Here is a 72,089-nt window from a genome sequence, read left to right as displayed (position 1 = left end):
AAAACACAGTGTTGAGCATCCGAGGGAGGTCTGGGGAACTGGGTGGGTAGGTGGGCCGAGTACAGTGCTTTGCACATAGTAAGTGCTTAATAAATGCCATCATATTATTATTATTATATATGGCCTAGTGGATAGACTGCATTTAGAACAGTGCTTTGCACATAGTAAGCGCTTAATAAATGACATCATCATTATTATCATTATTATTATAGAGCACGGGCCTGGGAGTTAGAAGGACCTGAATTCTAATCCCGGCTGCGCCACGTGTCTGCTGTGTGACCTTAGACATGTCACTTCATTCCTCTCTGCCTCAGTTACCTCATCTGTAAAACGGGGATTAAGAGTGGGACAGAGACCGTGCCCAGGCTGATTAACATGTATCTTCACTCCAGAACTTAGTACAGTGCCTGGCACAAAGTGCATGACAATTACCACAATTATTATTATTATTATCTACCCCAGTGCTTGACATGTAGAATGCTTGGCATATAGAAGCACTAAAGTACCATAATTATCATTATCATTATCGGTAATCACCCCACCCTCAGCTCCAAACCACTCATGTCCGTAGTTATAAATTATGTATTATCAATCAATCAATCAATAGTATTTATTGAGCGCTTACTGTGTGCAGAGCACTGTACTAAGCACTTGGGAAGTACAAGTTGGCAACATATAGAGACAGTCCCTACCCAACAGTGGGCTCACAGTCTAAAAGGGGGAGACGGAGAACAAAACCAAACATACTAACAAAATAAAATAAATAGAACAGGTAGGTACAAGTAAAATAAATAAATAAATAAATATAATATAATTATAAATTATATCGTCTGTCCTCCCCTCTAGACTCAGCTCACTGTGGGCAGGAAATGTGTCTACCAACTCTATTATATTGTACTCTCCTAAATGCTTAGCACAATACTCTGCACACTAAATGCGCAATAAATACCATTGACTGTTACTTTATCACACATGAAAGGGAAAGACAGGAATGTGCCGGCTGAGGGGGTGGCATGACCAAAAAGGGAAGAAGGAGTTAATTGGTGGGGGTCTAAAAGTAATGACCTTTCAAAGTAATAATAATGGCAATTGTTAAGCACTTACTATGTGCAAAGCACTGTTCTAAGCGCTGGGAAGACTGAAAGAAGGATGGGATTTTTTTAATGGTATTTTTTAAGTGCTTATTATGTGCCAGGCACTGTTCTAAGCACTAGAGTAGATAACTGTGTCTGTTTACTGTTGTATTGTACTCTTCCAAGGACTTAGTACAGTGCTTCGCACACAGTAGACACTCAATACGTACGATGGAACGAACGAATGAATACAAGCTAGTCAGTTTGGACGTAGTCCCCAGCCCACGAGGCTCACAGTCTTAATCTCCATTTTACATATGAGGTAACCGAGGCCCAGAGATGTGAAGTGACTTGCCCAAGGTCTTGCAGCAGAGCACCAAGGATAACGCTGGGAACAACGTGAGCCCCCATCGGATCTTTTTTGGGAATGCGGAGGCCTGGAGTTATGGCCTCAACTGGTTTTCTGAATGTTTTATTCTGCGACTCTCTTAGAGGAATGCTTTTAGCAAAGGGTACCAGTGCCAACAGGGAAGATAGATACATTTCTGCTCAAACGCTTCAACAAACTAAAATGGTGTTTACTAAAGGAGGAAGATGAATTATTTACTTTAAAATGACACAAAAGCTACGTTTCTTCCGCAGAGGGATTTGCTGCCCCTTAAAACTCTGCTAGCCTGTCCCTGTCGGTGTCGTTTTGGTTCTCCATTCCGGATGGACTGGTTGTGCCCTTCCCTCTGTGTGGGGATTGTAGATTGGAGGCACAAGAAAAATCAATTCTTACGGGCTCCCATTTAGAATTTAATGCAGAAAGCTTAAGATGACCTTAAAGTAAGGATTGATTCAGGTTATAAGATTAGGCTTTCAGCGCTTTTTAAAAAATGGTATTTGTTAAGTGCTTACTGTGTGCCAGGCACTGTACTAAGTACTGGGGGTAGATACAAGATTACCAGGTTGTAAACACATCAGGCTCACAGTCTTAATCCCTATTTTACAGATGAGGGCACTGAGGCACAGAGAAGTGAAGTTACTGGTCTGAGAGCACACAGCTGACATGGGGCAGAGCTGGGATTAGAACCCAGGTCCTTCTGACTCCTAAGTGCTCAATAAATACCATTGATTGATTGCAACTTTATCACACCCACTAGGCCATGCTGCTTCTCATCAAATGCAGCTTTCTTACCTCAAAAATTTCCTATGTGAGCACCTTCAGTGCCCTTTCCCATAATAATAATAATAATAATAATGGTATTTGTTAAGTGCTTACTATGTGCAAAGCACTGTTCTAAGCGCTGGGGTAGATACAAGGTGATCAGGTTGTCCCATGTGGGGCTCACAGTCTTAATCTCCATTTTACAGAGGGGTAACTGAGGCCCAGATAAGTTAAGTGACTTGCCCAAAGTCACACAGCTGACAAGCGGTGGAGTCAGGATTAGAACCCATGACCTCTGACTCCCAAGCCCAGGCTCTTTCCATTGAGCCACACTGCTTCCATATGGAACTAATCACAAATGTTGAGAAGCAGCGTGGTTTAGTGGAAAGAGCCCGGGCTTGGGAGTCAGAGGTCGTGGGTTCTAATTCCGACTCTGCCACTTGCCTGCTGTGTGACCTTGGGGAAGTCACTTCACTTCTCTGTGCCCCAGTTACCTCACCTGTAAAATGGGGATGAAGACTGCGAGCCCCACGTAGGACAACCTGTTTACCTTGTATCTACCCCAGCGCTTAGAACAGCGCTTGGCACATAGTAAGTGCTTAACAAAAACCAAGATTATTATTATTATTAAATGGGACCAAGGAGTAAAGAAAGTCAGTCACTTGAGTGAGACCTGCAGGGCTCCGGGGAGCAAGACGGCATGGCCCTAGTGGAAAGAGCACGGATCTAGGGCAGTGCTTGGCACATAGTAAGTGCTTAACAAATACCAACATTATTATATGATTAGGAATTATATGGTCCTGGACACAGCTGTAGCTATGCTTGATGGGCAAACTTTGGAGTGGTGGATTTAGGAGTGGAAACTCCTAGTTACCCACAGAGAAGGTATAGAACCCCCATTCCCGGCCTCCCACACACATTTTTCCCTCTTAAACCGAGAGTAGTGTTGTAAGATCATTGTGGACAGAGAATGTGTTCACCAATTATATTGTATTCATTCAATCGTATTTATTGAGCGCTTACTGCGTGCAGAGCACTGTACGAAGCGCTTGGGAAGTACAAGTTGGCAACGTATAGAGACGATCCCTACCCAACAGCGGGCTCACAGTCTAGAAGGGGGAGACAGACAACAAAACATATTCCCACTTAGTACAGTGCTCTGCACAGTAAACAATCAAAAATACAGTTGATTGATTGACAGTATCAAAGGAGCATTAGTGATGACACTCAGCATTTCACTTCTTTCAGAGCTATCTCCATTTCAGATCGCTGAGGAGTTTTTCCCCTATTTGATTCAGGTTTCAAAGTGTTGGATGAACTTCTCTGGAGGTTGTGTCTAGCTAACAATCCATGGGATTTATTGAGTGCTTCCCCTGTGTAAAGTACCATACTAAGTGCTTGGGAGAGTACAATACCACAGAATTGGTAGACACTTTCCCTATCCACTGTAAGCATACAATGAGCAGTACACTGACTGTAAGGAACTTGTCTACCTGTCCTATTGTACTCTCCCAAGCACTTAGTACTGTGCTCTGCACACAATAAGCACTCAATATCAGACTGATTGCAAGTTTTCCCATCTTGATCTTCCTTCCCCTCCCTACCACACTTCACGAAAAACACCCATGGGACTAGCACTGATATTTATCCCCATTTCAACCTGAGGAAAATGGGAATTGTCTAAGGCTCCTCCAGCGCTTGGCCCCTGTGACGCCCACCCTCAACCCCACTTCCCCCTCCTCCCCGCCCCAAACCGCAATTTGGATCATATGTATTAACACTCCAGGAATAGAAGTCAAGCATACCTAGTGTATTTACTCTAGTTTTGAGACCATACTGTCACGATTTCTTCTTTTTCATGTAACAGCTGGGGCTGCCAACAGGATTTGCCAGGAAAATCCGTCTGAAGGCATCTGAGCCTTGTCCCACAATCAGCCTTTCCAGCCCTTATTAGGACTCTTCTCTCCTCTCCCTCCACTGCCAGCTCTGAAAAATAGATTCTTAGGAGCACTCACAATGCTCATGTTTGGTCCCGTTTCAGACCTCTGCATTGGGGGTGGGAGAGGGTGCATATTTTCTTCCCCGGAGACGCTGCTCTAAACAACTATGATTTACGTCAACCGTTCTCCCAAGGCGGGGACCTTTATTTTTGCTTTATACTGGGTTTTACTGAAAATCCCAAGGTGTTTCATAATGTATCTTTTCCAATTTTCAACTGAATTGTAGAGCAAGTAAACCCAGTTCAACAGAAGAAAATCAAAGACAGAAGATGAGTTCGACCCACGGATTCTCTTGGATCTGGTATAACTGGGACCAAATCTACTTTGTATTCCTAGAGTCAGAGGATGACCTGAGACCCGCGTCTGAGAGGGTGCATATTTTCTTCCCCGGAGACACTGCTCCAAACAACTATGATTTACGTCAACTGTTCTCCCAAGGCGGGGACCTTTATTTTTGCTTTATACTGGGTTTTACTGAAAATCCCAAGGTGTTTCATAATGTATCTTTTCCAATTTTCAACTGAATTGTAGAGCAAGCAAACCCAGTTCAACAGAAGAAAATCAAAGACAGAAGATGAGAGTGACCCACGGATTCTCTTGGATCTGATATATCTGGGACCAAATCTACTTTGTATTCCTAGAGGTAGAGGATGACCAATGTCAATGTCTAACCTAGGAGTCCACCCCCACCAGAAACTCTGGACATTCCACCTCCCCCACCCCAAAATGTTTTACAGTAGAACAAGGAAATTGTACTAGGTTAGAAATAATAATAACGATGGTATTTGTTAAGTGCTTACTAATAATAATGATAATAATGGCATTTATTAAGTGCTTACTATGTGCAAAGCACTGTTCTAAGCGCTGGGGAGGTTACAAGGTGATCAGATTGTCCCACGGGGGGCTCACAGTCTTAATTCCCATTTTACAGATGAAGTAACTGAGGCCCAGAGAAGTGACTTGCCCAAAGTCACACAGCTGACAAGTGGTGGAGTTGGAATTAGAACCCATGACCTCTGACTCCCAAGCCCGGGCTCTTTCCACTAAGCCACACTGCTGAAATGGGATGCAAAGTGGCCTAGTAGAAAGAACATAGGCCAAGGAGCCAGAGAACCTGGGTTTTAATGCTGGCTCTCCACTTCCCTGCTGTGTGACCTTAGGTAAGTCACTTAACTGCTCTGTGCCTCAGTTTCCTCCACTGCAAAATGAGAATTTGATGTCTGTTCTCTCCTCCCTCCTGCTTAAGGCAGAGAGCCCCATGTTGGGACAGGGATTATATTCAGCCTGATTGACTTGTGACCTGTAATCCCAGTGCTTAGAACAATGCTTGACACATATAATAAGTGCTTAACAAATACCAATTTTGTTTAAAAAGTCTGATGCTATCATCTTGATAGCAGTAAGTACTTAAGAGATAATAACCATTATGGAATTTATTATGTGTTAAGCATATACGGGGTTATAAGATCAAAGCCCCTGCTACCTTAATTTCTCTGAGCCTCCATTTCCTCATCTATAAAACGGGGATAAATGACTTTCCCAAGATCACACTTTCGGGGCAGAGTTGGGATTCAAACCTCCCCATCCCGTGCTCTTTCCATTAGGTCAAATTGCCTCTGCGCTGCCATTCCTTTGAAAAGTCATGACGATATCCTACAAACAAAATGGCTTCTAACCCACCACCAATTACATGAAGTTTAGAGGATTTCAAGCAGGAAACTACCCCCCTCCAAGGGAATTCCACTGGTGTGAAAGGGTTTTTTTTTTAATTTACCCGGTGTCGAAACCTTTAAAGAAAAAAGCAAGTGATATTGTGACAATAACGCAGTCGGCATTGAAGTTCTGCAACAAATGTTTTGTTAACGATTTTATTAGCACATATGTAGACTTTTACAAAGAAATCTACTCATTCTTACGGCATCAACTTCAATTTTATTGTCCAGTTGCTCTTGTTTCTAATTCCCCCTCTCCAATCCCTTTATCACTTCTTACAGCTGCCATCTTTTATCTAGCAAATGAGAGCGGAGAAAATAGGAATGTTTTTCTGTACATCAAGTTTCCTGGTACCGAAAGTACTATTATTCTTGGAAGATTCAGCCACCCTTGAGAGAACATGCCATCATTTAAATAAAAAAAAAACCCCACAAAACCCCACAAAAGACGTCAACAACATGAAGGATCGAGGACAGAGATTATAATCAAAGTAGCCCTACCATCAGAGACTCAACTTTATGTAAGGTGCTTTGAGCACTTCCAAAGTTCATAGCTTGACCTCCCCGTTTTCTCAGCACCTAACATTGCCACAAGAATACGAACTGTCAATTCTATGGTGCTTCCAGTGATAATATACAGATCCGAAAGCTGGACAGTGAAAAAGCAGGATAGAAAGAGCATTGATTCTTTTGAAATGTGGTGTTGGAGAAGGCTTTGGCGAATACCATGGACTGCCTAAAAAACAAATGGATTTTGGAGCAAATGAAGCCAAAGTGGTCTTTGGAAGGCCAAATGACTCGACTTGGATTAGCATATTTTGGACACATAATCAGGAGGACTAATTCAATGGAGAAGACGCTAATTCTATGAAAAGTCCAGGGAAAACGTGGAAGAGGCAGATCGGCAGCTAGATGGATAGAGACCATAACGATAATGGAAGAACCGTTAGAAAGGTTATGGATTACGGCAGAAGACAGGATGTTTTGGAGAAAATATAATCCATTAGACTATAGACTATTAGAACATTAGACTATAAGCAACAGGAAAACACCCAATCAACAGCAGTTATAGAACCTTGATGACACAAACTGGCATTTAGAAAAAGAATACTGCGAGGCAGTATGCAAGTTGGATGGAAGAAATTCGGAAAAAACAAGGTCAGGCTTTGGAATCTCTGAGATTGGTCTGGTCCAACAAAGTTTACTTTGTTGCGCATTTAACCACAGTTTTTAGGAAACAGGAAAGTACATTTTAGTCTTTAAAATCCCAACAGTAATTAAAAAACAAAACAAAATACGTGTGATAAAGGAATTGGATTTCAGAACGTGCACGGACCTCTAGAGGAGAATCTTGTCCTGTGTCTGGTGCTCAATTGTAGATATTAGACGCTATCCTAAATATTTCTTATATAGGCACGAGATTCAAACCGACTCTTTGGTTTTCATAAGGTCTCATACTGGCTTTTCTACGAAGTCAACTGGTTTAAGGAGCGGAGGAACTCCTTCGGACAGCCTAGGGCTACATTTCCACAAGCTGTCTTATCTGTCTGCTCTACCTAAAGTCTTTTAGCCAAAGTAGCACGGATTGGGTTCCTTCTGCTACAGAGGACCTAACTGGCAAATAGATGCATGTATTTGGGGGCCAGAGACCAAGAGAATCAAGCACATTAATTCGTTCTCACCCCGGGGCACCGGGCTTGGCATTCTCTCCAGACCCTCCTTGGGGAAAGACCCGTCACGGTATACCAGGGGCATCGGATACCCTTGTCTCTGGGCAAGTCCCGGTTTTCACCGTGTAAGGGAGGGCAGAGTGGAAGAGGGAGAGGAGACCGTAGAGTGGTTATCACTGCCACAAACCTGTGGCCAGAGCCGGGATTAGAACCCAGGTCCTCTAACTCCCAAGGCCGTGCTCTCCGTACTAGGCCACACTGCTTCAAAGATGAGCTTCAAACGGCAAAGATGAGTTAATGACGAGTGGTGTTATTGATTTGATCGAAAATGGATCTTTTTTTTTGTTTAGTAGTAGGTAGTACAAGTAGTTTCAAGACCACATTTCCAACATCAGTGGGAGATCCCAAATCATGGGGAGTCCAGGGGTGTTAAGACTGACTCCATTAAATGGGGCTGGAAGCAGGATTTGGGCACCCCCAGGCTCCAGGTGGGAAGTGAGGTAGAGAGTTAAAGATCATCTCTCTTCTTAGAAGTTCAGGACTGAGCGGCTGGGGGGAGGGCCAAGGGTGGCCAACCTGGAGCCGGTTTCCGACCCTGGAGTAGACTTGAGATGTAGTGAGTGGGAGGGTTCCCAAAGCCCACCCAAGGAATGAGAGAAACCCAAAGAAACTGAGAGGATACAGAGGGGGAGAGCAGAACAGAGAGATCCACAAGGAGGAAACAGATGACCCCAGTGGATGTTTCATAGGTTTCACCTAGTAATATGATGATGATGATGATGGAATTTGTTAAGCGCTTACTATGTGCAAAGCACTGTTCTAAGCGCTGGGGGGATACAAGGTGATCAGGTTGTCCCAAGTGGGGCTCACAATCTTAATCCCCATTTTAAAGATGAGGTAACTGAGGCCCAGAGAAGTGAACAGACTTGCCCAAAGACACATAGCTGAAAAGTGGCAGAGCCGGAATTAGAACCCGCTCCCAAGCCCAGGCTCTTTCCAGAGCCACGCTGCTTCTCAATATCCCAATCATATTCCTAGTGGTACGCCCCTCTAGACTATGAGCTGGTTGTGGACAGGGAACATCACTGTTTGCTGTTGCACTGTACTTTCCCAAGCGCTTAGTACAGTGCTCTGCACCCAGTAAGCGCTTAATAAATACGATTGCATAAATGAATGAGTGAACAAAGAAAGGCTGAGAGATAGGACAGGCCACTTAACCTGAAGTTTTGATAGAAATTAACCATTTCTTTTCAACAACGACCTACTTCACAGCACAACGCTATCCTCTCTTTCCCTGTCTTGATCGCCAACGTGAAGAATCCAGTCCGTGGTGATTATACTGGCAGGACGTCCATGATTCTAGTGATGGAGCAGCTATAAAAGTCACAGCACCTTGTGGAAATGGGTGGTCTGGAAGAGGGATGGTGGGGACTGGCTGAGGAAAAAACAAAATAGGGGGTACAGCAAGCTACACTGCACATGAGATGAAAATGTGTAGCTAGTTACTGGTTAATTTGGGGCCATGTATATATCTACAGCCAGTTGAGGCAAAAAAAATAAATAAATCCAGTTTTGATCCCTGCTTTCCCTTTTCCCTTCCTCTTAACTGCTTTCACCGCCCTCAGTGATTCAATTAACCAGATAGTTAATAACTCTCTCCATTTTGTTTTGGATATCCTCTACACAATGAGCTCATTGTGGACAGGGAATGAGTCTACCGACTCTGTCACACTGTACTCTCCAAGCTCTCAGTACAGAGCTCTGCACACAGTAAGTGCCCAATAATACAACTGACTGATTGATATCCACCTAGGAAGAGTTAGAAAAAGTGAGGTTGTCTTGATAAGGGAATCATATATTTGGTAAGAGAAAGCAGTCTCATACATTTTTTTTTTTTGCCAGGCTAATAGAATGCCCAAAGATATGTGCAGGAATGTAAGAAATGGGCTAATGTTTATTATCAATAAAAATCACTATGTGCATTTACATAGCTTTATTATAGTACCTGGTGCTAAACAAAACAATTCTGGTGTCTACATCCCTTTCTGTGGAAAGAAGATCCCAGATTCCAGCAAGATCAGAGAGTGAATCCCAACACTCTCCAGATTATAATTACACGTCACTACGATTCAGCTAAAGGGATTACACAACTAACTCATTTGAACTACTGGAACATACACAGATTCACATATACAACACACACATGTGCGCGCACACACACACACACGCACACTGAGCTTTGGTTTTCCACCGAATTGTCCCAGTTCAACTCCAGACATTGTCTACTTAGAATTTATACAGCATATACTTAAAGATATATAGAAACACAGATATACATATGCACACTATACAGTTGAAGTTATCCCCATGCAGATGAACTGCGTGATGGATTACCTGCAGAGTTTTGGGCCATTTCCCCACCACCCAACTTTGGCAACCCAAGTCCCCACATACGTACACACACACACCGCACACACAAAACGCGATTCACATTTGGGTTTTCCTGCATAAGGGAAAATAAACCACTCTCTCAACTCACCCTGTTTCTCCTTCCTCCAGGATCCCCGTCCCCAGAGAATGTACATCTGTTCATCTGTTTAAACCTGTGTGCTCGAGCTGTGGGGGAAATCCAGACCACTCTTTTACAGGTATCCACCCATGACTGACTAACAACAGGTCTGAGTCAGCTCTGGGGGGGATTGACCAAGGTATATGAAATTTTCTACTATCCACGCTTCTGTTCTCTTCCATTTCTAAAGACAATGAAGTATGTGCTCCCTCTAGATACTTTATAAAGAACGGTGTCGTTATGAAGCTTTTTTTCATTCCACCATAGCGTTAACACATTTTTTTTTAAACCACACAATAATTGTGGCATTGGTTAAGCTCTTCCTATGTGGCAAGCACTGTACTAAGCACTGGAGTAGATACTAGATAATAAGGTCACACGTGGGGCTCACCTTGGGTCCAATTAGGAGGGAAAACAGGTCTTGAAACCCCATTTTGCAGAGAAGCTATGTGACTTGCCCAAGGTCACACGGCAGGCGAGTGGTGGAGCCGGGACTCGAATCCAGGTCCTCTGACTCCAAGCCTGTGTTCTCTGCGCTGAGCCAGGCTGCGTCAAAGATGAGCTTCAAATGGCAAAGATGAGTTAATAACGTGGTGTTTTTAATTTGCTCAAAAATTGATTTTTTTTTTGTAGTAGATAGTACAAGTAGTTTCAAGACCACATTTTCAAGGCTAACTCTCATTTTCGGTTTGGAAAAGACACGGAAAAGCAGAACTGTGAGATTAGCGGTTTGTGTTGACTGGCTGACCCTCCTTGTCAAAATGCCTTTACTCTCATCTGTAAAATGGCAACTTTTGAATTTCATCCTTAAGCAAAGGTCAATTTTAGATTATATATAACAGATATATAATGTAACAAATATTCTATAAGCAAAGGTCAGTTTTAGATTTTATATATATATATATATATATATATATATATAAAATGTAACAAATATTCTAAGTTCTTTTCTTGAAAATTTTAAATAACTTTCACCTTATACAATTTAAGAGAAACTCGGTCTCGGAAACTCGGCAGCTCGGTCTGCTAGACAGAGCACGGAACTGGGAGTCCAACCAGGCAACCTGGAGTCTGGGCCCAGCGTGGGATTTTGGGGCAAGTCATTTAACCTCTCTGTGCCTCGGTCTCCTCATCTGTAAATGGGGACAATAAAACCTGCCTCTCCTGACCTCCCAGGAGAGTTGTGAGGGTCATATCACAATTTTACAAATACCTCTATTAGAGAAGCAGGGTGGCCTAGTGGAAAATCCTGGGCCTGGGAGTAAGAGGAGCCGCGTTTTACCGCTGGCTTCGCCACTCACCAGCTGGGTGACCTTGGGCAAGTCGCTTCATTTCTCAGTGCCTTGGTTACCTCATCTGTAAAAAATGGGGATTAAGACTAGGAGCCCTGTGTGGGGCAGAGACTGTGTCCAACCTGATTCTCTACCTGATTCTCACTTAGTATAATGCCTGGCACATAGTAAGTGCTTAACAAATATCATTAAAAAAAAAAAAGTGAATTCACATGACAGGGCTTGAGGACAAAAAAAAAAGCGTTATTCAAATACAAGGTATTACCAGATCTGCCGGTAATAAAAATAAAATGAATCCACGTCATCATAGCTAGACAGGATCGATGAATTTTGAATTGCTCTCGAGGTCACCACTAGAACAGAAGAATTCAGTTGCAAGAGCACACAAACACCCGTCCCTCGCCCCCACCACACACAAACACATTTTTATCCCTATTCCTACCTCGTCCAGGCGTTCTACCCAAAAGACACCAGAGCAGCCGCATATAAATACCTTTCCCCGACGTACCCTACGACGAGGGTCACCGAAAACGGAGGGACCCCCTACCCTATTCGCGTGAGCAACCCGACGGCGGGACTCCCAAGGAAGCGTCACGTCAGTCGAACGAAAGCGCCGCGGAGTTTCACCCGGCGAACCGGCCCCCGGTGTACGTCCCGCAAAGCAGCCGGCGTCCAAATCGAACCCAGTTTAATAAATAAAGGCAAAATGGGCGACTGCCAACTCCACGTGGTCGTTGAGTCCGCTAAGATTCCAGTTTAGGGGTCACCGGTTTTGGTCACCGGAACGCCCGGGCGTGTCGGACTCACTCCTGCGACTCCACGGCCACCCCGACCTGAGCGTGTCGGATGGTGCGGCCGTGAAGCTTGTAGCCGTCTTGGGTCACCAGTGTCACCGTCCCCGGCTGGACGCCCTCGGCCGGCACGTGGCAGATTATCTCATGGTCGTACGGGTCGTACTTGCCGCCGATGGGGGCCATCTTCTGGAGGCCGTGCTTGGCGAATACGCTCTGAAGTTTGGCTTCTAGGAGAGCGAGGCCCTCAGAGACCTTCTCGAGGGCCGACTTCTGGTCCCCGGGCGTGGCTTCCCCGGCAATGCTGTCGGAGGCCTTCTCCAAGATGTCGGCCACCTCCACCAAGTCCCTGCAGAAGCTCTGGATCCCTAAAGAAGAATCGGATGGGAACAGGCAGAGCGGCGGGTGGTTGGACGGCGGACGGTCGCCACCGTCCCACCCTGCCGAGGTATCTGAGATGACCCTCAGCCTGCGACAGCCCCGTGTTGCTCGGCTTTGCGACTGAGGGCGCGCAACTGTCCGGTCTGACATTGGTCAGACACATCTGCCCTCGTTTTTGCCTGGCACCCTGAGCCACTCGACTATACTGGCAGTGGAGAGCTTTCTTTACAGAGAGCGGTGCTGGAATTTCTAACAACGGCCCTGCACATTTCTTTCTTTCGCAGTGATGCGAGAGCACAGAGAATGGGTGCCTCCTCCTCCTCCTTTTCCACCACCTACTTTCTGGGAACCAAGAAAGAAAATCTACACGGTTCTTCATTCCCATAACAGACCTAAGGGAAGAGATCCCTTCTTGGGATGGGCCTGGCTGAGGCCAGCCTGTCTATGCCAGCTGAATCTGGGGCCTAGGCAGACTGGGTTTCAGAATATGCTCACGCTATAAATCACTTGTGTGTGTGTGTGACACACACACACACACACACATATATATTTATATTTATATATATATGCATATATATATGCATATATATATGCATATATATATATATATATATATACACATATATATATATATATATATCCCTTGAGTCTACCAGGATTACAGATCTCGCAACCCGGCCATGCCCAGGAATGAGGACAGTTGTCTGCTGTGTGACCTTGGGCAAGTGACTTCACCTCTCTAGGCCTCCGTCATCTCATCTGCAAGATGGGGATGAAGACCGTGAGCCCCCACGTGGGACATGTCCAACTTGATTGGCTTGGATCTCCCCCAGAGTTTAGTACAGTGCCTGGCACAAAGTGAGCACTTGAGAAGTACCATAAAAAATTATCTATCTATCTATCTATCTATATATATTTTAAAGGAGTCAGGCCAGACAGAGTGGTTGTCAGGCTGGATTCAGGCCCTCACTCCCAGGAATCAGTTTGGGATTAGCACTTAGACTTTTGGCCCATGTGGAATGCTCTGGTAAAAAATGATTCTGACATTCAGAAGGAGAAGCAGTGTGGGCTAATGGAAAGAACCCGAGCCCACAAGTTGGAAGACCTGTATTCTAATCCTGCCTCTGCCACTTATCTGCTGTGTGACACTGGGCGGCTCACTTCATTCCTCTATGCCTCAGGTTCTTCACCTGAAGAAAGGGGATTCAATACCTATTCTATCCTGTCCCTTAGACAGAGTACTCCATGGGGACCATGTCCAACCTGATGATCTTGCATCATCATCTCAGCTTGCAGAGCACATTAGTGCCTAGCACAAAGTAAGGGCTTAACAAATACCACAGGGATCCTTATTTCATCTTGCCTCTGGCAGTGGCCTATGCGTTCTGTCTCCCTAGATGAGGGGATTCTTCAAGGAAACTTGTTATTCCAACAAAGTGAAAATAAAAGCCCCAAAGAAGTCAGTTGGAGGGAAAAGGAACAGTCAAGGTGGGGCAGATTCAGGCTGCCTCTGAGGTGGGTGGGGGAGTGTGCGAGGGAAGCCCCTTCGGCCTGCAGCAGTTCCTCCTCACCCAACATCATCATCAGAGAAGCCGTGTGGCTCAGTGGAAAGAGCCCGGGCTTTGGAGTCAGAGGTCACGGGTTCAAATTCCGACTCCTCCACTTGTCAGCTGAGTGACTTCGGGCAAGTCACTTCACTTCCCTGTGCCTCAGTTACCTCATCTGTAAAATGGGGACTAAGACTGTGAGCCCCCCACAGTCTTAGGGGGGCTCAGGGGGACAACCTGATCACCTTGTATCCCCCCAGTGCTTAGAACAGTGCTTTGCACATAGTAAGCGCTTAACAAATACCATCATTATTATTATTATTATCATCATCATCATCATCATCAATGGTATTTATTGAGTGCATACTATGTGCAGAGCATTGTACTGAGCACTGGGAAGAGTACAACAGAGGAAGACAGGTCGGTAGACACGTTCCCTGCCCACAAGGCGCTCACAGCAAGCAGCGGCTCCGAGCCAGGGTGACAAAGGGCTGCGCTTTCAGAAGCTAAACCTCTCCGGGCACAGCTGGCGCTCGCCCCTGAAGCCCTGCAGCCCCTCAAGATCAATCAATCAATCAATCGTATTTATTGAGCGCTTACTGTGTGCAGAGCACACATGCCAAGTCTTTGAGATTTAATCAACAAGGGAGGGAAAATACACACACACAGACACACACCCACACACCAATATGCCTGGCCTCTGAGAGTGAGTCAACTTGGGAGGAAATAAACACGCACAAACACAAACACACATACCCACCCATATGCCCGATCTTTGGGAGTGAGTCAACTGGGGAGGAAATACATACACACCTCATTTCCACAAGACGGTAACTGCCTCTTGCCCCATTCAAATTTTAGTTGGGAGGAAGGAGTCTAGAAACAGCAGCGGCAAAAAGGTGGCTGCCCGAAGGCCCAAGATATGAAGACATTACCCCCAAAAAAGGAATCATTTACGGCTCACGATCTGATCCACTCACTCGGGGTCAAGTATTCCACGAGGCTTGGAGGGCGGTAGCTAGACGTGACGTAACTAGGTCTGTAAAAACACTAATGAGCTTCTTTAAGCTTCTGGGGAATTATTTGTGGGCAGAGTCTTCACTTACCAAACAGTTTAGCATCTTCCACAAATTTCTGCGTGCGCCGCCTCACCGTTTCGGAGTCCGCCAAAGCCCTCTGATATCTTTCCTGCACATAAAGATCAAAGGCAGCATTAGAAAGAAAAGAACACAGGGCCATCGTGGGAAGTACATACTGCTCAGACATGCTTTTCTGTACCTTTTGGGGCCATTTATGGTATCGAATTCAAGAGCGGGGTTTATCTAGCCTAAAGTCTAGGGTCTTGGAGTCCCCTGGATAAGCTGCGGGGAGACCTGATAGATCGATTAGCTATCGGGGAGGCACCAGTGAAATAATAATAATAATAACGGTGGTATTTATTAGCCACTTGCGGTATGCCAAGCACTGGACTGGGGTGGATATAAGCAAATCGGGTTGGACACGGCCCCCGTCCCACATGGGGCTCACGGTCTTTAATCCCCATTTTACGGATGAGGGAACTGAGGCCCAGAGAAGTGAGGTGACTTGCCCAAAGTCACACAGCAGGCGAGTGGCGGAGCCGGAATTAGAACCCAGGTCCGCCTAACTTCCAGGCCCGTGCTCTACCCACTGTGAGACTTTGGGCAAGTCACTTAACTTCCCTGAGCCTCGGTTCCCTCATCTGTAAAATGGGGATGAAGACTGTGAGCCCACTGGGGGACAACCTGATCACCTTGCAACTTCCCCAGCGCTTAGAACAGTGCTTTGCACATAGTAAGCGCTTAATAAATGCCATCGTTATTGTTATTATTATTAGGCCACGATGCTTGTCCCAAGAACAGGGAGTAGAAAGCTGCCAAGCGGTGCTTGTCATAGCTGCAGATACAAACAGTCCAAAGGGGACAGACAAAACTACACACACCAAGTATACGCCCTACTTCTCCAACACCTCCTGAGACCACTGCGGTGAATTAAGTCCAATCAGTCAATCATCATCAATCATATTTATTGAGCGCTTACTATGTGCAGAGCATTGTACCAATCGATGGTATTTATTGATGATGATGATGGTATTTGTTAAGCGCTTACTACATGCAAAGCACTGTTCTAAGCACTGGGGGGATAACAAGGTGATCAGGTTGCCCCACGTGGGGCTCACAGTCTTAATCCCCATTTTACAGATGAGGGAACTGAGGCCCATTCATTCATTCATTCATTCATTCAATTGTATTTATTGAGCACTTAATGTATGCAGAGCACTGTACTAAGTGCTTGGGAAGTACAAGTTGGCAACATATAGAGACGGTCCCTACCCAACAGCAGACTCACAGACGTGAAGTGACTTGCCCAACGTCACACAATTGGCGGAGCCGAGATTTGAACCCTCTGACTCCAAAGCCCGGGCTCTTTCCACTGAGCCACACTGCTTCTCTAGTGCACAGCACTGTACTAAGTGCTTGGGCGAGCACTATCGAATTCATTCATTCATTCGCATTTATTGAGCGCTTACTGTGTGCAAAGCACTGTACTAAGCGCTTAGGAAGTACAAGTCGGCAACATATAGAGACGGTCCCTACCCAACCACGGGCTCACAGTCTAGAAGGGGGAGACAGGCAACAAAACAAAACATGCAAACAAGTGTCAAAATTGTCAGAACAAATAGAATTATAGCTTGAGCGCTTACTGTGTGCACGGCACTGTACTAATCAATCAATCAATCGTATTTATTGAGCGCTTACTGTGTGCAAAGCACTGTACTAAGCGCTTGGGAAGTACAAGTTGGCAACATATAGGGACAGTCCCTACCCAACAGTGGGCTCACAGTCTAAAAGGTGAAGCGCTTGGGAAGTACAAGTCCCCTGCCCACAATCAATCAATCCATCAATCGTATTTATTGAGCGCTTACTATGTGCAGAGCACTGTACTAAGAGCTTGGGAAGTACAAATTGGCAACATATAGAGACAGTCCCTACCCAACAGTGGGCTCACAGTCTAAAAGGGGGAGACAGAGGACAAAACCAAACATACTAACAAAATAAAATAAATAGAATAGATATGTACAAGTAAAATAAATAGAGTAATAAACATGTACAAACATATATACATATATACAGGTGCTGTGGGGAAGGGAAGGAGGTAAGATGGGGGGGATGGAGAGGGGGATGAGGGGGAGAGGAAGGAGGAAGCTCCACAAGGAGCTCACAGTCCAGAGGAGGACTGTGAGTACAGTACAGTACAGTGCTCTGCACATAGTAAGCGCTCAGTAAATACGATTGATGATGAGGAGGAGCTTCGGGTCTTTAGAAAAGGGTTTTCCTACCGGTTCCTAAATGGAGACTGACCGTCAAGTCCCGGACCTCCGCTTCCAGTTTAACGGCCCTGTGCTGTAGGTTCCGCAGGGCCAGCGAGTGGCCGGGCTCGTCGGGGCTCGGGGGGTCATCGGAGCTGCACTCGTCACCGGTGCTCCTCTGGGCGGCTGTGCTGAACGTCGCCGAGGGGCCTCTGGGAGACAACCGCGCGGGGCCACGGAAAGGGACAGAGACACGCGCACGGAGTCAATACCCACCCGCCCACGGCCCAAGTCTCAAAACGGGAAGGAACGAAGCCCCGAGGGCAGCCTCCTCCGAGGACATTTCAGCCATCCCCCCTCCAAAACACACCGTGACGGACAGAACGCCACTTCCGCCTGCCAATCAATCATATTTATTGAGCGCTTATTGTGTGCGGGTCGCTGTACTTCGCGCTTGGGAGAGGACAGTGTGGCAGACTTGGAAGACACGTGCCCTGCCCACAACGTGCTGACAGTCTAGAGGGGAGGCCTGAGGGACCAAGTCAGAAATTCGTTCATTCAATCGTATTTATTGAGCGCTTACTGTGTGCAGAGCACTGTACTAAGCGCTTGGGAAGTACAAGTTGGCAACATATAGAGACGCTCCCTACCCAACAACGGGCTCGCGGTCTGGAAGGGGGAAACAGACAACAAAACAAAACATATTAATAAACAGAATAGTAAACGTAAACGGTAGGTCTCAACCGAGGAGTACTAGAATGGAAGGTTTCTTTTCTCTTCTTCTTTTTTTAATTGTACTTGTTAAGCGCTTACTACGTACCAGGCACTGAACTAAGCGCTGGGGTAGATACAAGATACAGTCCAGTCCCTCACGGGGCTCACAGTCTTAATCTCCGCTACACAGGTGAGGCAACTGCGGCTCAGAGAAGCAAAGCCACTTGCCCAAGGTCACCCAGCCGACGAGTGGCGGAGCCGGAATTGGAATCATCATTATCATCATCATCATCAATCGTATTTATTGAGAGCTTACTATGTGCAGAGCACTATACTAAGCGCTTGGGAAGTACAAATTGGCAACATATAGAGACAGTCCCTACCCAACAGTGGGCTCACAGTCTAAAAGGGGGAGACAGAGAACAAAACCAAACATACTAACAAAATAAAATAAATAGGATAGAATATGTACAAGTAAATAAATAAATAAATAGAGTAATAAATATGTACAAACATATATACATATATACAGGTGCTGTGGGGAAGGGAAGGAGGTAAGATGGGGGGATGGAGAGGGGGACGAGGGGTCCTTCCGACTCTCAAGCCCGTGCTCTTTCCACTAAGCCACGTAGGTGCTCGGGAAATACAGAATAACCAAATTCATTCGTTCGGTCGTATTCACCGAGCGCTTACTGTGTGCGGAGCACTGTTCTGAGCGCTTGGGAAAGTACAACACCACAAAAAACAATCAGCCTAGCTGAAGGTCTCGGGTCACGAGAGCAGCGGCTCCTTGGCTGGACCCAAATGAAACGTTCGTACCCCCCAGGGAGCTTTACACCCTACTGCGGGAGACAGACATAAAAATATTTACAGGGGTAATCAACAGAAGTAATTGAATGTACTCAGCACCCACGAACCACTACTCGGCGTGGCTCAGTGGAAAGAGCCTGGGCTTTGGAGTCGGAGGTCATGGGTTCAAATCCCGGCTCAACGCAGCATACGCACTCTGAGATTTGATGAACTGTTATTCATTCATGCGAATATTTCACTAGTCCCTGCATTTAAACCCATGCTACTATAATAATAATGGCATTTATTAAGTGCTTACTACGTGCAAAGCTCTGTTCTAAGCACTGGACAGTGTGGCAGAGTTGGAAGACACATGCCCTGCCCACAACATGCTGACAGTCTAGAGAGGAGGCCTGAGGGACCAAGTCAGAAATGGTAGACTGTGCTCAACGCGGCATACACACGCTGAGATTTGATGAACTGTTATTCATTCATGCAAATATTTCACTAGTCCCTGCATTTAAACCCATGCTACTATAATAATAATGGCATTTATTAAGTGCTTACTACATGCAAAGCACTGTTCTAAGCACTGGGGAGGGGACAGTGTGGCAGAGTTGGAAGACACGTGCCCTGCCCACAACATGCTGACAGTCTAGAGGGGAGGCCTGAGGGATGAAGTCAGAAATGGTAGACTGTGCTCAACGCGGCATACACACTCTGAGATTTGATGAACTGTTCATGCGAATATTTCACTAGTCCCTGTACTTAAACCCATGTTACCATAATAATAATGGCATTTATTAAGCGCTTACTACGTGTAAAGCACTGTTCTAAGCACTGGGGAGGATACAAGGTGACCAGGTTGTCCCACAGGGGGCTCACAGTCTTAATCCCCATTTTACAGATGAGGGAACTGAAGCCCAGAGAAATGGACTTGCCCAAAGTCACCCAGCTGACAAGTGGCAGAGCCGGGATTTGAACCCATGACCTCTGACTCCAAAGCCCAGGCTCTTTCCATTGAGCCACGCTGCTTCTCCGATGGTATTTGTTAACTGCTTACTCTGTATTAAGCACTGTGCTAAGTACTGGGGTAGATACAAGTTAATCAAGTTGGACACAGTCCCAATCCCTCATGGGGCTCACAGTCTACGTAGGAGGGAGAACAGGTATTGAATCCCCATTTTCAGATGAGGGAATTGAGGCCCAGAGAAGTGAAGTGGCAGCGTGGCTTAGTGGATGGAGTATGGGCCTGGGAGACAGAAGGCCGTGGGTTCTAATCCAGAGTCCACTACATGTCTGCTGTGTGACCTTGGGCAAATCACTTCACTGGACCTCAGTTACCTACCTCATCTGTAAAATGGAGTTTAAAAGTGTGAGCTCTATGTGGGACAGGGACTGTCTCCAACCTACATAATAATAATATAATAATAATAATATTATTATTACTATACTATACAGTATAGTAATAATAATAATATTATTATTATTACTATACTATACAGTATAGTATATACTATACTATATATTACTATAATATTACATAGCAATATTATATTATAATATTATAATAATAATATAATAATAATATTATATTATTATATTACTATGTGCCAAGCACATAGTAAGTGCTTAACAGGTACCATAATAATCTCCAACCTAACATAATAATATAATAATAATAATATTATTATTACTATACTATACAGTATAGTATATACTGTACTATATATTACTATAATATTACATAGTAATATTATTATATTACATAGTAATATTATTATATTACTATGTGCCAAGCACATAGTAAGTGCTTAACAAGTACCATAATAATCTCCAACCTAACATAATAATAATATAGTAATAATAATAATATTATTATTACTATACTATACAGTATATACTATACTATATATAACTATAATATTACATAGTAATATTATTCTATTACTATGTGCCAAGCACATAGTAAGTGCTTAACAGGTACCATAACTATTATTATTATTATTATTGCTGTTAAGTGACTTGCCCAAGGTCACCCATTAGGCAACCAGAAGAGCCAAGATTAGAACCCAGATCCTCTAACCCCCAGACCCATGCTCTCCATGGGTATCGACCCCCCCCCAAAGGCACGAAATAAAGATAAGAACGTTGCACTACCACAACCAGATGAGTGACATCGGAAATGAAGACGAGTGGAGACAGGCTGTATTCATTCATTCAATCGTATTTACTGAGCGCTTACTGTGTGCAGAGCACTGTACTAAGCGCATGGGAACTACAAGTCGGCAACATATAGAGACGGTCCCTACCCAACAACGGGCTCACGGTCTAGGAAGGGGAGACGGACAACAAAACAGGTGGACAGGTGTCAAAACCGTCCCTTGTGGACAGGGAACGTGTCTACCAACTAGGTGGTCCTGTCATCATCATCATCATCATCAATCGTATTTATTGAGCGCTTACTATGTGCAGAGCACTGTACTAAGCGCTTGGGAAGTCCAAATTGGCAACATCTAGAGACAGTCCCTACCCAACATCATCATCATCATCAATCGTATTTATTGAGCGCTTACTATGTGCAGAGCACTGTACTAAGCGCTTGGGAAGTCCAAATTGGCAACATATAGAGACAGTCCCTACCCAACGGTGGGCTCACAGTCTAAAAGGGGGAGACAGAGAACAAACCAAACATACTAACAAAATAAAATAGAATAGATATGTACAAATAGAATAAATAGAGTAATAAATATGTACAAACATAGATACACTCCCAAGCTCTTAGTACGGGCTTTGCTTGCAGTAAGCGCTCAACAAATCCCACTGATTGACTGGTCTGGTGCCAGCCCAGCCCAAAGGCTGCTGAAACACCAATCAGCCGCGTCCAGTTAGTAGCCGGCCTGAAACAAATCAGCCGCGTCCAGTTAGTAGCCGGCCTGAAACAAGTCAGCAGCGTCCAGTTAGTAGCCGGCCTGAACTGATGGGTTTACAGGCCACTCTTGCTTCAACCCAACCCCCTTCCAGTTCGACAGGCCCGAGGGTCCCTCCTCTCCTGAGCAGGAGGAGTCCGATTCTTCTGGGGTGCTCTGGGCAACTACAACAGGGTCCGCAAAACGGACATCGGGGGACGGGGGAATGAGGAGCCGAAGTGCGGACAGGTGTCTGTCTGCAGCGCTAATCGGCTGTGTGACTTTGGGCGAGTCACTTAACTTCTCTGTGCCTCAGTTCCCTCATCTGCAAAATGGGGATTAAGATTGTGAGCCCCACATGGGACAACCTGATCACCTTGTATCCCCCCAGCGCTTAGAACAGTGCTCTGCACATAGTAAGCGCTTAATAGCATCATCATCAATCGTATTTATTGAGCGCTTACTATGTGCAGAGCACTGTACTAAGCGCTTGGGAAGTACAAGTTGGCAACATACAGAGACAGTCCCTACCCAACAGTGGGCTCACAGTCTAAAAGGGGGAGACAGAGAACAAAATCAAACGTACTAACAAAATAAAATAAATAGGATAGCTATGTACAAGACACCATCATTATTATTATTATTTAATAATGGCATTTGTTAAGCACCCACTATGTGCCGGGTACTGTACTAAGCGCTGGGGCGGATCCAAGCAAATCGGGCTGGACACCCTTCCTGTCCCATGTGGGGCTCATCGTCTCAATCCCCATTTTACAGATTAGATAACTGAGGCCCAGAAGAGTGAAGTGACTATTTTCTTTAAATGGTATTTGTTAGGTGCTTACTATGTGCCAGGCACTGTTCTAAGCACTGGGGTAGATATGTTGCCGACTTGTACTTCCCGAGAGCTTAGTACAGTGCTCTGCACACAGTAAGTGCTCAATAAATACGACAATGAATGAACGAATGAATGACTATAGGTAATCAGGTTAGACACAGTCCATGTTCCACATGGGGCTCACGGTCTTCATCCCCATTTTACAGATGAGGGAACGGAGGCACAGGGAAGTGAACTGACCTGCCCAAGGTCACACGGCAGACAAGTGGTGGAGCTGGGATTAGAACCCATGACCTTCTGACTCCAGGCCCGGGCTCTATCCACTCAGCCAGCACTCAGAGGCTGCAGGGCCTGGGGAAAAGTGTTACTCTGAGGGTGAGGGAAAGAGGATTGTGAGGTAGGACAGGTGTCAAAACTGTCTTGGAAGTCAGTGAGTCAGTCAACTGTATTTATTGAACACTTACTGTATGCAGAGCACTGTACTGAGCGCTTGGGAGGGTGCAATATAACAGCTGCATTCCCTGCCCACAGTGGGCTTACAGTCTAGAGCAGGGAGAGCAGAGAAGCAGATGGAGAGGGATTTTAAGGAAGGTTAGGGGTGGGGGAGTGTACTTCCTCCCTTCAAGGCCCTACTGAGAGCTCACCTCCTCCAGGAGGCCTTCCCATACTGAGCCCCTTCCTTCCTCTCCCCCCTCCATCCCCCCATCTTACCTCCTTCCTTTCCCCACAGCACCTGTATATATGTATATATGTTTGTACATATTTATTACTCTATCTTACTTGTACATATCTATTCTATTTAATTTTATTTTGTTAGTATGTTTGGTTTTGTTCTCCGTCTCCCCCTTCTAGACTGTGAGCCCACTGTTGGGTAGGGACTGTCTCTCTATGTTGCCGACTTGTACTTCCCAAGCGCTTAGTACAGTGCTCTGCACACAGTAAGCGCTCAATAAATACGATTGATTGATTGACTGATTAAAGAGGTAAGGGTCCCCTCTTTGGGAAGTTGGGGGTTCATTCATTCAACCGTATTTACTGAGCGCTTACTGCGTGCAGAGCACTGTACTAAGCGCTTGGGAAGTCCAAGTCGGCAACATATAGAGCCGGTCCCTACCCAACAACGGGTTCACAGTCTAGGAGGGGGAGACAGACAACGAAACACGTCCTTGGAGGTAAAACAAAGTATCTTAACACGGGACAACTAAAGAGGCTGCCTAGCCAACACAATTCGGCATTGAGGCAAAAAAAAATAATAATAATACAAAGGAAGACTGTCCCATCAGGGGACGGCCGAGCCTTTGGAAGCACAACCAGGCCTTTATCGAACCCTTGGCCCTCACACAAGCTCATAGCACGCTCCCCGAGATTTCGGAGTTTTACCACTTCACTTTGGCTCCTTACCACTGCGCTGAAACTCGGAAAGCTGCCGAGGATCGGGCTGCAGTGAAACAAAACCAAACATGGGCAACTCAGACCTAGATTCTGACTGCGAAGAATGAAGATGCTTTGTCAGACAGAGCCCTTTTTGGACAATCCCCCATCCTCTGGCAACAGCCCGAAAAAACCTTGCCACCCTGGCTTTCCGAACCCGTTCGGGGCAGGTTTCAGCACATTGTCACGTAACTTGGTTCGCAACTGGAGTTGCTCAGTCTTAGACGGAAACTCGTACTTCCCAAGCGCTTAGTACGGTGCTCTGCGCACGGTTAGCGCTCAATAAATACGATCGAATGAATGAACATTAATTCTATTTGGTTTATATGTTTTGTTGTCCATCTCCCCCTTCTAGACTGCGAGCCCGCTGTTGGGTAGGGACTGTCTCTATATGTTGCCAACTTGTACCTCCCAAGCGCTTAGTCCAGTGTTCTGCACATAGTAAGCGCTCAATAAATACGACTGAATGAGTGAATGAATAGGAGACCCACACAGTCTCCGAGATGAGGTGTGGTGGCGGGGGTCTTGGCCGAAATCTTGGCTCGGCCACCACTTGGCTAACTCTTTTTTGTGGATCCTAGCCCGTGAGCCCGTTGTTGGGTGGGGACCGTCTCTATCTGCTGCCAAATTGTACTTTCCAAGCGCTTAGTACAGTGCTCTGCACACATTAGGCGCTCAATAAATACGACTGAATGATTTGAATGAGAAGGGGGCACAGTTCTGACAGGCTGGGAACGGGATTGTTCTGAGGACATGTGCAAGGCGGGCTGTTAGGGAAGAGGTCTAGAGAAGCAGTGTGGCTCAGTGGAAAGTAAGCGCTTAATAAATGCCCTCATTATTATTATTAGTAGTAGTATTTTAAAATTTTTCCTTGAACTGAAGTGGACCCATCTGCAAGTTTTGGCAGGGACTGTAACAGGGACAGTTCTTTTAATTATTATATTAAGAGAAGCAGCACAGCTCAGTGGAAAAGAGCTCGGGCTTTGGAGTCAGAGGTCATGGGTTCAAATCCCGGCTCTGCCACTTGTCAGCTGTGTGACTTTGGGCAAGTCACTTCACTTCTCTGGGCCTCAGCTACCTCATCTGGAAAATGGGGATTAAGACTGTGACTCCCCCCCACCCAATGGGACAACCTGATCACCTTGTAACCTCCCCAGCGCTTAGAACAGTGCTTTGCACATAGAAAGCGCTTAATAAATGCCATCATTATCATTATTACGTCTAGGAAGTGGTTTTATTATAACATCAAATAACAGGAGGAAAAATCAAAATAGGTCACAATTATCTACTCAGAAAAGGCTCACTTCTCCAACATTCCTGCCTTTTCACCATTATCTACCAACACAGTAGGACTTAATTTACATTCCTTTGAGAAGGCAATGAAATTAGCATCTGCCCCAGGGTTTCTCAAACTGGGGGCAGGGGCCCCTAAGGGGCTCAGAGACCAGAACCAGGCACAGTTCCTAGGCACGAATTCTGCACGGCCAACAGTCAGTCAGTGAGCCAATGGTATTTAATAATAATAATAATGGTATTTATTAATCGCTTACTATGTGCAAAGCACTGTTCTAAGCACTGGGGAGGTTACAAGGTGATCAGGTTGTCCCATGGGGGGCTCACAGTCTTAATCCCCATTTTACAGATGAGGTAACTGAGGCACAGAGAAGTGAAGTGACTTGCCCAAAGTCACACAGCTGGCAATTGGCAGAGGCGGCATTTGAACCCATGACCTCTGACTCCAAAGCCCGGCCTCTGCTTGTATAGAGAAGCAGTGGGGCTCAGTGGAAAGAGCCCGGGGTTTGGAGTCAGAGATCATGGGTTCAAATCCCGGCTCTGCCAACTGTCAGCTGTGTGACTTTGGGCAAGTCACTTAACTTCTCTGTGTGCCTCAGTTACCACATCTGTAAAATGGGGATTAAGACTGTGAGCCCCCCCCCATGGGACATGCTGATCACCTTGTAACCTCCCCAGTGCTTAGAACAGTGCTTTGCACATAGTAAGCGCTTAATAAATGCCATTATTATTATTATTATTTATTAAGAACACTGTACTAAGCGCTTGGGAGAATACAATATAACACCTTCCTCTCTCTCCCTAACCACTGTACACCCCACACACCTTGATTTGAACATCTATCCTTCCCCAACTGTTACCTTTTCAACTCTCCGACCACTTCTCACAGGCCCCACTCCCCACCTTCGACGGACTACAGCTTGGGCAAGAAGAGAATTTCTCCATCAGCCTCATCAGTGGTATCTATTAAACACTTACTGTGTACAGAGCACTGTCCTGTGTGCTTGGGAAAGGATAATACAAGAGAGTTGGCAGAAAGGTTTTCTGCCCACAATGAGGTTACAGTCTAGAAATGAGCTCAGTAGTCATCCTCATCACCGGTATTTACGGAGCGCTGACACTGCGGTGAGCAATTGGGAGAGTCCAGAGCATTTTTCCCTTCTCAACACCTTGGGAGTCTCCTGCGTTTTTCCTTCGTGGGGGAGGCTGAGTGAAAGGGCCTTCAGAGGCCTCTGCTCAACCCAAAGGGAAAGTGGAAATGGCTGTCTGCAGTTGGGGCTTTTTCCAAGGCCCCATTCATTCATTCAATCCATTCAATCATATTTATTGAGCGCTTACTGTGTGCACAGCACTGTACTAAGAGCTTGGGAAGTACAAGTTGGCAACAGAGCTTGGGAAGTACAAATTGGCAACATATAGAGACGGTCCCTACCCAACAACGGGCTCACAGTCTAGAAGGGGGTGAAAGACAACAAAACAAAACATCTGGACAGGTGTCGAGTCGTCAGAACAAATAGAATTAAAGCTTGACAGAGCACTGTACTAAGCGCTTGGGAAGTACAAGTTGGCAACATATAGAGACTGTCCCTACCCAACAACGGGCTCACAGTCTAGAAGGGGGAGAAAGACAAGAAAACAAAACATCTGGACAGGTGTCGAGTCTGTCAGAACAAACAGAATTAAAGCTTGATGCACATCATTAACAACTGTCCCTGTATGTTGCCAATTTGTACTTCCCAAGCGCTTAGTACAGTGCTCTGCACATAGTAAGCGCTCAATAAATACGATTGATGAAAATAAATAGAATAGTAAACATGTACAAGTAAAACCAAATCTCACTCAAAGGCAATTGTTATAAACTTTAAAAAAAAATTAAGACCATATATTCCCATCACTGTTATTTGGGCTCTGTTCCTTACATCTTTGCAATCTTCTTTTGGGCAACTGGTCCCAGGAGAAAGGCCACCCAGATATCTATCTGCATAACCCCTGGGCCCATCAGTCACAGGGCCAGCTCTTCCTGGGGAGATGTGAAAAGGAAAGGAAAGGCCCTGGAAGCTGTAAATCAGCCACCTGGCACTTCTGGAGGTCTAATTTCCTGGGGTTTGCATTCTTGCAATCATCTCAGCTGGGGACTTAAAGGCCTGCTAGGAGTCCTTCAAAGTAGACAAAGCAGCAGAAGGGAAGAGCAACATATTGACCAAATAGGGGCAGAAAAGAGAGGAGCAGTTTAAAGTTAGTCAGCCAACAAGTATTTATTGAGTACTCTTAATGGGCCCAGCACTCCACTAGGCCCTTGAAGATATCTTGATGTGCATGTGGAAGGGGGAAAGTGAGGGTGGGGAGGAAAGAAAATGTGTGCTTTGGGAAGATTAAAACCAGGGCAGTGGTTCTGGCTTTTCACTGCTTACCCTGGCAGAATTAAACCATAGAATCTTGTAGCATCACACAGAGAGCCGTCATGTGGCTGTTTATAACTTCTAGCTTCCACGCCAACATTCACTCCATATATAGGAGCGGGATTTGTTCCTGTTGTTTTAGACCTCCAAGTGAAAGAAGGTTTATTCCCAGGGCCTTTTCCGAAGAGGATCAAATGTCCGTGGCAAAGAGGAATCTTCCCTTATAGACAAACGGAAGAACTGTCAGTCAAAACGGTGTATTTTCCAAGAGTGCATAAGGCTGGGTTTTAATCATCATCAATCGTATTTATTGAGCGCTTACTATGTGCAGAGCACTGTACTAAGCGCTTGGGAAGTACAAATTGGCAACATATAGAGACGGTCCCTACCCAACAGTGGGCTCACAGTCTAAAAGGGGGAGACAGAGAACAAAACCAAACATACTAACAAAATACTGGGTTTTAATAAGTTCCAGCTTTTTGGACTCGACTCTTGATTTCACAGTTGCACGATTTGGGAGATTAGGTGGCTAATTCCTGTTTCTACCAAGTTAATACCAAACCTAGGAAATGAACACGGCCAAAGAATGCTATCAACAAAGGTAAGAGAACAACTCTTCCACGCCAGCCCATATTTACCCCGAAAACTCGCAGGTAACAACTAATGGGCTTCATGACAAACCACACTGTGCCAAGAGGCTCAAAGTGGAGCTCTTTTACACCAGAACCTTCCTCCAAGGTGGCAGATTCTTGCTCTTCTGTACATAAACCTGGTTGTCCGCACATTTTAAGAGTGTAATGAGTTAGCCGTGCTGGATCCGGGGGAGTTGGCTACGTGAACCAGAACGCGCTCTGAATGGCCTCCTTTTTCCAACTAAATGAATCTACAGCCAAGAATGAGTCACGCTTCGCTCCATTCCCCTACCCTCCTACTCCTCCGACACCAGAAGGCTCTCTCTCTTTTTCCCAGTTAAAGTGGCCACAGAGTGCCCTGATAACGGTGAGAAGGGATGCTGTGGTGATGAAGAGCTAGCACACTGATAAGGAAGCCTTGATAGAAATGTTTGTTAGAAGCACAGAAGGGCCCCCGCTAAAAAGATGTCACTTCTGTTTCTAACCTTGAAAGGGAGAAATTCGGAAACCCTACTATCGAGAAGCTTTACGCCTTAATGCCATTTCATGGGTTTATTCAGAATTTGGGCCATTTCCACTGATGCCTGATTTTTCTCCCCCCTCCCCAAACTCCCTGTAATGTCACTCTCCAAATTTAGTACCTTCCCACTTCCCCAAAATCCCCCGGCTGTAGATTAAGCATTTCCTCAGGCATGCATCTACTCATCAAGCACCAAGAGTCTCTCCCCAATAATTTTATCCCCCAGTGACCCTGGTGACCTTTTTTCAAACTCACCCAAGCAGACTCTCTCTCATCAATCACTTGAATTTATTGAGGGTCTACTATGTGCAGGGCACTTTAATTTTTAGTTTCCCACAGGAGGCTAATAAAAGGCTAATAAGAGACTAATCTCGACTCAGTCACTTATCTGCTGTGTGACCTTGGGCAAGTCACTTCACTTCTCTGTGCCTCGTTTACCTCATCTGTAAAATGGGGATTAAGACTGTAAACCCCGGATGGACACATATTATGTCCAATCTGAGTCAGTTCACTTCTCTGTGCCTCCTGTACCTCATCTGTAAAATGGGGATTAAGACTGTAAACCCCAGATGGACACATATTATGTCCAATCTGATTATCTTGTGCCTACAGAGAAGCAGCCTGGCTCAGTGGAAAGAGCCCGGGCTTTGGAGTCAGAGGTCATGGGTTCAAATCCCGGCTCCGCCAATTGTCAGCTGTGTGACTTTGGGCAAGTCACTTCACTTCTCTGAGAATCAGTGACCTCATCTGTAAAATGGGGATTAAGACTGTGAGCCCCCTGTGGGACAAACTGATCACCTTGTAACCTTCCCAGTGCTTAGAACAGTGCTTTGCACATAGTAAGCACTTAATAAATGTCATCACTGTTATTATTATTATACTTTATTTTAATTTTATAGTTATATTTATTTATATTTATTTTATTTTCTTAATATGTTTTGTTGTCTGTCTCCCCCTTCTAGACTGTGAGCCCGCTGCTGGGTAGGGACCATCTCTATATGTTGCCAGCTTGGACTTCCCAAGCGCTTAGTACAGTGCTCTGCACACAGTAAGCGCTCAATAAATACGATTGAATGAATGAATGAATATTACTACCCCAGCACTTGGTTCTATGCACTTTAGAACATAGTAAATGCTTAACAGATACCACTGAAAAAAGAGGCCTAATTTCCCCCTTTACCATTCATCTTGTAGAAACAATTCTTTGTGAGCAGAGAGGCAGAATACTTCATTCTGACAATTTTGACACCTGTCTACATGTTTTCTTTTGTTGTCTGCCTCCCTCTTCTAGACTGTGAGCCCGTTGTTAGGTAGGGACCGTCTCTATATGTTACCGACTTGCACTTACCAAGCGCTTAGTATAGTGCTCTGCACACACTAAGCGCTCAATATGATTGAATGAATGAATCTTTTTAGTATAGTAATTCAGTGGGTTTACAGGCTAGATATCCAGGCTATCGAGATTTAAAACAAAACAAAAAAACTGTTCAAGGCTAATCTCTCCAAAGCCAATGGAAATTTTGAGAAAGCACTCAGCCTAGATACCCCTGCTAAACTCTAAACCCTTCAGGGGCTGGGATCACCTCTAATTCTAGCGTGCTGGCCTGAACACTTAGAACAGTGCTCTGCACACGGTAGATGCTCAATAAGTACTAGTGATTGATTATCAATTATAATCCTCTTCACCTCCATCTCCCCACCGTACACCTTCTCTAGGGATTATTTGATTTTCTGAATAAGCCCCAAATTCAGTAGCTTCTCCAAAATAACTATTCAACCTGAGGTGGCGTTCCACTCCTGTTAGCCTTATTAAGGTCTCATTTCTTCCAGGAGGATTTCCCTGATAAAGCTCTCTTTTTCTCTGGCTCTTTCTCCCTTCTGCATCATCTCAGGTCTGTGAACTAGAGGCATCGCCTCACAGCACTTATGTACATATCTATAAATTTTATATATATATATATGTCTATATATATATATGTCTATATCTATATGTCTCTATCTATCTATCTGTCTATATATAGACAGACAGACAGATAGATAGACAGATAGATAGATAGATAGATTAATGCTTGTCTCCCCCTCTAGATGGTTGTAAGCTCCTTGTGGGCATGGAACGTGTCTTCCAACTCCGTTCTACTCTCCCAAGAGCTTGGTAGAGTGCTCTGCACAGAGTAAGCACTCAATATAAATGACTGATATATTATAAATCATTTATTTACATTAATGTCTGTCTCTCCCTCTAGACTGTAAGCTCGTTGTGGGCAGGGCACGTGCCCACCAACTCTGTTGTACTGCAATCTTCCCCAAGTGCTTAGTATAGTGCTCAGTACGCAATAATGTTCTCCGTCTCCCCCTTCTAGACTGTGAGCCCACTGTTGGGTAGGGACTGTCTCTATATGTTGCCAACTTGTACTTCCCAAGCGCTTAGTACAGTGCTCTGCACACAGTAAGCGCTCAATAAATACGACTGAATGAATGAATGAATAAGCACTCAATACATACCACTGCTGCTGATGACTTCACTCTCCCCAGAAATCAGGGCGAACAGAAAGACCTGCTGGGATCCCTGTTACAGTCCCTGCCCAAACTTGCCAATAGATCCACTTTGGTTCAAGGAAAAATTTTAAAATAATAATAATAATAATGATAATAATAATGATGGCATTTGTTAAGTGCTTACTATGTGCGAAGCACTGTCCTAAGCACTGGGGGGATACAATAATAATAATGATGGCATTTATTAAGCGCTTACTATGTGCAAAGCACTGTTCTAAGCACTGGGGAGGTTACAAGGTGATCAGGTTGTCCCACAGGGGGCTCACAGTCTTCATCCCCATTTTACAGGTGAGGGAACTGAGGAACAGAGAAGTGAAGTGACTTGCCTGAAATCACACAGCTGACCACTGGCGGAGCCGGGATTTGAACCCATGACCTCTGACTCCAAAGCCCGGGCTCTTTCCACTGAGCCACGCTGCTTCTCCAAGGTGATCAGGTTGTCCCACGTGGGGCTCACAGTCTTGATCCCTATTTCACAGATGAGGTAACTGAGGCTCAGAGAAGTGAAGTGACTTGCCCAAAGTCACACAGCAGACAAGTGGCAGAGCCGGGATTAGAACCCAAGACCTCTGACTCCCAAGCCCGGGATCTTGCCAACTGAGCCACGCTGCTTTAAATCCCGTAAAACTTTATTAGGCCAACTTTGGCTCTTTCATTGACACCACTGTATAAAACCTGGAGCAAGTGTATTTGGCAAATACAAGTTTGGAATAGCTTTCATTCATTCATTCATTCAATCGTATTTATTGAGTGCTTACTGCGTGCAGAGCACTGTACTAAGCGCTTGGGAAGTACAAATTGGCAACATATAGAGACGGTCCCTACCCAGCAGTGGGCTCACAGTCTAGAAGGGGGAGACAGACAACAAAACATATTAACAAAATAAAATAAATAGAATAAATATGTACACATAAAATAAATAGAGCAATAATAATAATACAGGTGCTATGGAGGTGCAAACACTGACTATCTGATGATGATCGTAAAGTAATCCTTATTATTTCCAAGACTGACTGAACCCGTCAAGTTGCAACGGCAATAAAAGATCAATAATGGTTTGTTTCCGCATATTACCATCCTTGTCCACTTGACATTTGTTCCCCTCCAGTCCAAAGAAAACATTTAGACAGTTGCTCCTCACCAATCCAAAAAAAACACATTTAGCCCAGTGCCAGGCACGGCACTTTAAACTGGAGGCAAAATTGTCACTTTCTCGTGCTGGCATGGATGGGTTTTTAATGGGTTTTTTTTTTGAGAAGCAGCATGGCTCAGTGGAAAGAGTCTGGGCTTGGGAGTCAGAGGTCATGGGTCTCGGATTCACCGCTTAAATAATAATAATAATAATAACGGCATTTATTAAGCGTTTATTATGTGCAAAGCACTGTTCTAAGAGGTGGAGGCACAAGGTGATCAGGTTGTCCCATGGAGGGCTCAGTCTTAATCCCCATTTGACAGATGAGGTAACTGAGGCACAGAGAATAATAACAATAATAATGATGGCATTTGTTAAGTTCTTACTATGTGCAAAGCACTGTTCTAAGAGGTGGAGGTACAAGGTGATCAGGTTGTCCCATGGAGGGCTCAGTCTTAATCCCCATTTGACAGATGAGGTAACCGAGGCACTGAGAATAATAACAATAATAATGATGGCATTTGTTAAGCGCTTACTATGTGCAAAGCACTGTTCTAAGCGCTGGGGCGGATACAAGGTGATCAGGTTGGCCCATGTGGGGCTCATAATCTTAATCCTCATTTTACAGATGAGGTAACTGAGGCCCAGAGAAGTGAAGTGACTTGCCCAAAGTCACACAGCTGACAACTGGCAAAGTGGGATTTGAACCCACGACCTCTGACTCCAAAGCCTGGGCTCTTTCCACTGAGCCACTACTTCTCTTGTCACCTGTGTGACTTTGGGCAAGTTACTTAGCTTCTCTGAGCCTGTTACCTCATCTGTAAAATGGAGATTAAGACTGTGAGCCCCATGTGGGACAACCTGATTACCTTTATCTTCCCCAGTGCTTAGAGCAGTGCTTGGCACAGAGGAAGCACTTAAATACCATAATTATTATTATTATTCATTCATTCAATCGTATTTATTGAGCGTTTACCGTGTGTACAGCAATGTATTATGCGCTTGGGAGAGTACAAGTCGGCAACTAATAATAATGTTATTATAACAATATATTAATAGCACATATAATATGTTAATTTTATGATATAATTTAATATAACATATAATAATATAATAATTATGATAATACTATAGAGCACTGTACTTAGTGCTTCGGAATAATAATGATGGCATTTATTAAGCGCTTACTATGTGCAAAGCACTAAAGTCGGTAACAAATGATAACAGTATTATAACAATATATTAATATTATATATTACTACAGCATATACGTATAGAATATTACATAATCATATAGTATTGTAAGTGTATGATACATTAATATACTTATATAAGTATACAAAACAATACACTATACTAAACATACTATAATTGCATGCAATTATATAATAGCACATATTCTAGACTGTGAGCCCGCTGCCAACTTGTACTTCCCAAGCGCTTAGTACAGTGCTCTGCACACAGTAATATACTGTATTACAATATACTATACTATATTATGCATACTATAAATGCATGCAATTATATAAGAGCACATATTCTATAATATCATATAAGTATTCAATAACAGTATTAATATAACAATATATTAATATTATATATTATTATTATATTCTTAAATAACATTAACTAGCTCTCTTCCTCCCTTCAGAGCCCTACTGAGAGCTCACCTCCTCCAGGAAGCCTTCCCAGACTGAGCCCCCTCCTTCCTCTCCCCCTTCCCTCCCTCCTCATCCCCCCTGCCTTACTTTCTTCCCCTCCCCACAGCACCTGTATATATGTTTGTACGGATTTATTACTTTATTTATTTATTTATTTTATTTGTGCATATTTATTCTATTTATTTTATTTTGTTAATATGTGTTATTTTGTTGTCTGTCTCCCCCTTCTAGACTGTGAGCCCGCTGTTGGGTAGGGACCGTCTCTATATGTTGCCAACTTGTACTTCCCAAGTGCTTAGTACAGTGCTCTGCACACAGTAAGCGCTCAATAAATACGATTGAATGAATGAATGAATATAATCCTATATTAGTATAATTAACATTATATACCCTATAATTACATACTATTACAATGATATACTAGCACATATTCTATATCACATAAGCATTTAATAAGAATGTTAATATAACAATATATTATTATATTACTCATTCATTCAATCATATTTATTGAGCACTTACTGTGTGCAGAGCACTGTACTAAGCGTTTGATAAGTACAAGTTGGCAACATAGAGACGGTCCATTATATAATCACATACTCAGTGCTTAGAACAGTGCTTTGCACATGGGGAGCGCTTAATCAATGCCATCATTATTATGATTATAGTCTTATAATTATAGAATAGTATACAATTATATACTATTATAGAAGCATATAGCATTATAACAATATATAACAGTATATTATATTGTTATGGGAAGAAGAAGAAGAAGAGGAGGAAGAAGAAGATTATTATAGAAGCACATAGCATTATAACAATATATTATATTGTTATGGGAAGAAGAGGAGGAGGAAGAAGAAGAAGAGGAGGAGGAAGAAGATTATTATACAAGCATATAGCATTATATATTATATTGTTATGGGAAGAAGAAGAAGGAGGAGAAGGAAGAAGAAGAAGATTATTATAGAAGTATATAGCATTATAACAATATATTGTTATGGGAAGAAGAAGAAGAGGAAGAAGATTATTATAGAAGCATATAGCATTATAACAATATATTATATTGTTATGGGAAGAAGAAGAGGAAGAAGAAGAAGAGGAGGAGGAAGAAGATTATTATACAAGCATATAGCATTATAACAATATATTATAACAATATATTATATTATGTATAACAATATATATATAACAATATATATGTAACAATATATTATATTGTTATGGGAAGAAGAAGAAGGAGGAGGAGGAAGAAGAAGATTATTATAGAAGCATATAGCATTATAACAATATACTGTTATGGGAAGAAGAAGAAGAAGAGGAGGAAGAAGATTATTATAGAAGCATATAGCATTATAACAATATATTATATTGTTATGGGAAGAAGAGGAAGAAGAAGATTATTATAGAAGCATATAGCATTATAACAATATATTACATTGTTATGGGAAGAAGAAGATTATTATAGAAGCATATAGCATTATAACAATATATTATATTGTTATGGGAAGAAGAGGAAGAAGAAGATTATTATAGAAGCATATAGCATTATAACAATATATTATATTGTTATGGGAAGAAGAAGAAGATTATTATAGAAGCACATAGCATTATAACAATATACTATATTGTTATGGGAAGAAGAGGAAGAAGAAGATTATTATAGAAGCATATAGCATTATAACAATATATTATATTGTTCTGGGAAGAAGAAGAAGATTATTATAGAAGCATATAGCATTATAACATAACAATATATTATATTGTTATGGGAAGAAGAAGATTATTATAGAAGCATATAGCATTATAACAATATACTATATTGTCATGGGAAGAAGAAGAAGAGGAGGAGGAAGAAGAAGATTCTTATAGAAGCATATAGCTATGGGAAGAAGAAGAAGAGGAAGAAGAAGATTATTTAGAAGCATGTAGCGTTATAACAATATATTATAATATATACAGATATAATATATATTGTATATATAATACAATATATTATATTGTTATGGGAAGAAGATTATTATAGAAGCATACCATTATGGGGGGAAGAAGAAGAAGAGGAGGAAGAAGAAGATTATTATAGAAGCATATATAGCATTATAACAATATATTATATTGTTATGGGAAGAAGAAGAAGAAGAAGAGGAGGAGGAAGAAGAAGAAGAAGAGGAGGAAGAAGAAGAAGATTATTAGAGACCTCTGCATCTGGGCAATGAGATGAATGGAGGGGCAAGTCAGGGGGCGGGAGAAGAGGCGGGCGCAACCCGGGAAGGCTTCCCGGAGGAGGTGTGTGTCCAGACGGGCATCTCGTGTCCCTCTCCGGGTGCTTACCTGGTCCAGCGGCAGAGCGGGCTCCTTGCCAGCCTCGCCCATCTGCTTGCCACGCTCGCCATGCTGCCAGTCCTGCCCGGGCCCGGGCCCGACCTAGCCGGCGCATGCGCTCTGCCCGCACCCGCCGACGCCCGCGAACTACAACTCCCACTAGGCACCGCGGCCGGGCCGGCAGGACCGGCGCGTGCGCCCTGCCCATCCCAACCGCCGACGGCCCGCCAACTACAACTCCCAACAGGCACCGCGGCTGGGCCGCGCGGGGGGGACTACAGCTCCCAGAGGCCTCCGCGGCGCGGGCGGGCTGGCGGGCAGAGGGGCTCCCGACAGCCTTTGCGGCTACAGGGGAGCCTCTGAGGAGAATCAATCAATCAATCAATCGTATTTATTGAGCGCTTACTGTGTGCAGAGCACTGTACTAAGCGCTTGGGAAGTCCAAGTTGGCAACATAGAGAGACAGTCCCTACCCAACAGTGGGCTCACAGTCTAAAAGGGGGAGACAGAGAACAAAACCAAACATAACTAACAAAATAAAATAAATAGAATAGAAACAATAATCATTGATTCATTCAATCGTATTTATCCTCAGTCGTATTTATTGAGCGCTTTCTGTGTGCAGCGCACTGTACTAAGCGCTTGGGAAGTCCAAGTGGGCAACATATAGAGACGGTCCCCACCCAACAGGGGGCTCACAGTCTAGAATAATGATGATGGCATTTATCAAGAGCTTACTATGTGCAAAGCACTGTTCTAAGCGTTGGAGAGTTTGGTTACAAGGTTACAAGCCCACAGGGGGCTCACAGTCTTCACCCCCATTTGACAGATGAGGGAACTGAGGCCCAGAGAAGTGAAGTGAGTTGCCCAAAGTCACACAGCTGACAAGTGGCGGAGCCGGGATTGGAACCCATGACCTCTGATTCCAAAGCCAGGGCTCTTTTCCACTGAGCCACACTGCTTCTCTTAATATAATAATAATAATGATGATGGCATTTATTAAGCGCTTACTATGTGCAAAGCACGGTTCTAATCGCTGGAGAGGTTACAAGGTGATCAGGTTGTCCCGGGGGGCTTGCAGTCTTAATCCCCATTTTACAGGTGAGGGAACTGAGGCCCAGAGAAGTGAAGTGACTTGCCCAAGGTCACACAGCTGACAAGTGGCAGAGCTGGGATTTGAACCCATGACCTCTGATTCCAAAGCCCAGGCTCTTTTCCACTGAGCTACACTGCTTCTCTTAATATAATAAGTAGAATAACTATCCCTGTTACAGTCCCTGCCGAAACTGGCAAATAGATCCACTTAGGTTCAAGGAAAAATTTTAAAATGCTACTACTAATAGTAATAATGATGGCATTTATTAAGCGCTTACTATGTGCAAAGCACTGTTCTAAGCGCTGGGGAGGTTACAAGGTGATCAGGTTGTCCCGGGGGGGCTCACAGTCTTCATCCCCATTTTACAGGTGAGGGAACTGAGGCCCAGAGAAGTGAAATGACTTGCCCAAAGTCACACAGCTGACAATTGGCAGAGCTGGGATTAGAACCCATGACCTCTGACTCCAAAGCCCGGGCTCTTTCCACTGAGCCACGCTGCTTCTCATTTGTTAAGCGCTTACTATGTACAAAGCACTGTTCTAAGCACTGGGGGGGCAGAATACAAGGTGATCAGGTTGTCCCACGTGGGGCTCACAGTCTTCATCCCCATTTTACAGATGAGGTCACTGAGGCTCAGAGAAGTGAAGTGACTTGCCCAAGGTCACACAGCAGACATGTTGCAGAGCTGGGATTCGAACCCATGACCTCTGACTCCAAAGCCCGTGCTCTTTCCACTGAGCCATGCTGCTTCTCTACCATGACGGCAGTTATTCATTCATTCAGTCGTATATATTGAGCGCTTATTGATGATGGATGGCATTTATTAAGCGCTTACTATGTGCAAAGCACTGTTCTAAGCACTGGGGAAGTTACAAGGTGATCAGGTTGTCCCAAGTGGGGTTCACAGTCTTAATCCCCATTTTCCAGATGGGGGAACTGAGGCCCAGAAAATAATAATAATAAAGATGATGGCATTTGTTAAAGCCCTTGCTATGTGCAAAGCACTGTTCTAAGCGCTAGGGAAGTTACAAGGTGATCAGGTTGTCCCACAGGGGGTTCACAGTCTTAATCCCCATTTTACAGATGAGGAAACTGAGGCCCAGAGAATAATAATATTGATGATGATGGCATTTGTTAAGCACTTGCTATGTGCAAAGCACAGTTCTAAGCGCTAGGGAAGTTACAAGATGATCAGGTTGTCCCACGTGGGGTTCACAGTCTTAATCCCCATTTTACAGATGGGGGAACTGAGGCCCAGAGAAGTGAAGTGACTGGCCCAAAGTCACACAGCTGACAAGTGGCAGAGCTGGGATTTGAACCCATGACCTCTGACTCCAAAGCCCGGGCTCTTTCCCACTGAGCCACGCTGCTGTTATTGTGTGAGAGCACTGGACTAAGCGCTTGGGATGTGCAAAGCGCTGTTCTAAGCGCTGGGGAGGTTACAAGGTGATCAGCTTGTCCCACGGAGGGCTCCCAGTCTTACTTTCTAGACTGTGAGCCCACTATTGGGTAGGGACCGTCTCTATATGTTGCCAACTTGTACTTCCCAAGCGCTTAGTACAGTGCTCTGCAGTAAGCGCTCAATAAATACGATTGAATGAATGAATGAATGAACTTCTCTGGGCCTCAGTTCCCTTATCTGCAAAATGGGGATGAAGACTGTGAACCCCACGTGGGACAACCTGATCACCTTGTATCCCCCCCAGTGCTTAGAACAGTACTTCGGACATAGTAAGCGCTTAACAAATTTCATCATCATCATCATTATTATTATTAATCCCTGTTTTACAGATGAGGTCACTGAGGCCCATAGAATATTAATAATAATAATAATGGCTTTTATTAAGCGCTTACTATGTACAAAGCACTGTTCTAAGCACTGGGGAGGTTACAAGGTGATCAGGTTGTCCCACGGGGGGCTCACAGTCTTAATCCCCATTTTCCAGATGAGGGAACTGAGGCCCAGAGAAGTTAATCAGTCAATCAATCAATCAATCAATCGTATTTATTGAGCACTTACTGTGTGCAGAGCACTGTACTAAGCGCTTGGGAATTACAAGTTGGCAACCTATAGAGGACGGTCCCTACCCAAACAGTGGGCTCACAGTCTAGTGACTTGCCCAAAGTCACACAGCTCACAAGTGGCAGAGTCGGGATTTGAACTCACGCATTGTACTTTCCCGAGCGCTTAGTACAGTGCCCTGCATGCAGTAAGCGTTCAATAAATTCGAATGAATGAATTAATGAATTAATGAATGTAGGGGGTGGTGGGGGGTGCCTGCAGTGAGAGGTGTGGACCACCAGGTGGCAGTCTTGAGGCGCGCAGCTGCGGGAGGATTTGCCTCCCCCTGGTGGGAGGAGGGGGAATTGACTTTGAAGCCTTCATTCACTCATTCACTCACTCACTCATTCACTCATTCACTCACTCATTCACTCCCTCCCTCCCTCCCTCCCTCATTCAATCAATCAATCAATCAATCAATCGTATTTATTGAGCGCTTACTGTGTGCAGAGCACTGTACTAAGCGCTTGGCATTCATTTACCCCCCATCTTACCTCCTACCCTTCCCCACAGCACCTGTATATATGTATATATGTTTGTACATATTTATTACTCTATTTATTTATTTATTTATTTATTTTACTTGTACATATCTATCCTATTTATTTTATTTTGTTAGTACGTTTGGTTTTGTTCTCTGTCTCCCCCTTCTAGACTGTGAGCCCACTGGTGGGTAGGGACTGTCTCTATATGTTGCCAATTTGTACTTCCCAAGCGCTTAGTACAGTGCTCTGCACATAGTAAGCGCTCAATAAATACGATTGATGATGATGATGATGATGATGATTTACTCATTCATTCATTCCTCAGCATTCATTCATTCATTCAATCGTATTTATTGAGCGCTTCCTGTGTGCAGAGCACTGTACTAAGCCCTTGGGAAGTACAGTGGCTCAGTGGAAAGAGCCCCGGCTTTGGAGTCAAAGGTCATGGGTTCAAATCCCAGCTCTGCCTGTGTGACTTTGGGCAAGTCACTTTTCTATACCTCAGTTCCCTCATCTGTAAAATGGGGATTAAGACTGTGAGCCCCACGTGGGACAACCTGATCATCTTGTAACCTGCCCAGTGATTAGAACAGTGCTTTGCACATAGTAAGTGCTTAATAAATGCCATCATTTTATTATTATTATTACAAGTTGACGGTCCCTACCCAACACATTTATTCAGCGCGGCTCAGTGGAAAGAGCCCTGGGCTTTGGAGTCAGAGGTCATGGGTTCAAATCCCAGCTCTGCCAATTGTCAGCTGTGTGACTTTGGGCAAGTCACTTCCCTTCTCTGGGCCTCAGTTCCTTCATCTGTAAAATGGGAATTAAGATTGTGAGCTCCACTTGGGACAACCTGATTACCTTGTATCTACCCCATTGCTTAGAACAGTGCTTGACACATAGTAAGCACTTAGTGAATGCCACTATTATTATTATTATTATTATTATTATTCAGCATTCATCCATTCTTCATTCATTCATTCTTCATTCATTCATTATTCATCATTCATTCATTCTTCATTCATTCATCATTCATTCATTCTTCATTCATTCAGCATCCATTCTTCATTCATTCTTCATTCATTCATCATTCTTCATTCATTCATTATTCATCATTCATTCATTCATCATTCTTCATTCTTCATTCATTCATCATTCATTCATTCTTCATTCATTCATTATTCAGCATTCATTCATTCTTCATTCATTCATTATTCAGCATTCATTCATTCTTCATTCATTCATTATTCAGCATTCATTCATTCTTCATTCATTCTTCATTCATTCATTCTTTATTATTTACTCATTCTACATTCATTATTCATTCACCATTCATTCATTATTCATCCATTCACCTATTATTCATGCATTCATTATTCATTCACCATTCATTCATTATTAATTCACCATTCATTCATTCATTACTCATTCACTCACTCATTATTCATTCATTCATTAGTCATTCATTCATTCATTCATTTGTTCATTCATCATTCAATAGCATTTTTTGAGTGCTTACTGTGTACTAAGCACTGTAGTATGCACTCGTGGTTTAGTGGAAAAAGCACGGGCTTGGGAGTCAGAGGTCGTGGGTTCTAATTCCGGCTCCACCACTTATCCAAAACAGGGGTTAGAAGTGTGAGCCCCACGTATCCACCCCAACGCTTAGAACAGTGCTTGGCACATAGTCAGCACTTAACAAATACCATCATTATTATTATCATTATCAGCTGTGTGACTTTGGGCAAGTCACTTCACTTCTCTGGGCCTCAGTTACCTCATCTGTAAAACGGGGATGAAGACTGGGAACCCCACGTGGACCTCGTATCCACCCCGGGGCTTAGAACAGGGCTTGACACATAGTAAGCGCTTAAAAAATACCATAATCATTATTATTATTATTATTATTATTATTATTATTATTATTATTATTATTATTACTACAGTATTCCAGCCTTCAGTCCAGATCCTGAATTGAGACTGTGATCCCCATGTGGGGTAGGGACTGTGTCCAACCTGATTTGCTTGTATCCACCCCAGCGCTTAGTACAGTGCTTGGTGAACAGTAAGCGCTTAACAAATACCGCAATTATTATTATTATTTTCTTTAGTATGAGTGGTGCCAGCAGAACTAGCAGGGTGGGGGGCGGGCCATTCATTCATTTGATCGTATTTATTGAGCACTTACTGTGTGCAGAGCACTGTACTAAGCACTTGGGTGAGTACAATATCCCAGCCTTCAGTCCAGCTCCAGATCCTTAGGGAGAGCAGGGCCAGCAGGGCTAGCAGGGTGGGGGGCGGGCCATTCATTCTTTCATTCAGTCGTATTTATTGAGCATTTACTGTGTTCCGAGCACTGTACTAAATGCTTGGGAAAGTACAATGCAACAATAAACAGTGACTTTCCCTGCCCACAACAAGCTCACAGTCTGCGGGAGAGACAGACGTCAAAACAAATAGAAAAACTTAAAAATACGGAAATGCCGCCATTGTTACTCTCCTACAGTGCTCGGAACGTAGTAAACACTCCATAAATATAATCGATTGATTGCTTATTATGTGCCAAACACTGTCCTAAGCACTGGGGGAGATGTGAGTTAATGAGTTTGGACACAGTCCCTGTCCCACATGGGGCTCACAGTCTCAAAGGAGGGAGTATTCATTCATTCATTCATTCAATCGTATTTATTGAGCGCTTACCGTGTGCAGAGCACTGGACTAAGCACTTGGGAAGTGCAAGTTGGCAACGGTAGGAGTAGGATTTAGTCCCCATTTTTGAGAGGAGATAACCAAGGCACGGAAAAGTGAAATGACTTACCCAGGGTCACACGGCGGACACGTGACCGAGCCGGGATTAGAACCCAGATATTCTGACTCACAAGCCTGTGCTCTTTTCAGTAGGCCACACTGCTTCTTGAGCACTTAGTACAGTGTTCTGCGCCCAGCAAACACCCCCCTGGGCCTTTTAGACTGTGAGCCCACTGTTGGGTAGGGACCGTCTCTATATGTTGCCAACTTGTCCTTCCCAAGCGCTTAGTACAGTGCTCTGCACACTGTAATCGCTCAATAAATACGATTGATTGATTGATTGATTGATTGGGCCTCAGTAACCACATGGACTGTGGCCAAACTGATTAGCTTGTATCTCCCCCCCCCCCCTTCTAGACTATGAGCCCATTGTTGGGTAGGGAAAGTCTCTATAAATTGCCGAATTGTACTTTCCAAGTGCTTAGTACAGTGCTCTGCACATAGTAAGCACTCAATAAATACGATTGAATGAATGCATGAATAGTAAGCACTCAATAAATGCGATTGAACGAATGCGTCCCACCTGATTAGGTTGTATCTACCCCAGTGCTTGACACATAGTAATCGCTTAACCCGTTGTTGGGTAGGGACCGTCTCTATATGTTGCCAACTTGTACTTCCCAAGCGCTTAGTACAGTGCTCTGCACACAGTAAGCGCTCAATAAATACGATTGAATGAATGAATGGACAAATGCCATTATTATTGTTATTATTATGATGTTTCCTGCCCACCTTCTAATAATAAGAAGCAGCGTGGCTCAGTGGAAGAGCCCGGGCTTTGGAGTCAGAGGTCAAGGGTTCAAATCCCGGCTCTACCAATTGTCAGCTGTGTGACTTGGGGCAAGTCACTTCATCATCATCAATCATCATCATCATCAATCATATTTATTGAGCGCTTACTGTGTGCAGAGCACTGTACTAAGCACTTGGGAAGTACAAATTGGCAACATATAGAGACAGTCCCTACCCAACAGTGGGCTCACTTCATTTCTCTGGGCCTCGGTTCCCTCATCTGTAAAATGGGGATTAAGACTGTGAGCCCCCCGAGGGACAACCTGATCACCTTGTAACCTCCCCAGCACTTAGAACAGTGCTTTGCATATAGTAAGCACTTAATAAATGCCATTATTATTATTATTATTAATAATGAGGATGTTGGTATTTGTTAAGCTTATGGCCTGGGGGTGGGGATGTTAAATATTAAATGTTAAAATAAATTATGGATACATAGGTAAGCTTTGAAAGGGGAAAGGGGCCCCTTCCAGGACAGCCACCCCACCTCTGGATTTTCACCTCCCGGAAGCAGAGGGATGCGTGACCTCGAGATGGGATTCGGGAGTTGGCTTATTTCGGGAATCTCTTTGAGATTTTCTGATAAAGCACAGCACAAGGTTTCATTATTGTCCCCGCAATCGATGCCGCGTTTTCCGATCGGGTGCTGCATGCCGTCTGCCTGATCCACTTCTCCGTCGGGAGAAATTAACGGCCAGCCAAATGAAGAGTGGATTATCGCTTGAAAGGGCAGAACACGTGGAGAGTCCCTCAACAGAGATAAAACTATCTACCTCTAGAGATAGAGGAGCATCAAAAGAACTTCCCTGGGCCCAACGCTCCCAGATCATCTCCGCCTCCTCAGTCTTCCCACTCCCGGTGAAATAAAAGTGATGATAACAATAACTGCGGCATTTGTTAAACACTGACTGTGTACAGAGCGCTATAAAAGTGTTGGGGTAGATACAAGATAATCGGGTTGGACACAGTCCCCGGCCCACGTGGGTCTCAAAGTCTAAGTAGGAGGGAGGACGGGTATTAAATCCCCATTTTACAGATGAGAAAACGGAGGCCCAGAGAAGCCCAAGGTCACCCAGCAGGCGAGGCGTGGAGTCGGGATTAATAATAATAATAATGGCATTTGTTAAGCACTTACTATGTGCAAAGCACTGTTCTAAGCGCTGGGGGGATACAATGGGATCAAGTTGTCCCACGTGGGGCTCACAGTCTTAATCCTCATTTTACAGATGAGGTAACTGAGGCTCAGAGAAGTGACTTGCCCAAGGTCACACAGCAGACAGGTGGCGGAGCCGGGATTCGAACCCATGACCTCTGACTCCCAAGCCCAGGCTCTTTCCACTGAGCCACGCTGCTTCCCTATAATAATGGCATTTGTTAAGCGCTTACTATGTGCAAAGCACTGTTCTAAGCGCTGGGGTGGTTACAAGGTGATCAGGTTGCCCCACGGGGGGCTCACAGATTAGAACTCAGGTCCTCCGGCCCCCAGGCTTGTTCTTCTGGGCGCCTGGAAAATGGGGATTCATTCATTCAATCGTATTTATTGAGCACTTACTGTGTGCAGAGCACTGGACTGAGCGCTTGGAAAGTCCAAGTCGGCAACAGATAGGGACGGTCCCTACCCAACAGCGGGCTCGCGGTCTAGAAGGGGGAGACAGGCAACAAAATAAAACATATTAACAAAATAAAATAAATAGAATATAAATAGAGCAGCCCTACCCTCTCTCTTCACAGCCTCCAGAGACCTTCTTGCCTCTTCTCTCCAGAGAGAGTGAGATAGGGACCGTCTCTATATGTTGCCAACTTGTACTTCCCAAGCGCTTAGTACAGTGCCCTGCACACAGTAAGCGCTCAATAAATACGATTGAATGAATGAATGAATCCCAAGCAGCCTGTGGCTATGAGGACCTCCCGTCTCCTTGTACACATTTACTTGTACATATTTACTACTCCATTTATTTTATTAATGATGTGCATATAGCTATAATTCTATTTATTCTGATGGTTTTGACACCTGTCTACTTGTTTTAGACTTTAGACTGTGAGCCCGTTGTTGGGTAGGGACCATCTCTATATGTTGCCAACTTGTACTTCCCAAGCGCTTAGTACAGTGCTCTGCACATGGTAAGCGCTCAATAAATACGATTGCATGAATGAATGTTTTCTTTTGTTGTCTGGAGTTAGTGCCAGGAAAGAACTGAAGATTTCATTCATTTGTTCAATCATATTTATTGAGCTGACTGTTGATTTATTTATTTATTCATTTATTATTCATTTATCATTGTTATTAATTTATTATTGTTAATTTATCATTTATTTATTGAGCTGACTGTGTGCAGAGCACCGTACTAAGGGCTTGGAAAGTACAGTTCAGCAACCCAAAGAGACAATCTATTCATTTATTCAATCGTATTTATTGAGCACTTACTGTGTGCAGAGCACTGTACTAAGGGCTTGGAAAGTACAATTCAGCAACCAAGAGAGACAATCCATTCATTCAGTCAATCGTATTTATTGAGCACTTACTGTGTGCAGAGCAGTGTACCAAGAGCTTCATTCATCCGATCGTATTTACTGAGCGCTTACTGTGTGCAGAGCACTGTAGTAAGCGCTTGGAAAGTACAATTCGGCAACAAATAGAAACAATCCCTACCCAACAAGGGACTCACAGTCTAGAAGGGGGAGACAGACAACAAAATCAATAAATCAATCATATTTATTGAGCGCTTACTGTGTGCAGAGCACTGTACTAAGCGCTTGGGAAGTACAAGCTGGCAACATATAGAGACAGTCCCTACCCAACAGCGGGCTCACAGTCTAGAAGGGGGAGACAGAGAACAAAACCAAACAAACTAACAAAATAAAATAAATAGAATAGATAGGTACAAGTAAAATAAATAAATAGAGTAATAATAGAGTAATAAAGACAAGTAGACAGGCATCAATAGCGTCAATATAAATAAATGATGATGATGGCATCATGATGACATTTATTAAGTGCTTACTATGTGCCAGGCACTGTACTATAATAATAATACTAATAATGGCATTTGTTAAGCGCTTACTATGTGCATAGCACTGTTCTAAGCGCTGGGGGGGGGATACAAGGTGATCGGGTTGTCCCATGGGGGGCTCACAGTCTTAATCCCCATTTTACAGATGAGGGAACTGAGGCTCAGAGAAGTTAAGTGACTTGCCCAAGGTCACACAGCAGACATGTGGTGGAGCCGGGATTCGAACCCATGAGCTCTGGCTCCAAAGCCCGGGCTCTGTCCCCTGAGCCATGCTGCTTCTCTAAAAGAAAATAAATAAATAATAGATACTACTACTACTACTACTACTACTACTACTACTACTACTACTACTACTACTACATAATAAATAATAATAAATAAATAATAAATAAATAGAATTATAGCTATATACACATTATTAATAAAATAAATGTGTACACATATACAGAAGTGCTGTGGGATGGGGAGAGGGGTAGAGCAGAGGGAGGGAGTCGGGGCGATGGGGAGGGGAGGAAAAGCAGAGGAAAAGGAGGGCTCAGTCTGGGAAGGCCTCCTGGAGGAGGTGAGTGGGCTCACAGAAAAATAAGAATCCCCCAGTAAAGCAAGCGGAAAACCGCGGGGCAGGATCATCATCATCATCATCAATCGTATTTATTGAGCGCTTACTATGTGCAGAGCACTGTACTAAGCGCTTGGGAAGTACAAATTGGCAACATATAGAGACAGTCCCTACCCACCAGTGGGCTCACAGTCTAAAAGGGGGAGACAGAGAACAAAACCAAATGTACTAACAAAATAAAATAAATAGAATAGAAATGCACAGTGTGAGGGCAAAATGACAACCAAGAGATGATGAAGGAGGTCTCCAGGATGGCTCTAGATATCGCCAAAAAGCAGCATGGCCTAGTGGATAGAGCGTGAGCCTGGGTGTCACAAACACCTGAGTTCTGATCCAAGTCCTGCCCCTTATCTACTGGGTGACCTTGGACAAGTCACTTCACTTTTCTGGGCCTCAGTTACCTCGCTGAGCCCCACGTGGGGCAGGAACTCTGTCTGACCTGATTAGCTTGGAACAACGCCAGCATCATCATCATCATCAATCGTATTTATTGAGCGCTTACTATGGGCAGAGCACTGGACTAAGCGCTTGGGAAGTACAAATTGGCGACACATAGAGACTGTCCCTACCCAACAGTGGGCTCACAGTCTAAAAGGGGGAGAGAGAGAACAAAACTAAACATACTAACAAAATAAAATAAATAGAATAGATATGGACAAGTAAAATAAATAAAAAAATAAATAAATAGAGTAATAAATATGTACAAACAGTAGAATACCCGGGACACACATAGAAAGCGCTCAGCAAATACCAAAACCAAAAAAAGGGTTTTTCCTGGAGCAATGGTTTTCCAGGAAATAGGGCCCTGTTGAAGCTGACCAGCGGTGCCCCTGCTCTGTCTGTCTTTTCCCGGACGGGAAATTGAGAAGGAGTTGTGAGACCAGAGTGTAGGATCCGCTAGCGTTCCCGATGAGGATGTGGTGAAAACTGGACCAATTCCCATGAGGATCACCTGACTTTTGGGTAGTAAGAAAACATGAAGTTGTCTGAAGTCCTTAAATGGGGCCATAATAATAATAATAATGATGGTGGCATTTGTTAAGTGCTTACTATGTCCCACGTGGGGCTCACAGTCTTAATCCCCATTTGACAGATGAGGTAACTGAGGCACAGAGAAGTTAAGTGACTTGCCCAAGGTCACACAGCTAAGGGAGGAGTCGATTCCTCGCCACGTGAAACAGAAACTCCTGACGACTGCAGCTCCCTACTATGTATCTTTGCTCCTCTCCCATTTAATAATAATAATAATAATAATAATAATAATAATAACAATGATGATGGCATTTGTTAAGTGCTTACTATGTGCAGACCACTGTTCTAAGTGCTGGGGGGGAGGGGGATACAAGGTGATCAAGTTGTCCCACGTGGGGCTCACAGTCTTAAACCCCATTTGACAGATGAGGTAACTGAAGCACAGAGAAGTTAAGTGACTTGCCCGAGGTCACACAGCTGACTAAGGGAGGAGTCAATTCCCGCGCCACATGAAACAGAAACTCCTGACCACTGCAGCTCCTTACTATGTATATTTGCTCTTCTCCCATTTAATAATAATAATAATAATAACAATAATAATAATAATAATAATAATGACATTTGTTAAGCACTTACTATGTGCAGACCACTGTTCTAAGCACTGGAGGGGAGATACAAGGTGATCAAGTTGTCCCACTTGGGGCTCACAGTCTTAATCCCCATTTTACAGATGAGGTAACTGAGGCACAGGGAAGTTAAGTGACTTGCCCGAGGTCACACAGCTGACTAAGGGAGGAGTCGATTCCTCGCCACGTGAAACAGAAACTCCTGACCACTGCAGCTCCCTACTATGTATCTTTGCTCTTCTCCCATTTAATAATAATAATAATAATAATAATAATGGCATTTGTTAAGCGCTTACTATGTGCAGACCACTGTTCTAAGCACTGGAGGGGGGAATACAAGGTGGTCAAGTTGTCCCACGTGGGGCTCACAGTCTTAATCCCCATTTGACAGATGAGGTAACTGAGGCACAGAGAAGTTAAGTGACTTACCCAAGGTCACACAGCTGACTAAGAGAGGAGTCGATTCCTCGCCACATAAAACAGAAATTCCTGACCACTGCAGCTCACTACTATGTATCTTTGCCCACTCCCATTTAATAATAATAATAATAACAATAATAATAATAATAATAATAATAATGGCATTTGTTAAGCGCTTACTATGTGCAGACCACTGTTCTAAGCACTGGGCGGGGTGGGGGGGATACAAGGTGATCAAGTTGTCCCATGGTGGGCTTACAGTCTTAATCCCCATTTTCCAGATGAGGTAACTGAGGCTCAGAGAAGTGAAGTGACTTGCCCAAGGTCACACAGCAGACATGTGATGGAGCCGGGATTCGAACCCATGACCTCTGACTCCAAAGCCCGGGCTCTTTCCACGGAGCCAAGCTGCTTCGCTCATACAGTTTTCTCCACTCAAGCCAACCTACCCGCCATGCCTCTAACTCATCTGTCATGCTGTCGACTTCTTGCTCATTCCTTCCTTCCTTCCTTCCTTCAGTTGTATTTATTGAGCGCTTATTGTGTGCAGAGCACTGTACTAAGCACTTGGAAAGTACACTTGGAAAGTAAGAAAAGCAGTTTGGCTCAGTGGAAAGAGCCCGGGCTTTGGAGTCAGAGGTCATGGGTTCAAATCCTGGCTCCGCCACTTGTCAGCTGTGTGACTGGGGGCAAGTCACTTCACTTCTCTGTGCCTCAGTTACCTCATCTGTAAAATGGGGATTAAGACTGTGAGCCCCCTGTGGGACAACTTGATCCCCTTGTAACCTCCCCAGCGATTAGAACAGTGTTTTGCACATAGTAAGTGCTTAATAAAAAATGTCATTATTATTATTATTACAATTCAGCAACAAATAGAGACAATTCCTGCCCACAATGAGCTCACGGTTTAGAAGGGGGCTGACGGACATCAAAACAAGTAAACAGGCATCATAGCATCAATATAAGCAAAAGGAATTATTCATTCATTCAGTCGTATTTATTGAGCGCTTACTGTGTGCAGATCACTGTACTAAGCGCGTGGGAAGTACAAGTTGGCAACATCTAGAGACGGTCCCTACCCAACAGCGGGCTCACAGTCTAGAAGCGGGAGACGGGCAACAAAACAAAACATATTAACAAAATAAAATAAATAGAATAAATATGTACAAATAAAATAGAGTAATAAATACACACAAACAATATACATATTATAGATATAAACACATTCATTCATTCAATCATATTTATTGAGTGCTTACTGTGTGCAGAGCACTGTACTAAGCGCTTGGGAAGTACACGTTGGCAACATCTAGAGACGGTCCCTACCCAAAAGCGGGCTCACAGTCTAGAAGGGGGAGACAGGCAACAAAACAAAACATATTAACAAAATAAAATAAATAGAATAAATATGTACAAATAAAATAGAGTAATAAATACATACAAACATATATACATATTATAGATATAAACACATTCATTCATTCAATCGTATTTATTGAGCGCTTACTGTGTGCAGAGCACTGTACTAAGCGCTTGGGAAGTCCAATTTGGCAACATATAGAGACGGTCCCTACCCAACAGTGGGCTTACAGTCTAGAAGGGGGGAGACAGAGAACAAAACAAAACATAGTAACAAAATAAAATAAATAGAATAAATATGTACAAATAAAATAGAGTGATAAATACATACAAACATATATACATATTATAGGTATAAACACATTCATTCATTCAATCGTATTTATAGAGTGCTTACTCTGTGCAGAGCACTGTACTAAGCGCTTGGAAAGTACCATTCGGCAACAGAGACAATCCCTACCCAGCAACGGGCTCACAGTCTAGAAGAGGGGAGACAGACAACAAAACAAAACAAAACAAGTAGACAGGCATCAATAGCAGCAATATAAATAAATAGAATCATAGATAAATATACATCATTAATAAAATAAATAGAATAGAATCATAGAATAAGATCATCAATATAAATAAATAGAATTATAAACTTGTATGTATGTGCGATGGGGAGGGGAGAAGGAGCAGAGGAAAAGGGGGCTTAATCTGAGAAGGCCTCCTGGAATAATAATAATAATAATTTTGGTATTTGTTAAGCACTTACTATGTGCAAAGCACTGTTCTAAGCGCTGGGGGGGATACAAGGTGATCAGGTTGTCCCTCGTGGGGCTCACAGTCTTCATCTCCATTTTACAGATGAGGTCACTGAGGCCCAGAGAAGTGAAGTGACTTGCCCAAAGTCACACAGCTGACAATGGATGGGGTTGGGATTTGAACCCATGACCTCTGACTCCAAAGCCCGGGCTCCTTTCACTGAGCCATGCTGCTTCACTTGCAGGCTGACCTTGGGCTAGTCACTTCACTTCTCTGGGCCTCAGTTTCCTCATTTGTAAAATGGGGATTCAATACCTGTTCTCCTTCCTCTTTAGACCGTGAGTCCCATGTCGGGCAAGAACTCTGTCTGACCTAATTATCTTGTATACTTGTTGTGGACTGGGAATGTATCTGATATATCGTTGTGCAGAACTCTCCAAATTAGTACTAAGGGCTTAGTACAGTGCTCTGCACACAGTAAACACTCAATAAATATGATTGATTGGTTTATTAGTTGATCTACCACAGCAATCAGTACAGTGCTTGGCACTTTGTAAACACTAGTGGCTCAGTGGAAACAGCCTGGGCTTTGGAGTTGGAGGGCGTGGGTTCAAATCCCAGCTCCGTCAGCTGTGTGACTTTGGGCATGTCACTTAACTTCTCTGTGCCTCAGTTTCCTCATCTGTAAAATGGGGATTAAAACTGTGAGCCTCCCGTGGGACAACCCAATCACCTTTGTAACCTCCCCAGCGCTTAGAACAGTGCTTTGCACATAGTAAGTGCTTAACAAATACCATTATTATTATTATTATTATTATTAAATACTGTAATTGTTAATACTATTCATAAAATAGTGGGAGTTGTTGATAAATGAATAGTTCTCTGCAAATAGATCCCAGTCCCACCATTTTTGACCTCTCCTGTCTGTCTTAAACTCCACCTAGGGAAATACCGCAGTCAGACAAAGCCTCTCTCAGGAGCCCTTTTTTGATTAAATCAGTAGACTGTCTGATAACTCAGCATTACCCCCGATGCCAGAACAATATTTTCTTTCCCACAGCCAAAACCTCAAAGAGACAATGCTGATTGTTATCGATTAATTTAGGAAATCGTGGCTATGACATGAGCGTCTGACCCCCTCTGGCATCTCCACCCAGGAACGGAGAGTTCTGGGGAAATGGCCAGTGGCCTTATTAGCCAATCGTTACAGGCATTAAGTTACTCAAACTTTAATCTGCAGGGTACAGAGCACGTGAGTAGAGTCCATAGAATTGTAGGACAGAGAGATATGAAAGAGACACCTGTCACTCCCTCTGTAGACTATAAAGCATTTAGTACAATGCTCTGCACGCAGTAAGTGGCCAAGAAATATGACTGATTGATTGAATAATTGATATTTGCCTCTTGCTGAACTCCAGCTTGGCCATCATCATCATCATCATCAATTGTATTTATTGAGCGCTTACTGTGTGCAGAGCACTGTACTGAACGCTTGGGAAGTACAAGTTGGCAACATATAGAGACAGTCCCTACCCAACAGTGGGCTCCCAGTCTAAAAGGGGGAGACAGAGAACAAAACCAAACACACTGACAAAATAAAATGAATAGAATAGATATGTACAAGCAAAATAAATAAATAAATAAATAGAGTAACAAATATGTCCAAACATATATACATATATACAGGACACCAGACAGGATGAGAAGCTAGTTATAATAATAATACCTAGTTCTTGGAAGAGCACTTATTTTTCCAAAGTGTTTCCACATCAGTTTCCTTCTTTCATCATAACGTGTCTTCTAGGCTTCTAGAAGTCTAGAACGTGTCTTCTAGACTGTGAGCCCACTGTTGGGTAGGGACTGTCTCTATATGTTGCCAACTTGTACTTCCCAAGCGCTTAGTACAGTGCTCTGCACACAGTAAGCGCTCAATAAATATGATTGAATGAATGAATGAATAATAATAATAATAATGGTATTTGTTAAGTGCTTACTGTGTGCAAAGCACTGTTCTGAGAACTGTAATAATAATAATAATAACAATAGTAATAGGGGTATCTATTGATTGCTTACAGTGTGCAGAGCACTGTAATAATAATGGCATTTTTTAAGCACTTACTATGTGCAAAGCATTATTCTAAGCGCTCTGGAGGTTACAAGGTGAGGAGGTTGTCCCATTGTGGGCTCACAGTCAATCCCCATTTTACAGATGAGGTAACTGAGGCACAGAGAAGTTAAGTGACTTGCCCAAAGTCACCCAGCTGACAAGTGGCGGAGCCGGAATTTGAACCCATGACCTCGGACTCCAAAGCCCGGGCTCTTTCCACCGAGCCACGCTGCTTCTCTACTGTACCAAGCAAAGGGAGAGCACTGTGTAACGCAATTGGTAGACGTGTTCCCTGCTCTCTCAAGGAGCTTAAACAGGTTCAGGTGAGGGGTTTTCCTAACTCAGAGGGAATGGGGGATAGCTTTGCATACTTCAACAGGAAAGAAAGAGTGTGGGGAAATTTACCACGAGGACCAGGAGCTCTGACCTGTTGAAGTTGAGAGCTTACCGGTCTGGATTGGAAAAAGCCAGTTAAAGCAAGAAGTGGGCTTCTAGGTAGGGCCAGCTCCCTTCCCTAACTTGTTTTGCAGCTTTTATGGATTTTTCTCTCCCTGTCTCAGAGTGGGATAGGAAGGAGGGGTGAAAGTTGGAGGCGGGTTGGGAATTTATTCTCACTTGGGCTCCTGAATTGCTCATTATAGCTTTAGGCCAGTTTAGTATCGGGGGCAAACCAGTCTAATTTGGGGTCAACAGACATCGTCCTTTAGATCAAGTTCCCTTAGCAAATGTATTGGGAAATTCAGGCCATACCCTCCCTCTTCTCCCCCGCAAAAAAAACCTTTCCCAAAGCAGGAAGAGAAGGAGGAAGTTTCAACTCTCTAGGTAATTTATGTCTATCATGCTTTGTAAAGCTTCTCACTGACGGGTCCAGTCAATCAATAATAATAATTATGGCATTTGTTAAGCACTTTGTGTCAGGTACTTTTTGGAGGCGGGTTGGGAATTTATTCTCACTTGGGCTACTGAATTGCTCTTTGTAGCTTTAGGCCAGTTTAGTATTGGGGGCAAACCAGTCTAATTTGGGGTCAACGAACATCGTCCTTTAGATCAAGTTCCCTTAGCAAATGTATTGGGAAATTCAGGCCAAACCCTCCCCCTTCTCCCCCCAAAAAGAACCTTTCCCAAAGCAGGAAGAGAAGGAGGAAGTTTCAACTCTCTAGGTAATTTATGTCAATCATGCTTTGTAAAGCTTCTCACTGACGGGTCCAGTCAATCAATAATAATGATTAATAATAATTATGGCATTTGTTAAGCACTTAATTTGTGTCAAGTACTTTTTCTAAGCACTGACCACTGTTTTAAGTGCTGGTACTGTTCTAATCAATCAATCAATCAACTAATGGTATTCCCTGAGTGCTTTCTGTATGCAGAGCACGTTACTAAGTCCTGGAGAGAGTACAATGTAATGGTTCCAGGAAAGCTCCATTTCATAATACAGTTCTGATTTCCAGCGATAATGCATGCGATGGTGAGGATCTTAGGAAAAATCTTCAGGGCTGAGAAGCCCGGGGTCATCTCTTTTCTTTAAGCACCGGTCCGATTTCTTTCAGGCCTGAAGCTGAGGTGCTGAGACTAGTCTGTCTGGCTGCTACTAGACTGTGAGCCCGCTATTGGGTAGGGACCCCCTCTATATGTTGCCAACTTGTACTTCCAAAGCGCTTAGTACAGTGCTCTGCACACAGTAAGCACTCAATAAATATAATCGAATGAATGAATGAATGCTTGATGATAACCACCCTCTGCCTGAAGAGACTTAGGAGCCTTTTCAGGACTTAGGAGACTTAAGTGCTTATTGAGTACTTAATAAGCACTTGAGAGAGTACAATACAGTGGAGTTGGTAGACATGATTCCTGCCCTCAAGGAGTATACAATCCAAAGGGCAGCAGCTGACATAAATCACAAGGCAGTGTCTGATTCTGTAGAAGTGTTTTTTATTGAGATACTTCTGGGTCAGTCAGTGTTTATTGAGCGCTTACTGTGTGTGTAGGTTCAGTTCTGAGTCCCTTCCTATTCTCCATCTATACCCACTCCCTTAGATAACTTATTAGCTCCCATGGCTTCAACTACCACTTCCCTGTGAATGAAACCCAAATCCACATCTCCAGCCTGATCTCTCTCCCTCTCTACAGTCTCATATTTCCTCCAACCTTCAAGCTGTCTTTCCTCGGATGTCCTGCTGACACCTCAATCTTAATATGTCCAAAACAGAACTTTTTTTCACAACCAAACACTGTGTTCCCTCAGATTTTCCCATCACTGTAGATAGTACCACCATCTTTCCTGTCTTACAAGCCCTTAACCTTGGCATTATTCTTGACTCCTAACTCTCATTCAACCCATATATTCAATCTATCACTAAATCCTGTAGGTTCAACCTTCACAACATCGCTAAAATCTGCCCTTTCCCCTCCATCAAAACGGTTATCATCTTAACATAGTTACTTATCCTTATTACTCTATTTATTTTACTTGTACATATCTATTCTATTTATTTTATTTTGTTAATATGTTTTGTTTTGTTCTCTGTCTCCCCCTTCTAGACTGTGAGCCCACTGTTAGGTAGGGACCGTCTCTATATGTTGCCAACTTGTACTTCCCAAGCGCTTAGTACAGTGCTCTGCACACAGTAGGTGCTCAATAAATACGATTGATTGATTGATTGATTTTCAATGCTGCTATTGCCCTGTTCCTCTCACCCCTGCACAACACTAGCCCGGCTGTTTTGATAATCACCACATCCTCAGCCACACATTCTATTTTATTTTATTTTAATGTCTGTGTTCCCTCTAGACTGTAAGCTTCTTGAGGGCAGGGAACAAGTCTTCCAACTGTATTATATTATAATAATAATAATTGCGGTATTAAGCACTTGGTTCCAGGCACTGGGGTGGATACAATCAAATCGGGTTGATGCAGTCCCTGTCCCACATGGGGCTCACAGTCTCAATCCCCATTTTACAGGTAAGGTAACTGAGGCCCAGAGAAGTAAAGTGACTTGCCCAAGGTCACACAGCAGACTCTGGGCCTCAGTTATCTCATCTGCTTTGCACATAGTAAGCGCTTAACAAATGCCATCATTATTATTATCTGTAAAATGGAGATGAAGATTGTGAGCCCCCGTGGGACAACCTGATCGCCTTGTAACCCCCCCAGTGCTTAGAACAGTGCTTTGCACATAGTAAGCACTTAACAAATACCATTATTATTATTATTATTATTATAAGTGGCAGAGCTGGGATTAGAACCCATGACCGCCTGACTCTGAGTCCCAGGCTCTAACCACTACACCATGCTGCTTGTCTACTTGTGCTCTCCCGAGAGCTTAGAACAGTGCTCGGCACATAGTTAGCGCTCAAAAAAGGCCATTGATTGATTGAGGGCAGACAGGGAACTGAGGTGCAGAAAAGTGAAGTGGTTTATCCAAGATCATTCAGCAGGTAAATGGCAGAGCTGGAATTAGAACCCAGAGCCTCTGACTTTCAAGCCTGGGCTCTTTCCAGCAACTTGTACTTCCCAAGCGCTTAGTACAGTGCTCTGCACACAGTAAGTGCTCAATAAATATGATTGATTGATTGATTGATTTCCACCAGGCCCTGCTGTTTCCCTTGCCGCACCTCCTTAGTTTTTGGGGATTGGTTAGAATTAATTACTTAGCCAGTGTGTCTACAGAGCCGATTTCACACCTTTCCTGAAAGAGCCGTTTGGCAGCAACTCTAGAAATTGTCCGTCATCTTCAGTGTTGACCATCTTCAGATTTTTAAAAAAAGATAGCTTGAAAACCAAAGTAGGAAAGATGGGGAATCAGAGGGAATCTCGGGAAACTCAACCACCTCGGCAACTCAGTGGTCCTGATGCCCTACAGGGAAATTTCCTAATTGATTGTGAGGTCCATTTCCAGAGCAAGTCCTTGCTGTCCAGGGGCATCTTCCTGGAGTCACTGGTCAAGAGCCGGGCTTGCCGTGTCAGTGGCTCCCACATAGCAGGAGTGAGTTAAGCCCGGGAATACCTAAGAACTGAAACCAGGGCAGTGGAGCCTTGTAATTAGGAAGCGGTCAGGGAGGAGAAGGTCAAAGATGCAATAAAGAAGGGATCAAGACCATCAGGAAGACAGAAAGACAGGAAGAGGAATTTTAGAAAAGCTAAGAACCAAAATAGGGTGACAAGCAGCAGCATGGCTAAAGAACACAGGGCCTCTGAGTTAGAGAACCTTTTCTTTTTCTTTTAATGGTAATATTAATAATGATTGTAGTATTTATTAAGTGCTTCCTATGTACTAGACGGTGACCTGGGTTCTAATTCTTAGTACAGTGCTCTGCACACAGTAAGCGCTCAATAAATACGATTGATTGATTGATTAATTCCAGCTCTATCAGTTGCCTGCTGGGTGACTTGTACATATTTCTTACTATATTAGTTTTATTTCTACATATTTACTATATTAATTTTATTAATGATATGTATATAGCTACAATTCCATTTATTCTGATGGTATTGACACCTATCTACTTGTTTTGGGGTTTTTATCTGTCTCCCCCCTTCTAAACTGGAAGCCTGTTGTTGGGTAGGGACTGTCTCTATATGTTGCTGATTTGTACTTCCCAAGCGCTTAGTACAGTGCTCTGCACATAGTAAGCGCTCAGTAAATACGATTGATGATGATGATAGCAGGAGTGAGTTAAGCCCGGGAATACCTAAGAACTGAAACCAGGGCAGTGGAGCCTTGTAATTAGGAAGCGGTCAGGGAGGAGAAGGTCAAAGAAGCAATAAAGAAGGGATCAAGACCATCACCTCCTCACCGGCTGAGACCTTGGAAAGACAGGAAGAGGAATTTCAGAAAAGCTAAGAGAACCAAAATAGGGTGACAAGCAGCAGCATGGCTTACTCTAAAGAACACAGGGCCTCTGAGTTAGAGAACCTTTTCTTTTTCTTTTAATGGTAATATTAATAATGATTGTAGTATTTATTAAGTGCTTCCTATGTACTAAACGGTGACCTGGGTTCTAATTCTTAGTACAGTGCTCTGCACACAGTAAGCGCTCAATAAATATGATTGACTGATTGATTGATTAATTCCAGCTCTATCAGTTGCCTGCTGGGTGACCTGTACATATTTCTTACTATATTAGTTTTATTTCTACATATTTACTATATTAATTTTATTAATGATATGTATATAGCTATAATTCCATTTATTCTGATGGTATCGACACCTATCTACTTGTTTTGGGGTTTTTATCTGTCTCCCCCCTTCTAAACTGGAAGCCTGTTGTTGGGTAGGGACTGTCTCTATACGTTGCTGAATTGTACTTCCCAAGAGCTTAGTACAGTGCTCTGCACACAGCAAGTGCTCAATAAATACGATTGAATGAATGAATGATAACTTCGGGCAAGTCACTGTGCTTATCTGTGCCTCAGTTTCCTCATCTGTAAAATGGGGATTCAACGCCCATTCTCCCTCCTACTTAAACCGTGAGCCCCATGTGGGACAGGGGACTGTGTCTGACCCGATTAACTCGTATCTGCTCCAGTGCTTGGCACACAGTAAGTGCTTAACAAATACCATAATAATAATAAAAGGACAGATTCTTTGTCCGAGCGGATTGTTTGTTTCTTACTAGTTTTCATCCGCGGTAGATTCTTCTCACTCTCGGGGAGTTGACCCACACATTTTATCCTAATCAACATTATTTATTGAGCACTATCTGTGAGCAGAGCTCTGTACTAAGCGCTTGAGAGCATACAGTACAATCTCTTCACTCATTCCTCTCACTCTCTTGTCTCCCCCTCTAGACTATAAGCTCTTTCTGGGCAGAGAATCAATCGGGGGTATTTATTGAGCACTTACTGTGTGGAGAGCACTGTACTGATCACTTGGGAGAGTACCAGAGTTGGTAGGCATGTTCCCTGCCCCCGCCAAGGTTACAGGCTAGAACTCAAATAATATCGTGTTGCGCTTTATATTGCACACTAAGCTTTTATTATGCAATGTTATGCACACAGTAAATGCTCAATAATTAATCAATCAGTTGATTTATTCAGTGCTTACTTTGTGCAGAGAACTATATTAAGTGCTTGGGAGAGTTCAGTACAATCTCTTCTCCCATTCCTCACTCTCTTGTCTTCCCCACCAGACTGCAAGTCCACTATAGGCAGGGAATCAGTCAATCAGTGCTTAGTACAGTGCTCTGCACATAGTAAGCGCTTAATAAATACGATTGATGATGATTAATTGAGAGTTTTCTTTGTGCAGAGCACTGAATTAAATGCTTGGGAGAGAACAATATAAAGTCAGTAGACAAGTTCCCTGCCCTCAGTGAGGTTACAGTCTAGAGGGGAAGTGTCTACTAACTCTTGTGTTGTGCTTAGTACAGTGCTCTGCACACAGTAAGTGCTCAATAATCAATCAGTCAATCGGTCAATTGTACTGAAGCAGCTTGGCTCAGTGGAAAGAGCACAGACTTAGGAGTCAGTGGTCGTGGGTTCTAATTCCAGTTCCGCCACTTGTCAGCTGGGTGACTTTGGGCAAATCATTTCACTTCTCTGGGCCTCAGTTACCTCATCTGCAAAATGGGGATTAAGACTGTGAGCCCCACATGGGACAACCTGATCACTTTGTATCCCCCCCAGCGTTTAGAACAGTAGTTTGCACATAGTAAGCGCTTAACAAATACCATTATTATTATTATTATTTATTGAACACTTACTATGTGCAGAACAATATACTAGGCTCTTGGGATAGTACAATAGAACAATATAACAGATACATTCCCTACTGAGAAGCAATGTGGCTCAGTGGAAAGAGCACGGGATTTGGAGTCAGAGGTCATGGGTTCAAATCCCAGCTCTACCAGTTGTCAGCTGTGTGACTTTGGGCAAGTCACTTCACTTCTCCGTGCTTCAGTTACCTCATCTGTAAAATGGAGATTAAGACTGTGAGCCCCCCGTGGGACAACCTGATCACCTTGGAACCACCCCAGCGCTTAGAACAGTGCTTTACACATAGTAAGTGCTTAATAAATTCCATCACTATTATTATTATTACCCGCAGTGAGCTTACAGTCTAGAGGGGATAGAGCTTAAAGCCTAGAGTCAATAAGTACCACGGATTGACCGATTGATTGATTGATGAGAGTCAGAAAGAGCAGGGATTTGGAGGGGGGGACAGGGGGCTTTGAGGGACAGACAAGGAGGTCAATCAATCAATCAATCATATTTATTGAGCGCTTACTGTGTGCAGAGCACTGTACTAAACACTTGGGAAGTACAAGTTGGCTATACAGCACCAATTCACGCCAATGCTACTAGAGGGAACAATCTTTTGAGACTCGCCCTCCCCACCCGGTCTGACCGTCATAAGAATCAGGATGTAAAGTGTCCTTTCCCCAGAGGAGTGACCTGCAAGTCTGTCATTTTCAGCACCCCCAGAAATGCTGAGCTGTCTCATGGCAGTGAGGATTTACTCCCTGAAAGTATGATTCACCTTGGCCTCGGGCCCTGAGTTATTATTACAGGGCAGCTCGTATTTTCAATATTTTACTGTTTAGGTCGTAATTATCAACCCCATCACCAGGCAGCGCCGCATCTCATAGCTGGGAAGCTGGTAAAAAAAAAAAATTGCTCCAGGTGGAGAGCGCGGTTCACGGAAATGCAATGAGCCCCACATATAAGAAGCGCTCAGTAAATACGACCGATTGATTGACTGATCGATCCGTGAGGTGTGAGAGACCAGCTGCCTGGAGCGAGAAGAGTGTCAGGGGTTGCAGATGAGAAACATGACAACCAACCAATGGTATTTATTGAGCACTTACTATGTGCAGAACACCGTACTAAGAGCTTGGGAGAGTAAAAGAGAACAGAATTAGCTGATTTCATTTCATTCATTCATTCAATCGTATTTATTGAGAGCTTACTGTGTGCAGAGCACTGTACTAAGCGCTTGGGAAGTACAAGTTGGCAACATATAGAGATGGTCCCTACCCAACAACGGGCTCACAGTCTAGTAGGGGGAGACAGGCAACAAAACAAAACATATTAACAAAATAAAATAAATAGAATAAATATGTACAAATAAAATAAATGGAGTAATAAATCCATACAAACATATATACATATATACAGGTGCTGTGGGGAGGGGAAGGAGGTAAGGCGGGGGGGGATGGGGAGGGGGAGGAGGGGGAGAGGAAGGAGGGGGCTCAGTCTGGGAAGGCCTCCTGGAGGAGGTGAGCTCTCAGTAGGGCATTCCCTGCCCATAATGAGTTGACAGCCTTTGTATGGTTTTTTTAAAAATGGCATTTATTAAGCATTTACTATGTGCCAGACCCTGTACTAAGCACTGAGCTAGATGTAAGCTTATCAGGTTGGACACAGTCCTCATCCCACATGGGCTCACAGTCTCACGCCCAAAAGTGAATTTCAACATCAGTGGCATCTCCTTTGAGCATCACAGACCAGTAGCTAAAGATCTATCTACCTGACCTACCTGCTTATCATGTCTCTCTTGCAATTTAATCTATCTATCAATCAACCATCCTAATCATTCATTCATTCATTCATTCAATCATATTTATTGAGCACTTACTGTGTGCAGAGCACTGTACTAAGCACTTGGAAAGTACATGTTGGTAACATATTGAGACGGTCCCTACCCAACAGTGGGCTCACAGTCTAGAAGGGGGAGACAGACAACAAAACAACACATATTAACAAAATAAAATAAATAGAATAGTAAATATGTACAAGTAAAATAAATAGAGTAATAAATCTGTACAAACATATATACAGGTGCTGTGGGGAGGGGAAGGAGGTAGGCCGGGGGGGATGGGGAGGGGGAGGAGGGGAGAGGAAGGAGGGGGCTCAGTTTGGGAAGGCCTCAGGAGGATGGGAGATCAGAGAGGAGGCTGATGCAGTAATCCAGTCGGGATAGGATGAAAGATTGAACCAGCAGGGTAGCGGTTTGGATAGAGAGGAAAGGGCGGATCTTGGCGATGTTGCGGAGGTGAGACCGGCAGGTTTGGGTGACGGCTTGGATGGGAGGGGTGAATGAGAGAGCGGAGTCGAGGATGACACCAAGGTTGCGGGCTTTTGAGACAGGAAGGATGGTAGTGTCGTCAACAGTGATGGGAAAGTCAGGGAGAGGGCAGGGTTTGGGAGGGAAGATAAGGAGTTCAGTCTTGGACATATTGAGTTTTAGATGGTGGGCAGACATCCAGATGGAGATGTCTTGAAGTCAGGAGGAGACCCGAGCCTGAAGGGAGGGAGAGAGAGCAGGGGCAGAGATGTAGATTTGGGTGTCATCAGTGTAGAGATGATAGTTGAAGCCGTGGGAGTGAATGAGGTCACCAAAGGAGTGAGTGTAGATAGAGAACAGAAGGGGACCAAGAACTGACCCTTGAGGAACCCCTACAGTAAGGGGATGGGAGAGGGAGGAGGAGCCCGCAAAAGAGACTGAGAATGAACTGCTGGAGAGATAAGAGGAGAACCAGGAGAGGACAGAGTCTGCTCGGGGGTCACGCAACTAGTTAGCAGCTTGATTATTATCCACTCCCACTCTGAGCACTCTGAGAGCCAATCTACATAGCACGAGTGTGTGTGTGTGTGTGTGTGTGTGTGTGTGTGTGTATTTGCATATCTGCCTGCAGTTGTGATTGGAAGCAACCTATTGCGAAATGAAAAATGCATTTCCCATTTGCTCGTAGTCTGAACCAGGGGCGAAAGCGTTTCGTTTTGAACTTGAGAGCAAACCTGGGAGTGGAGATGTCGGGGATGGAGTGGAGAAGCAGGTGGGGTGTTGAGGAGCAGGTTGTTAGGGGGTTGAAGAGACAGAGGAGGAAAAGGGAGACAAGAGGAGAGAAATGGGAGGAAGGGAGGAAAAGACGGGGGAAAGGAGGAGAGAAAAGAAAAGAGAAGGAGGAGGGGAAAGGGAGAGAAGGGACAAGGTATACATAGCCATTTTTGTCTGTCTCCCCCTTCTAGACTGTGAGCCCGTTGTTGGGTAGGGACTGTCTCTATACGTTGCCAACTTGTACTTCCCAAGCACTTAGTACAGTGCTCTGCACACAGTAAGTGCTCAATAAATACGACTGAATGAATGAATGAATTCTGTCTTCTCCTTATCCCCTCCTCATCCTGCTCCTCGTCCTGTGCTTCTTCTTAGGCCTCTTTTTCCTTTTTTTACAAATTTTTGATGGTATACAATAATGATGGCATTTGTTAAGCCTATGTGCAAAGCACTGTTCTAATTGCTGGGGAGGATACAAGGTGATCAGGTTGTCCCACGGGGGGCTCACAGTCTTCATCCCCATTTTACAGATGAGGTAACTGAGGCCCAGAGAAGTTAAGTGACTTGCCCAAAGTCACACAGCTGACAGTTGGTGGAGCCGGGATTTGAACCCATGACCTCTGACTCCCAAGCCCGGGCTCTTTCCGCTGAGCCACGCTGCTTCCCTAAGTGGGTATGCGTTACTCACTTAATATGTGTCAGGAACTGTACTAAGCCCTGGGGTAGAGAGAAGATAATCAGGTTGGATAGAGTCTCTGTGCCACACAGGGTCACAGTCCTAAACCCCATTTTACAGATGAGGTCACTGAGGCACAGAGAAGTGAAGTGACTTGTCCAAGGTCACACAGCAGACAAGTGCAAGAGCCAGGATTAGACTCGGGTTCTTCTGATTCCCAGGCCCATGTTCTATCCACTAGGCAATACTTCTTCTCAATTAATTTAATAAATTCATAATAATAGTAATGGCATTTATTAAGTGCTTACTACTACTACTACTACTAATGATGGCATTTGTTAAGCACTTACTATGTGCAGAGCACTGTTCTAAGCACTGGGGGGAATACAAGGTGATCAGGTTGTCCCACGGGGGGCTCACAGTCTTAATCCCCATTTTCCAGATGAGGTAACTGAGGCTCAGAGAAGTGAAGGGACTTGCCCAAGGTCACACAGCAGAAATGTGGGGAAGCCGGGATTCAAACCCATGACCTCTGACTCCAAAGCCCGGGCTCTTTCCACTGAGCCATGCCACTTACTGTGTGCAAAGCACTGTTCTAAGCACTGGGGAGGTTACAAGGTGAGCAGGTTGTCCCACTTGGGGCTCACAGTCTTAGTCCCCATTTTACAGATGGGGTAACTGAGGCACAGAGAAGAGAAGTGACTTGCCCAAAGTCACACAGCTGACAGCTGGCAGAGCCGGGATTTGAACCCATGACCTCTGACTCCAAAGTCCGGGCTCTTTCCACGGAGCCATGCTACAGCACCTTCATCTAAATTCATCTAACTTGGCACCCAGTAAGCACTTAATAAATACCATAAAAAAGATGACGATGGCGGCATGTTTTTTGAAACGCTGTGACATTTCCTCAGTGCTCCGTAGGTCAAGGAAGAGCACGTGTAAGTGTTTAAGCACTGTGTCCCTGACATTTTTTAAATGGTATTTGTAATGCGTTTACTATGTGCCAAGCTCTGTGCTAAGTGCTGAGGTAGCTACAAGCTAATCGGGGTGGACACTGTCCCTGTCCAACATGGGACTCACGTCTTAATCCCTATTTTCCAGATGAGGGAATTGAGGAGCAGAGAAGTTAAGTGAAGCCCGAGACCACCCAGCTGATAAGCGGGGGAGCAGGATTCGAACCTAGATCCTTCTGACTCCAAGCCCTGTCGTCTACCCCCTAGGCCATGCTGCTTCTCACGCTTATAGATCTAAACCATCCCCCCGTCTTACCTCCTTCCCCTCCCCACAGCACCTGTATATATGTATATAGGTTTGTACGGATTGATTACTCTATTTATTCTACTTGTACCTATTTATTCTATTTATTTTATTTTGTTAATATGTTTTGTTTTGTTGTCTGTCTCCCCCTTCTAGACTGTGAGCCCGCTGTTGGGTAGGGACCGTCTCTAGATGTTGCCAACTTGGACTTCCCAAGCGCTTAGTCCAGTGCTCTGCACGCAGTAAGCGCTCAACCATTAACTTTTTTTTTAATGGCATTTATTAAGTGTTTACTATGTGCAAAGCATCTAACCCAGTGCTCAGTACAATACTTGACACATATTAAGTGCTTTACAAATACCATAATCATTAATCATTACTGTATGGACCGAGTGTCTAAACTACAGAGACCTAAATTCCTCACCTGCTCTTTTCCTCTGGATATAGCTCTTTAACTCACGTTTAGGGAATATCGGAATAATAAGTATAAAAATTGTGGTATTTGCTAAGTGCTTACTATGTGCCAGGCAAAACAAATTGGACACTGTCCCTGTCCCACATGGGGCTCACAGTCTTAATCCTCATTTTGCAAATGAGGGAACTGAGGCACAGAGAAGTGAAGTGACTTTCCCAAGGCCACACAGCAGACAGGTGGTGGAACTGCCCCTTCTAAACTGTGAGCCCGCTGTTGGGTAGGGACCATCTCTATATGTTGCAAATTTGTACTTACCAAGCGCTTAGTCCAGTGCTCTGCACACAGTAAGCGCTCAATAAATACGATTGAATGAATGAATGAATAAATACGAATGAATGAATGAATAAACAGAGGTCTGGTGCTTTGCCATTTTCCATGTCTCTGCTGCTGTGACTTCCACAAGCGTTGAGACGTGCGCTGTGCCTTTGGCTGTTGGATGGGCCTCACCTTCAGGAGGAGGAAGCACGTTGAGGAGGACATTGAATAGTCTCTCCATTTCTTCAAGATTCTCTCCTTGACGGTAATAATAATAATAATAATGTTGGTATTTGTTAAGCGCTTACTATGTGCAAAGCACTGTTCTAAGGGCTGGGGTAGATACAAGGTAATCAGGTTGTCCCGCGGGGGGCTCACAGTCTTCATCCCCATTTTACAGATGAGGGAACTGAGGCCCAGGGAAGTGAAGTGACTTGCCCAAAGTCACACAGCTGACAAGTGGCGGAGCCGGGATTTGAACCCACGGCCTCTGACTCCAAAGCCCGGGCTCTTTCCACTGAGCCACACTGCTTCCCTGTGGGAACCACTTCAGAGGTGTGATGCTGGTTCTTTCAATACCGCTTAATGTCTTTAGTGACACCATGGGTAATTTTGGGACACATAAGCTCACTGTAGGCCAGGAACGTGTCTACCAACTCTGTTGGACTGTACCCTCCCCAGTGATTAGTACAGTGCTCTGTATGCAGTAAGGGCCCAATAAATACCTCAGCTGATGATGACTAGAGGACCTCTCTCACTGATACAAGTCCACTCTTGTCCAGAGACAGTCCAATGTTTGGGGGTGGAGGATCTACTGAGTGAATCATTCATTCAGTCAATCGTATTCATTGAGCACTGTGTGCAGACCAGTGTACTAAGTGCTTAGGAGAGGACGATGCACCAATAAACAGACATATTCCCTGCCCACAACGAGCGTACAGTCTGGACCCTTTACAGCTCTACAGCTCCAGGTTGTCTTACCATTTGCTATTATTTCCCTGAGGTAAACGGCTCATGGCTTCCAATTCAATCACTCAATCAATCAATACGATTTATCGAGCACTTACTGTGGGCAGAGCACTGTACTAAGCGCTTGGGAGAGGACAATATAACAGAGTTGGTAGACACGCTCCTTGCCTACAGCGAGCTTACAGGCTAGAGGGGGAATCTATGTGTCTGTTTATTGTTCATGTGTCTCCCAAACACTTAGTACAGTGCTCTGCACACAGTAAGGGCACAATAAGCACACAATAACCCAGTAAGCATTCAATAAATACAATTGAATGAGTTACTTAAGAATGGGTCTCTTTAAGGTTGCTTCTTCATTAACCTGAGAAGCAGCGTGGCTCAGTGGAAAGAGCCCGGGCTTTGGAGTCAGAGGTCATGGGTTCAAATCCCAGCTCCATCAATTGTCAGCTGTGTGATGTTGGGCAAGTCACTTCACTTCTCTGTGCCTCAGTTACCTCATCTGTAAAATGGGGATTAAGACTGTGAGCCCCCTGTGGGACAATCTGATCATCTTGTAACCTTCCCAGCACTTAGAACAGTGCTATGCACATAATAAGTGCTTAATAAATGCCATTATTATTATTATCAGGGAAGAAGAGACCCAACGGAGTTGATCCTCTTGGATACAGTCTCTCCTTGGGGAGAGAAATGCTCAAAGAGCAGGTAACTGAATCTTTATGTTTGATCAAAAGCAAACGGGCCTAGTGGAAAGAGCAAAGGCCTGAGTGTCAGAAGACCTGAGTTCTAATCCCAGCTCCACCACCTGTCAGCTGTATGACCTTAGACCAGTCACTTCACTTCTCTATGCCTCTGCTACCTCATCTGTAAAATGGGGATTCAATTCCCTGTGAGCCCTATGTGGGACCTGATTACCTTGTCTCTACCTCAGCGCTTAGTACAGTGCTTGACACAAAGGAAGCCCTTAATAAATGCCATCATTATTATCATTATCAACCAATTAAAGGTATTTATTGAGTGCTTACTGTGTGCAGAGCATTGTACTAAGCACTCAGGAGAAGATGATACAAAAGACATGATAGACACAAGTGTTCTTAGGGAATCTTTTACAGCGGAGGTACCCCGTATATCCTTCTGTTTGACCAAGAAGCGCGTAAAGTCTTTATTTGAGCAATTGCAAGGTGGGGAGGAGGAAAAGAAGCACATATAGACTTTAGGCGAACAATTTCACTCTGTTCTCCCCCGCTGAAAGAAGCAAACCGAGAGCTTTTATACCCACGAACAAACAAGTCTTCAGGCACTCAAGAACTTTTTCCCTTTCCTCGTCCCACTCAGCAGCCAAGATCGGCAGCTGCAACTGGAAGGATCCCATCGGGATCTGCCCGTCTTGAGCAGTTCTCCTCTGGCTAAGGAATTTGAACTGAACAGGTGCATTTATGGTCAGTCGGTAGTATTTCTCCTCTCGGGGTCGCCCCTGGAGAGTTTCCAGGACTCTTCAGTCTCGGCTACGGGAGGGAGAGTCAAGCAGAGGCCTGTCCATTCCATTCCTAGATTGGACATTGTGGCTAGCGAGTGGAAGGCAATCGGCTACAACTCACCTGTGTTGGGTAGCGGCGGTACAGGAGAGAGTCGAGGGCAGAGACTCTACTGTATGGACTAAAAGAATGGTAAACCGCTTCCGTATTTTTACCAAGAAAACTCTGTGGAGTTCCCACAGACTCCATCATCATCAATCGTATTTATTGAGCGCTTACTGTGTGCAGAACACTGTACTAAGCGCTTGGGAAGTACAATTTGGCAACATATAGAGACAGTCCCTACCCAACAGTGGGCTCACAGACTGAGCCCCCTCCTCCCCCTCCCCATCCCCCCCCGCCTTACCTCCTTCCCCTCCCCACAGCACCTGTATATATGTATATATGTTTGTACGGATTTAGTATTCTATTTATTTTATTTGTACATATTTCTTCTATTTATTTTGTTACTATGCTTTGTTTTGTTGTCTGTCTCCCCCTTCTAGACCGTGAGCCCGCTGTTGGGTAGGGACCGTCTCTACATGTTGCCAACTTGAACTTCCCAAGCGTTTAGTACAGCGCTCTGCACACAGCAAGCGCTCAATAAATACGATTGAATGAATAAATGTGGATCCACTACCAGAACGATTGCAGGTGGAGGTGGGGCGTTCTGGGAGAGATGTGTCCATGGCATTGCTGCAGGTCGGAGACAACTCAACGGCCTAAGACAAGACAACAGTATTTATTGAGTGCTTACTGTGTGCAGAGCACTTAGTACTAAGTGCTTGGGAGGGTACAACATAACGGACACATTCCCTGCCTGCAACGAGCTTCCAGTCTAGAGAGAATAAAAACTGTGGTATTTGTTAAGCACTTACTATTTGGCAGACACTGTACTGAGCGCTGGGGTTGGACACAGTCCCTGTCCCACATAGGGCTCACAGTCTTAATCCCCATTTTACAGATGATGGAACTGAGACACAGAGAAGTACTTGTACTTCCCAAGCGCTTAGTACAGTGCTCTGCACACAGTAAGTGCTCAATAAATACGATTGAATGAATGAATGAAAAGTGAACTGACACAGCAGACAAGGGGGGGAGCTGGGATTAGAACCCGGATCCTTCTGACTCCCGAGCCTGTGCTCTATCTACTAGGCCATGCTGCTTCTCTGCTTCCATTTACAGAGTCAGTGGATCTAAGATGAGTTCGGCCTCAAAATGACGGCTTTTTTATTTCCACAACTTCCAGGGATGGAGCAGATGGCCCAAGCCCACAGAATGCGGGGGGATACGGAGTGAGATGATACCTTCTAGTACCTTTCACTTGTACATATCTATTCTATTTATTTTATTTTGTTAGTATGCTTGGTTTTGTTCTCTGTCTCCCCCTTTTAGACTGTGAGCCCACTGCTGGGTAGGGACCGTCTCTATATGTTGCCAACTTGTACTTCCCAAGCGCTTAGTCCAGTGCTCTGCACACAGTAAGCGCTCAATAAATACGATTGATGATGATGGGGAGGTGGTGGGTGGAAGAAGGAGGGAGGAGAGGACTTGAAGTAACTTCAGTAACTCCAGTTTCCAGTTAAGGCATCTGAGGAATGACTGAAGCACGTTCCAGTTTGCAGGCAGGGTGTGATTTGAGTCAGGTTGTGCTGGTTCTCCCTGATGCCTGGTGAAAACATCTTCACCCACATCCACTGGCTTCTCACCCCGTCTCTCGGTGAATTAAACCTCAAAGCGACTCAGTTCCTGCTTCACATTTTGGCCCCCGGGATGATGATAGATTTTCCTTCTTCCTATCTGAGCTGTTATGTCACTGTTAGGTCCCCATGGCAACCCCTCAGTGAATGGTGCCCCCTCCCGCTAATGGCTGCCTCCCCCAGCAGCGTGGCTCAGTGGAAAGAGCCCGGGCTTTGGAGTCGGAGGTCATGGGTTCAAATCCCGGCTCAGCCACTTGTCAGCTGTGTGATCGTGGGCATGTCACTTCACTTCTCTGGGCCTCAGTTACCTCATCTGGAAAATGGGGATTAAGACTGCGAGCCCCACATGGGACAACCTGATCACCTTGTAACCTCCCCAGTGCTTAGAACTGTGCTTTGCACACAGTAAGCGCTTAATAAATGCTATCATTATCATTATTATTATTATTATTATTATTATTATTATTATTATTATTATTACAGCCAGGAACGTGTCTGCTAATTCAGTTGTATCGAGAAGCAGCATGATGTAATAATAATAATAATAATAATGATGGCATTTATTGAGCACTTACTATATGCCAAGCACTGGGGAGGTTAAAATGATCAGGTTCTCGCCCGTCCCGTCGTCGACCCCCAGCCCACGTCCTCCCCCTGGCCCGGAATGCCCTCCCTCCGCACATCCGCCTCTCTTCCTCCCTTCAAAGCCCTACTGAGAGCTCACCTCCTCCAGGAGGCCTTCCCACACTGAGCCCCCTTTTTCCTCTCCTCCTCCCCATCCCCCCTTCCCTACCTCCTTCCCCTCCCCACAGCACCCGCATATATGTTTGTACAGATTTATTACTCTATTTATTTTACTTGTACATATTTAATATTCTATTTAGTTTGTTAATGATGTGCATCTAGCTTTATTTCTATTTGTTCTGTCGACCTGACACCTATTCACACATTTTGTTTGGTTGTCTGTCTCCCCCTTCTAGACTGTGAGCCCACTGTTGGGTAGGGACCGTCTATATATGTTCCCGACTTGTACTTCCCAAGTGCTTAGTACAGTGCTCTGCACTCAGTAAGTGCTCAATAAATATGATTGAATGAATGAATGCTTTGCACATAGTAAGCACTTAACAAATGCCATCATTATTATTATTATTATTACAGAGAGTCGTGGTGCTGGGAGAAATGATTGGCTGGACACAGTCACGTGTACCTTTGAGCTGTGGCATTGGGCATGGGCAAGTAAAACAATTCAGGTGTTCTGAAGGCAAGGTTTTGTTCTAATGCAACTCACACAATAGGTGTGTGTAAATATTCTATTTATTTTATTTTGTTAATATGTTTTGTTTTGTTCTCTGTCTCCCCCTTCTAGACTGTGAGCCCACTGTTAGGTAGGGACCGTCTCTATATGTTGCCAACTTGTACTTCCCAAGCGCTTAGTACAGTGCTCTGCACACAGTAAGTGCTCAATAAATACGATTGATTGATTGAATAGGTAGTTTGTAATCTCTGTCCACTTGTCTTCCTCATTTGATTGTTAGCTCCTAGTGGGAAGGAAAGGTATCTTTTCCCTGCCTGACTCAGGGAGCAGGTGTCAAGAAATGCTGTTGATGATGACTTATCCAGGGCTCTTTCATCACTGCCAGTAAATACCCTAACC

The 72,089-nt window shown here is 44.1% G+C and overlaps 1 protein-coding gene across 1 annotated transcript; it reads right to left on the bottom strand.

Annotated features, from left to right (window-relative positions):
- Positions 1–11,676: 11,676 nt before the first annotated feature.
- Positions 11,677–36,790, bottom strand: GRPEL2 (GrpE like 2, mitochondrial). The gene is made up of 4 exons (XM_038740129.1): positions 36,719–36,790; positions 17,566–17,725; positions 15,292–15,373; positions 11,677–12,625 (listed from the first exon to the last, which is right to left on the bottom strand). The coding sequence occupies exons 1-4, from the start codon at positions 36,778–36,780 to the stop codon at positions 12,270–12,272; spliced, it is 660 nt and encodes a 219-aa protein (XP_038596057.1). The 5' UTR covers positions 36,781–36,790; the 3' UTR covers positions 11,677–12,269.
- Positions 36,791–72,089: the final 35,299 nt, after the last annotated feature.

Source organism: Tachyglossus aculeatus, chromosome X1, assembly GCF_015852505.1.
Source record: "Tachyglossus aculeatus isolate mTacAcu1 chromosome X1, mTacAcu1.pri, whole genome shotgun sequence".
Lineage (NCBI taxonomy): Eukaryota > Metazoa > Chordata > Mammalia > Monotremata > Tachyglossidae > Tachyglossus > Tachyglossus aculeatus.
The sequence above is the reverse complement of the archived record's forward strand: the minus strand, read 5'-3'. Positions and strand labels throughout refer to the sequence as shown.

Excerpts from the sequence above, each read along its gene's own strand:
- GRPEL2 (XM_038740129.1), bottom strand. The coding sequence starts at position 36,780 with ATGGCGAGCGTGGCAAGCAGATGGGCGAGGCTGGCAAGGAGCCCGCTC. Across the intron at positions 17,726-36,718 it reads CCGCTCTGCCGCTGGACCAG|AGGCCCCTCGGCGACGTTCA; the intron begins GTAAGCACCCGG and ends GTTGTCTCCCAG. Across the intron at positions 15,374-17,565 it reads CGGAGGTCCGGGACTTGACG|GAAAGATATCAGAGGGCTTT; the intron begins GTCAGTCTCCAT and ends CTTTATGTGCAG.